This window comes from Lathyrus oleraceus, chromosome 5 (genome assembly GCF_024323335.1).
Source record: "Lathyrus oleraceus cultivar Zhongwan6 chromosome 5, CAAS_Psat_ZW6_1.0, whole genome shotgun sequence".
Taxonomy (NCBI): domain Eukaryota; kingdom Viridiplantae; phylum Streptophyta; class Magnoliopsida; order Fabales; family Fabaceae; genus Lathyrus; species Lathyrus oleraceus.
This window is the reverse complement of record NC_066583.1, coordinates 229,677,039-229,727,788: the sequence shown is the minus strand read 5'-3', so window position 1 is coordinate 229,727,788 and position 50,750 is coordinate 229,677,039. Positions and strand designations below refer to the sequence as shown.

Here is a 50,750-nt window from a genome sequence, read left to right as displayed (position 1 = left end):
GCCCCTAGCGCAATTGTTCTCCCAAGCCAATGAGAGAACCTAAACTAACCTAATAACGATCTAAGCTTCTCCAAGTAAGATCTTCAAGGTTGTCCTCCTTTGATATTGTATTCTTCTCTTTCTTCATAACATTATATTACAATAAAGAAACTCGTTTTACATACGAGGGAGTGAGATGAGAAAAGAAGTTACATTAAGGGATTAAAAGAGAGGAACGACACGCAGGTCGTATTTTAAAATCCCAAAATAAAATAAAGGAAAACTAAGGTCATAACCGATTACCACAAGATAATAATAATAAACACATTATTATTATTAATTTAAATTCTGTTAATTAATTAAAACCAAATTAAATTTCGGCGACCGATCACACTACACAGAGTTAGTCGGGGGTTCCGTTGACCGTTCAACAAATGGGGGTCAAGGGGGAAGCACCCCCTACGGGGTTGCAGGGGCAGAGCCCCGACGCAAAATTTTAATGAACAATTCATTTAAAATCGACATCGTTTTTCGAATCAACACTTGATACTTTAAATCACAACTCTTGCGCAGTCACAACCCTAATCACATAACTCTTTGACAGCACAACCCTTATGCCGTCATGAACCCTAATGCACCAATTTCAGACCGTTAAACACACCTCGATTGTTAATTCAGTATGATTGATCAACATGTCATTGCTTCACCATACTAATGTCGGATCAAGAAGCAAATGACCACTGATCTCTCAAAGGAAAACAATCATTAAGTGTTTGAATGAACGAAACAGAAACAATATATCATATATATCATATTTTGCATCAGGATTACTTATATCATATATATAACTTGATCAATCTCAATTGCGTAACCTATGGACGATCGATGTATCGCTGCTTCACCATACTAACGTCGGATTCCGAAGCATAATCAACATCAATCATCCAAATCGTACACACATGATGCCAAATTTAATTACTCGTTTATTCTTTGATTCATTCCATCTTTTAATCGTATTAATACAGAAAATAAAAAGCTATTAGATGCATGGTTTCGTAAGTGGCTCTGATACCACTGAAGGAGAAGAGCGATCCAAAACGCAGCGAAATTTTAAAAAAAATCTCTTTTAATAATCCTTACGAATGGGCATGCTCAGTGATAGAATCGTTACCTCTTCTGGCAATTGAAACCTTTGATGCAGATCTACGGAGAAATCACGAACGTTGAATGGTGACAACGCCTCTACTTAGCCCACACAAACGGATTCCTTCAATCTCAGTGCTAGCTGTTACGAATGAAGGCTTTGAGTGAGAGAGAGAGAGAGAGAGAGAGAGAGAGAGAGAGAGAGAGAGAGAGAGAGAGAAATGAAATTGCAACTACCCAAATGCTTCTACACAAGGGTTCTATTTATAGAACTAATTGTGTGGGCTGCAAGCTAAAAAGCCCACTTAAGTGTATGTGCCCCATATCTTATAATATGCCAAAATCACTTAAGCGTGTGGTACCTTACCATATTTCGTATTCTACTTAAGTACACCGTACCTTACAATGTTCTATAATTCACTTAAGTGCACCGTACCTTACGGTGTTCCTTAGTTACTCTATCTCTTATCAATCCGTCCTTTTGTGTGTGACCCTGTAGGTTTTCACGACATTGGCAATTATATTAAATCACGTATTTAACATAATAAACATTGAGCGGTATCTAGCAACACATCACTGCTACCCAAGACACGAAAATGTCATGTGATCTGACAAATCCTTTTGTGATAATTCTTATGTGTAAAATTACCTTTTTACCCTTATGTCTATATTGAACACAAGGCATAGACCATGTCATCCTTATCCAGTTCAATATTGGGCCCGTAGACATTTATCTTATTACGCAGGATGGGCAAATTCCATCTAGGTCACTCATGTACCTTAGCATGCTTCGTGGAGTACCCATCAACTGTCTTTATGGTCATCCAGTTACGGACAATGTTTGATCAACAATAAGGCACTCGATTCTACATCTAGGGTACATAGTGGTTTCAGGTCAAACGGTGGTATACACCATTATCACCATGAGAATAACTTATGACACTTAGCATGACATTCTATATAGTATTCTCATAGCGGGTCAATCCAGTATAAATATTACTCTCAATATTCATACTTATGTTTAAGACTTGATAACTCCTTATCCATGATCCATGAGATGTGATCATCAGTCTATATACATATTAGTCTTAATGCTTTAATGTTATCCCAATTCACAACAAAGCTCGACTAAAGATACTTTAAGAATAATGTCCTTATGTTTAATGGGATCTCATGATTAAGTCACACTTGATACATTAAACGGACTAGCCATTCTAGGGACTTTATTAAACAAACATAATAAAGAAAAAGCCTTTTATTATTAATAAATAATTCGATACAAGTACCAAAAGTATTGGCCTCTAGAGCTTACACCAACAGTTTGATGATGCATCAAAGAAGGTATGCACGCGAAATACTCAAGAGATTTGAGATGCAAGATTGCAACCTAACTTTGACTCCAGCTGATCCCAGATTACAACTGTCAAAAGATTCAGATGAAGATGATGTCGACCCAACCCAATATAGAATACTTATTGGGTCACTTCGATACCTTTGTCACACAAGGCCTGACTTATCATACATTGTAGGCATGGTGAGTAGATTCATGCAGAAGCCAAATGTATCACATCTAACAGCGGCGAAGAGGATATTAAGGTATCTAAAAGGAACTCTTGACTATGACATTTTGTTTCCTGCAGCTGATGAAGGAAAAGAATACAAATTAGTGGGATACACTGACTCAAATTGGTGTAGTGATGCTGAGGATCGAAAATCCATAGTTGGCTATGTGGTTATGCTAGGTGGTGCACCAGTTGCTTGGAGTTCGAGAAAAGAGTCAGTAGTGGCATTATCATCATGCGAAGCAAAATACATAGCTGCTTCTCTTTGTGCATGTCAAGCAACGTGGATGGTGAATTTGGTCGAAGAGATAACAGCAAAGAGTCATGGAGCAATTACCATGAAGATCGACAGCATGTCAGCTATCAATCTGGAGAAGAATCCAATAGCACATGGTTAAAGCAAGCACATTGAGATGAGGTTCCATTATCTTCAATAGCAGGTAGAAGATGGGAAGATGAATGTGGAATACTGCAGAACTGAGAATCAGATTGCAGACATCATGATGAAGGGAATGCAGGTCGAAATGTTCAGAAGATTAGGAGCTATGATGAATGTAGGTAGCTTAGACACAATTAATTAGATGGTGTGTTGAATTATAATTCCTTGTGTTAAAGCAGGTTACTTGACAGAAGAAGTAAGTGTTGAATCACCTAGTGTATTGAGTTGTATTAGTATGTCGAAGTGTCAAAGCATGTTGCTTCACACAGGATTTCGACTTAGGCCTATTTTAGTAGTGTTAACTATTTTTGGTTTTTATAGTTTTGGGTTTTGGCTTAAGGTTTAATTTAACCTAAATCTATAAATAGAGGAAGTAAACCTTATTCTTGTAATAAAGTGAATAGAGTATTCATAACATTGTAATTCACAATATTTTGCAGTTGCAAAGTGAATAAGAAGTTTCCACAGTTTGTGGGTAAAGAGAAACTCTACAGAATTTTAATTCTTCTTCTCCTTCATCGTTATTTACTTTCTTTCTTTCTCCATTCTTCTTCTTTTTTCATTGTTATTGTGTAGGTGATAACAATCTTGTTCATCAATATTGATTGAAATTCTCCATAGGTTGTGGTGGATTTCCAAAATTCTTAAGGTGGCATCCATATGATTCTATAAATGATCTACATGCCATTGTCAAATCCTTTTTTATCCCATCAAACAAATATAATACCTTTCAAACCTTGGTTACAAACCTGATCCTAAATTGTCAATGTTTAATTTGAAAGTATTTCCTAGTGAAACCTTTCTCAATCCAGCATCACATGACTTTAACAAACTATATTGCTTGCTATAATCGTATTCAATAACTTTTCTAGATGGCTACCTAGCTTTAAAAGTCATACAACTAGAAATCTCAATTGCATACATGAGTCTCACATCTTCCATAACCTTAATTAACTTTATTTATGTTGTTATTTAACTTATCAACAATCACTTTTGTAACCCAATTTGTCTTAGCACTTTTATTGAAGAGTTGTCTTCCATACTTGTGCCTTGGAACAATATATTAACCTTATATGTTATGGGTTTTACAACCCTTATGCACAACAGGGTGTAGTTACATTGCTTCTTGTGCTTATAAACCATCATAGACCTATTTGCACCATTTTTTTTTAAGTTTAACTTCCATACCATTCAGGACATTATACTATAGTATAATAGTATTGAATTGCCTCTATGAATAAAATTTCATTCAACCTTGATTTTGAATCCTTAGTCATTGTATCATCTTCATTGAACATAATCGCATTATAGATTTATTCTCAAAATTGTCATCATTTTCCCCAATATCAATTTCATTGGTGATGTATTATTCATATGTGACACATTTCTTTACATCTTTTGTAAGCTATGATGGGGTGGTTCACTGGTGATGGCAACACCATCAACATTAGATGTCTTGCTAAGTTCACATATATTTGCACCAAAACGTAACCCTTCATCAATTCCTTCACTGAAATATTCATCAAATCCATTCATTTTGTCTTCTTTACTATCATTAAAGTGTATAGCTCTAACAAATTTATCACTTGATTCATCTCACATAACATTACTAGAATCATCAACATCTTCCACAAATTCACTTCCCTTATTTTTCTCTTTGACTTGATCCATAAATGTAGAATCACTTGTAGAGGCTTTGGGTTCAGTGTATATTTCCATATCACATCTGCTTTCCTCAACAAAATTTGATAGTTGCATCATATCACCATCATTCCTAAATGGCTTTATATCTTCTTCCAAACCACCACCCTCGTATTTCCACAAAAGTTTCACAATATCAATATTAAACTATGAGTTTATCCCCTGGATCATGTCACAATTTTCAAAGTGGGACTGAAAATCACGATCCTGACCATTATATGCATAAGCCTCTCCACCTTCATACCATAACTTAGGATATTTTACAAATAACCCTTAGTATAGAAAACCACCTTAAATAAACTCATATCATATACATAACACAAAAATTAAGGGTTAAATTTGGCATTAAAGACACAACAATAATGTATAAAATACAATTAAATACAACCAACATTCTATAATGTAAAACTAAATTTGGGTCTATTGTGAAAAATGATGTAGGAATAACAAAGTATAATCAGTTCATTAATCGGCAAGAAACCTACAAGGATAGAAAAAAGGAAAGCAAGAAGAACACAATGAAATTGGTTATAAACTGGTATTCTTTACTTTATCTTGAGAACAAGATTACAAGTGCTACATAGTAGCAAATAGCCTCTCTCACCCTAAATAGGATTTGCGTTATACAATAATGAGAGTCTAGTATGTTATTTATAAGAAAACTAACACACTAAACTAATGGGCGTTTACACACAAGTCTATTGCACAAGCTAACTTAGAGAGCAAGCTAACTTAAACAATTAGGCATAGCAAACAGGGCCAATTCGACATGCTAACAATCCTAACATATTTCGACTACAACATGTGAACAGACTTCAATGACATACTAAAGATCCTTTCGGATTGTCGAACCAAAAAGCTACTATTCAACCATACTAGAGTTCGATCCAATATCTCACAAATCTCCATCTTGGAACAAACTCTATAACATCAAGGAAAAACTAGCTTTCTTCATGCAACTTTATCAACTACATATAGTGGAAAAACTTGCAACTTGGTAATGTCTTGGTGATCATATCAACAACATTGTGATCTATCGGAACCATCAATAATTGGACTTCTCTATGCTCGATTACCCCTCTGACGAAATGCAACCTCACATCGATGTGTTTGGTTCTCTCATAATAGGCTGAATTTTTCAACAGGTGCATAGCACTTTGACTATCGCATTTAACAGTGATAACTCAACCTTAAAGTTTCATCTCTTTAGCAAAACCTTCAAACCATAGTGTTTTTTTCACAGCTTCAGTGAGGGTGATATATTTCACTTCAATGGTTGATAAGCCAACAAAATTCTGAAGTGTTGTTTTTCAACTGATTGTTGTTCCAAACATAGTGAACACATATCCAAAAATAGATTTTCTGGAATCCATACAACCTACATAATTTGTGTCATCATACCCTTTGATTTATGCTTTACTATTTTCACCACATGCTCCACCATAAATCAGAACTTTATTCAGAGACCCATTTACGTACCTTAGAATCCACTACAATGCTTGTTAGTGAGTCTTTCCAGGATTCACCATGTATCTGCTTACAAGACTTACTGCATACATTATGTCGGGTCTAGTACAGACCATAACATACATAAAAGAACATACTATGTTAGCATATGGGGTGATATTTATATAAGCTCTTTTGACCTTAATATTGGGACACTGATTTATACTCAGATTGAATTAAGGGTTTGTCGGACTCATAACAGGTTTTGAATTCGACATACCAAACTTATCGAGAATCTTTCATAGGTATGTCTCTTGAGATAAGCATAATTTCGACTATTTTCTGTCTCTTCAGATGTCAATCCCAAGAATCCTAGATGCATCTCCCAGATCCTTCATATCGAACTCCTTATTGAGTTCAGCCTTCACCTTCATTACATCCTCGAAATTGATGTTTGCTATGAGAATATCGTCCCATAAAGAAACAAAATAACAAATGAATTTTCAAGTCGAAATCTGAAGTAAACACAGTGGTCGAACTGACTTCTAATGAAACCTATGTGTTATGTGAACTTGTCTAATCTCATATTCCATTGTCGAGGAGATTATTCCAGTCCATATAAATATCTATCCAGCCTGCACACATGATCTTCCTTTCCCTTTTTTGCATACCCTTTGGGTTGCCTCATTAGGATTATTTCATCTAGATCTCCATATAAGAAAGAAGTCTTCACATCCATTTGTTCCAATTCTAGGTCGAATTGTGCCACCATGGCAAGTAACATTCGAATGGACATGTGTTTCACAACAGGAGAGAACACATCATTAAAGTCGACACCTTCTTTCTAGGTCAAACCCCTTGAGACCAATATTACCTTGTATATCTTTGAAGTCACTCATTCGATTCCTTCCTTAACTTTGAAAATCCACTTACAACTGACTAACCTGACTCCAACAGGTTTCTTGATCAGTTCCCAAGTGTGGTTATCATTAAGAGACTTCATCCCACCATTCATGGCCTTCATCCATTCAGTCTTATTTCTACTCCTCATAACTTTCGTATGGTCTCTAGGTTCTTCATCTAGAACCTCACTTGCAGAGATTAATGCATAATTATGAGATCTGCATACCCAAGTATTTGAGGTGACTTGATGGCTCTTCTCAGACTATCTCTTTCAAATAGGTAGTCATCGACAGTTTCCTCAACTTCCTTAGTATCTTCAGTATCTTGTGCTTCTTCTTTAACTTGATATAGGGTACATAATTTAGCATCGACATGCTCCACCTCAATATGAATCTCTTCTTGTTCCAGCTCTTCTTCGGATATCTGTGCATTTCGACTAACGTCATTAGTTTTCTTGAAAGCCATCTCAGCTTCATTGAAAACTACATCTCAACTGATGATACACCTTGTGTGACCTGGCTATAGGAACCATAGCCTATAAGCTTTGACTCCTTCAGGGTATCCCATGAACATGCATCTCAGAGCTCTAGGTTTGACATTGTCTTGCCTAATGTGAGCATAGGTTATACAACCAAATACTCTAAGTTTGTCGAGATATGATGGATGTCCCTACCAAACTTCTTTAGGTGTTTTCATATCTAATGCGGTCGAAGGACATTTGTTTATCAGATATGTTGTTGCCGAAACAACCTTTGCCCAAAACACCTTATTTAACTCAACACTAGTTAACATGCATCTAACTCTTTCCAAAATGATTCGACTAAACCTTTCAGCCAAACCATTTTATTGGGAAGTACCTACGGTAATTATGTGCATTGCAATACCAGAGGCTGCAAAAAAACTATTGAACGCCTCATTGTAAAATTCAAGGCCATTGTTGGTTTTCAACCTCTTGACCTTTCCACCAGTCTAATTTTTGACTAGAGTTTTCCAACTTTTGAAGTTCTTAAAAGTTTCATCCTTAGTCTTCTGAATAGATACCAATAACTTTCTGGAATAATCATCCACTATGGACAGAAAATACCTTGCTTCTAAATGTGATGGGCACCTTGCAAGCCCCCAAAGATCAGCATGGATATAATCAAGGGATCCATGTGTTCTTTGTTTGCCTTTATTGAACTTCACTCTGCAAGATTTTTCAAGTACACAGGGATCATAAAACTTCAGCTTTTCGACTTTGTCTCTACCAAGTAGGTTTTGTTTCCCCAATTCGACCAGACCCCTTTCAATGACATGGCCTAATCTCATGTGCCAAATTTATGTATTCGACAAAGGTTTCGTGGATGCAACATCTAATTAACCATTGACAACTTCATCCTCAAGGGTATACAAGCTTTGTTTCTTCACACCTCTCAAGACTTTCTTTGACCCCTTCATGACTTTTAGAATACTTTTATCTCCTTGGAAAACATATCCTTTTTTGTCGAATTCACCAAGAGAAATCAAATTTCTCTTTAAATCAGGTACATACCTGACTTCAGTCAACAACCTTATTGACTCATCATGGAGCTTGAATCTCACAGATCCAACACCTGCAATCTTGCAATCTTTATTATTTCCAAGATATACAAATCCACCATCTTGATCACATATTTCCTCAAACAAGTCTTTGTTTGGAGTCATGTGCCAAGTGAAACTTGAATCCATAATCCACTTGTCACTTGAGTCGCCGCTTGAAACCACAAGAACATCAGATGAGTCTAAATCATCTTGAACAATGGTTGTGTTTCCATTATCCTTACCTCCATGATCTTTCAGGCGTTCAGGGCATATTTTTCTTGTATGACCCCCTTTCTTATAATGATAACATCGAATACCAAATGCATCACCACTATAAGACTTATGCTGAATTTTACCCTTCTTCTTGTCAAACTTGTCATATCTCTTTATGAATTTCGCTTTAATCGACAGGCCTTCACTAGTCGAAGATGGCTTGTGCTCATTTCATAATGGTAGGCATGACAATGGTTTGGTTGAAAGAAGGCTTGACATAGTTTTTGGGAACCATCACTGGATGACCATTAACTCTGTAATGAATGCCTCTTCCCTCCCTAAATTAAAATAAGACCATTACCCTTTACTTCTTGAAGTGAGTTTCTCCATTCATGCTTACACTTATAACTTTAAATTTCTCAGCATGTGGACCCTCCATGATAGTTTTGAGGATTTCATTGCTCCTTGTTGGTCAACCCCTGTTTTTGGCTGTCCAATGTATATCCTCACCAAAAAGTTGTAATTGTTCATGAATAGTTTAAAATCTTTGAAGAAGGACGTTTTTGGTAACATTCCTGCCATGGTCAAGAATTCTACTGATAATCTGGCCAAGATTCAATCCCAGATTTTTATTAATGGCAATAATACTCAACTTAGAGATCTGGAGTAGTTAGGTCAATTGGACCTTGAGAAAACCTTATACATGGAAGACAAGTTTTGGTTGGATAAATCTAAAGTTAAATGGCCACTTGAGGGAGATAAAAACACATCCTTCTTCCATACAATGGCCATAATTAAAGACTCTAAAACCATTATCTTTATTCTCCAAGATGGATATAGACTCATCCATGATCCTAGAGACATTGCAAGGTATGTTGTTTCTTATTTCATTAACCTCTTTTGTTTTACAGGTCCTCATCCAGACTTGGACATAATGAATGAAGCAATCCCTCAGTTAATGGATTCAAACATGAACTACCTTCTCACAAGGATTCCTTCCCATGAAGAGATAAAAATGGTGATTTTTAGTCTGAACCAAGACAATGCTCCTGACCCTGATGGTTTTGGAGGTGTTTTTTATAAGATGTATTAGATCATTGTCAAAAAGGGTGTATGTGATGTTGTTCTTCAATTTTTCAAAAATGGTTGGACTATTTCAAACTTTAATTCCAACATAATCATTTTGGTCCCGAAATCCAAATATGGCAATGCAATGAGTCATTTTAGGCCAATAGCGCTAGCCAACTTCAAATTAAAAACCATCACTAAATTATTGCAGATAAATTAGCTATTTTCATGTCTGGTTTAGTTTCCAAGGAGCAAAGAGTTCATTCAAGGAAGATGTATCAGAGACTGCATATGTCTTGCATCTGAAAGGGTCAACCATCTTGACAACACCTCTTTTGGTGAAACCTTACCATTAAGGTCAACATTACTAAGGCTTTCGATACAATCTCTTAGAGCTTTCTGATTCATGTTCTGAAGAGGTTCGATTTCAAATCTATTTTTTGTTATTGGATCCAGACCATTCTTATCTTTGCTCACTTATTTGTCTCTATCAATGACTCTCTTGATAGTTTTTGCAATTGCACTAGAGGGGTTCATCGAGGAGACCCCTGTCCCCTCTTCATAGTTCCGCTCTATTTAATTATTTAAATTAATTTATATGTTTTTATTTGGATAACTGATGAATGTATGTGTCTTAGTGGGTATTGCAAAGATTTAAGGATATAAATTAATTGGAATACTTTTAATTAATTTAATTTGAGAGAAATGATTAAAAATAATATTATTGGGAGAAAGTTTAGATTTAAAACAAAAACAAGACAATTATAGAGAAATAGTAGAATTCGGTGGAAGATTGAGTTATTAGAATTAAAAATTAAACTAAAATAAATTAGAGTTAGTAAGAGGAATAAGTGTAATATAAGGAATATGAGAGTAAGTTAGGGGTAAAGAAGGATTAGCATAATTAAAGGGAATTAAGATTTGGTTTAAATATAAAATATGAGAGTTGAAACTTTTTACATTATGTGAAAACACTTTGGAAATTAAGAGGCAATAAACAAAGTAAAAAAGAGCAAGAACAAGGGTTCTGGAAAGGAAATCACCATACCCAAAGCTTAGAGATTGCTAGAAAATTAGGTAAGTGGGTGGGGGGAACTACTTTGTATATTGATGTAATTTATGAAGAGTGGTGAGGGATCCTCACCCTCCTATAGGTTTTCTCCATTATTGTGTTTTTGAAAAGCTTGATGTATGATTATCAGAAATTGATGATGATGATAATTCTTGATGCGTGACTATGTACTCGTGATGTAATGATTGTAGAAATTAGTATGTGAAATCTGATGTTGCCATTGTTATTGTTGATGTGTTGTGTTGGTGATGATGAACATGAAGGCGATTTTCATGGTGCATTGTTGGTGATGTTAAATTGATGAAATTAGATTTTAATTAGTAGATTTAAGATATAAATAACAATGGATAGATGATATAAGATGTTGGATATTCGGAATAAGTTGTTATAGCATGTTAGTGTGGATTTGGGAATAATTGATTTTGTTGTACGTGCTATAAAAATTGGTATTTTTGAAAAAATAACTTATGACAATTGATTGTACCATAGTTATAATTGATTTTCCCTTCTAAATTTGTGAAAAATAATAGAAATAGAATGTATAGAAAAGGGAGAGCAATCAATTGATGGGTGATGACAATTGATTGGTGTTGTTACAAAAAACGTGAAAAATAAGTCTGGGAGTGAGGAAAATCGATTGATGTTCCTTTCAATCGATTGTGCCTATGTAATTTTAGCCAAATATTATTTTGATCATAACTTAAGATTCACGACTCCTTTGAGGCGCGATTCGAAGCATTGAAAAGATAACGCGTAACACTTTTCCCTAATAGTCGTTTAGGGAGATGAATGTGAATTAATTATATGAGTACAATGCTTTCTTTAGATGCAATATTGTGAATGTGTGATTGATTCAATATGAATTATTATGATGATTGATAATTAATCATGTGAAGAGTACATAATCGTTATTTAATATGGTGGTAATTTTGAAGGTGGAACTATGTTGTTGTTATGTTGATTTTTACTTATGGTTTGAAGGGGGATCATAAGCATGTTGTTATTGTTGCATGATTGTATGCCATGAATTATTTGTGTTGTTATTGTGAAATAGGCGAGTTACGAGTCTGGAAGGGTGAACGAGTAACTTGTCTCGAGTCTAGAAGGGTGGACTCGGGGTTCAGAAGGGTGAGCCTAGTTCGTATGAAGAACCATCGTTGATTGGTTCCACATGTATAATGTCAATGTCGTGAGTCACATTGCATGCATATATATATATATATATATATATATATATATATATATATATATATATATATATATATATATATATATATATATATATATATATATATATATATATATATATATATATATATATATATGTGTGTGTGTGTGTGAGATTGTAATGATGTGGTTTGTGTATTGAATGTGTGATGTGTTGTGTGTTTATCTACCCTCGCATTATTTATGTTGTTTTGTTTCAAATTTTATTCTCACCTCTTTTGCTTTATGTTGTCCACCATGGAAATCTTGCAGATAATAAGGAGTAAAGTTTTATTGTTGTGAGTGGAAGATAGCTTCTTGGAGCTTACCTTCGTTTATTTATCGTTACATGGTATTTTAGTAGTTTAGTGCTCTAATCTTTTTACGTTGGGGACAAGACACTTTTGTTATGTTTTGAGTTGGTGTCGAGTTGTGATGTTAAAGTTTAATACTTTATTTCAGAAGTTCAATTTGAAGTTGTTAATATGTTAGTTTTTGCTGCATGTTGTTAAACGTTTTTTTTTCCTGAAAGTTTTGTTGGACGGTTATCGAAGTGACATCTTAAATTATTGAGTAATCCTTTTTATATAATTTTTGGGGTTTAGGGTGTTACATAGTGGTATCAGAGCAGGTCGGTCCATCCATCCAGGTTTTTGTAATGTTGTTTGTTCCCTAGTAGGCGACAAGTGTGTGAACACTATCAGTGTAATTTTTCTTCTAATAGTTGTTTATTGGTGTGTAGAGATATGATTGGAGGAAGAAACGACAACTCTATTTCTGATGCTTTGGAGGTGATGGCTCAGGCGTTGTAAGGTCAGTAAAATTAGGCTTACGATGAATTATGTGGATTGGGGAAGTTTCAGAGAAACAACCTTCCGACCTTCAAGGGAAGATATGATCCAGAAGGTGCACAAGCATGACTCAGAGAGATTGAAAATATTTTTTTGAGTGATGGCTTGCACCGATGAACAAAAGGTGTTGTTTGGCACATATATGTAGTCAGGGGAGGCCAAAGACCGGTGGGACAACGCGCATAAGAGAATGGAAGATGAAGGTACTGAGGTTACTTGGGTTATGTTCATAACTAATTTTCTAGAGAAGTACTTTCCAGAGGACGTGCGCAGTAAGGAAGAGTTCGAGTTCCTGGGGATGAAACAAGGGAATTTGAACGTTGTTGAGTATGATGCTAAGTTTGAAGAGCTGATGAAATTTTGTCCACACTATAATAGTGCGACAACTGAAGGATCAAAATGTATCAAGTTCAAAAGTGACTTACGACTCAAGATCAATTGAGATATTGGGTATTAGGAGATCCTTAGGCTTTCTATGTTGGTGAATAAGTGCAAGATGTATGATGAGGATAATAGGGCCAATCTTCTTACTATAAGAGTATCAGCGAGAAGAAAGGGAAGGATCAGAATCGTGGGAAACCATATAGTGCTTCAACTGACAAATAGAAACATAAGGCTTCATGTAAGAAAAGGCCAAGTCGGGGAGAGACTCCCGCTTCTATCAAGTGTTACAAGTGTTATTTTGTGGGTCATCATGCAAACGGATGTACGAGTTTTGAGAAGAAATGCTACAAATGTGTAAAGACTGTACATCTCATTGCTGACTGTAAGAGTAATGACATAACTTGCTACAACTGTGTAGAGCAAGGCCATGTTAGTACTAATTTCCATAAGCCAAATAAGGCCCAATCTAGATGGAAGATTTTCGCTTTTTCAGGATCAAAACCTACTAGTTTCGACAGATTGATTCGAGGTACATGTTTTATCAATGGCATTCCTCTAATTACTATAATTGACTTAGGTGTAACATATTCTTTTATTTCGCTTGATTGTGCTAAGAGGTTGAATTTAAAGTTGTCTTATATGGTTAGGAGTATGGTTATTGATACCCTAACTAATGGTTTGGTGACAACTTCGTAGGTGTATTTGAATTATCCGTTGACTATTTATGGTAAGTGTTTTGGGATTGGCCTAGTTTGTCCACCATTTAATCAACTTGATGTCATCCTTGGAGTGAATTGGTTGGAGTTCAACAATGTTCATATCAACTGCTTCAACAAGACCATGATGTTCCCTGAGATTGGAGAAAGTGGAAAACTGGTGTTTATATATGCTAAGCAAGTAGAAGGATTCTTGAAGGACGAGGCTCACGTGTTTAAGATGTTTTATTCTTTGAGAATCGACAATAAAGTTGCAATTGTAGAGCTTCCAATTGTGTGTGATTTTCCAGAGGTATTTCCAGACGATATGAGTGAATTACCTCCAGAGCATGAGGTGGAATTTTCTAACATATGATCATTACAACAAATGTATGATCATTGTGCTTCAACCGTGTTATTCTATTCCACCTCTTAAAAATAATTTTTTTAAACAAAAATGAACGTAATAACATAACATGGCGATGCATTTATCCAAAAATTATAGCTTGGGCACACACAATGGATCCGTAAACAGTCAAGTGTACCGATGGCTCCTTATAGAATGTTTGCTTCAAAACTGAGTAAGGTAAGAAACAGTTGGAAGAGTTGCTTTAGAAAAAGTTTATTCAACCAAGTGTTTCGCCGTGGGGAGTGTCAGTGTTGTTAATCAATAAGAAATATGGTAGCATGTGGTATCTGTTGATTATTGACAACTAAATAAAGTGACTATAAAAGACAAGTGTCCTTTTCCGAGAATTGACAATTTAATGGATCAGTTGGTTGGTGCTTGCATATTTAATAAGATTGATTTGCGGTCGAGTTATCATCATATTTGAGTGAGACTATAAGATATTCCTAAGATTGTGTTTAGAATGAGAGATGGTCACTATGAGTATTTTGTGATGTCGTTTGGTGTGTCTAATGCGCCAGGTGTATTTATGGAATATATGAATAGGATTTTCCATCCTTATCTAGATCAGTTTATGGTTGTGTTCATCAATGATATTTTGATATATTCTAAGTCTGATGAAGAGCATGCAGAGCATCTAAAAGTTGTGTTGCATGCCTTAAAACAAAATAATTTGTATGCAAAGTTATCCAAGTGTGAGTTCTGGTTACGAGAGGTGAGTTTTCTTGGGCATGTAATTTCTAATGGTGGTATTGATGTTGATCCATCGAAGGTCGATGTTTTGTTGCAATGGGAAACTCCGAAGTCTGTTACTCATATCATAATTTTTTTGGGTTGGAATGGTTAGTATAAGAGGTTTATTGAAGTCTTTTTAAAGTTGGTGTTGCCTTTAACTCAGTTGAATCGAAAGGGCCAAGCTTATGTTTAGGATGTGCGGTGTGAGGAGAGTTTTCAGGAACTCAAAAGGAAGTTAACGCCTGCTAAAATTTTGATTTTTTCAAGTTCAAGTGAATCCCTTGTTGTGTATTGTGATGCTTAGAAGATGGGTATAGGTGGCGCGTTGATGCAGAATGGTCAGATTGTAGCTTATGCTTCCAGATAGTTCAAAGTTCATCAGACGGGATTATCCTACGCATGATTTATATTTGGAATTCATGGTGTTTGTGTTAAAAATTGGAGGCATTATATGTTTGGTTCCATATTTGAATGTTCAGTGACCAAAAGAGTTTGAAGTACTTGTTAGATCAGAAAAAGTTGAATATGAGGCAGGGGATGTGACTCAAATTTCTAAAGGATTATGATTTTGGTTTGAGTTACCATATTGGTAAAGCCCATGTAGTAGTTGATGCTTTGAGCAGAAAGTCGTTGCATATGTCGGTGCTTATGGTTTGAGAATTGGAGTTAATAGAGTAATTCAAAGATCTGAGTATGTTGTGTGAAAGGACTCATAACAGTGTAAAGTTGGGTATGTTGAAGCTGACTAGTGGTATTCTCGAAGAAATTAGAGAAGGTAAGAAATCGGATTTGGGATTGATTGACTAACTAATGTTAATCAATTAAGGTAAAGGAGAGGATTTTAGAATAGATGAGAATAATGGTATGTGTTTACGTGACGAAGTTTGTGTACCTAATATGCCAGAACTTAAGAAGAGTATTCTTGAAGAAGGTCATAGAAGTAGTCTAAGTATTCATCCCAATGCTACTAAAATGTATCAAGACTTTAAGAAAATGTTTTGTTGGCCAAGAATGAAGAAGGATATAGTTGATTTTGTTTGTACGTGTTTGACTTGGCAGAAGTCGAATATTGAAAATCAGAAACCATTGGGTTTGATGCAACCATTGGATATTCCTGGATGGAAGTGGGATAGTATTTCCATGGATTTTGAGATGAGTTTTCCTAAGACTTCTAAAGGGAATGATTCAGTTTGGGTTAGAGTGGATACATTGAATAAATATACTCATTTCATTCCTATAAAATAAGTTATTCATTGCCGAAGTTGGTTGAAGTGTATATTGAGAAGGTTGTTAGCTTGCATGGTATTCCTTCAAGTATTATTTTTGATAGGGATCCGAGATTGTCCCTTCTAAATTTGTGAAAAATATGAGAAACATAATGTATGGAAAAGGGAGAATATTCTATTGATGGGTGATGGCAATCGATTGACGTTGTTATAAAAAACATGAAAATAGGTCTATGAGTGAGGACAATCGATTGATGGTCCCTATCAATCAATTGCACCTGTGTAATTTTAGTAAAATATTGTTTTAATCATAACTTGAGATTCGTGACTTTGTTTGAGGCGTGGTTCGAAATGCTGGAAAGCCAGCGCATAACACTTTTCCCCAAAAATGTTTTACGAAGCTGAATATGAATTAATGATATGAATATAATGTTTTATTAAGGTGAAATTTTGTGAATGTGGGATTAATTAAATATGATCAGTTACATTGATTGATGATTAATTATGTGAAGAATATATAATCATTGTTTATTATGGTGGTAGTTTCGAAGGGGGAACTAAGTTGTTGCCATGTTACATGTTATTTATGGTTCGAAGGGGGATCATAAGCATGTTTTTGTTATTGTTGCATAAATTGTATGTCATACATCATTTGTGTCATTGTTGTGAAAGAGCCGAGTTATGAGTTTAGAATGGTGGATGAGTAACTTGTCCCGAGTCTAGAAGGGTGGACGAGTAATTTGTCCCAAGTCTAGAAGGATGGACTCGGGGTTCAGAAGGGTGAATCTGGTTCGTATGAAGAACCATTGTTGATTGGTACGACATGCATAATGTTGATGTCGCGAGCCACATTGCATGAATATGTATATATTATGATTGAAATGTGTGAGATTGTAATGTTGTGGTTTGTGTATTGAATGCATGATGTGTTTTGTGTTTACTCTCACCCCTTTTGCTTTATGTTGTCCATCATAAACATCTTGCAGATAATCAGGATTAGAGTTTTGTTATTGTGGGTAGAAGACAACTTCCTAGAGCGCACCTTCGTTTATTTATTGTTCTATGGTAAGTGGTTTAGTGTTATGATCTTGTAATATCGGGGACGAGATACTTTTGTTATTTTTTGAGTTGGTGTCAAATTGTGATGTTATAGTTTAATAATTTATTTGAGGATTTTAATTTGAAGTTGTTATTATGTTAATTTTTGCTGCATGGTGTTAAACATTTTTTTTAAGTTGTGTTGGTTGGTTGTCATAGTGACACCTTAAATTGTCGAGTAATCCTTTTTTATATGAGTTTCAAGGTTTAAGGTGTTACACTTAGCATATGCTTGCAAAACTTAGTGAATATGGGATCTTCGAGCCTCATCAAGAGTTCAAAGGACATATGCATTCCCTCTCATATAATGTATGTTGATGATATTCTTTTGTTTTACAAAGGAAAGTCTCCAATATCTAGGTCATTTCTAAGCTTTTTGATAGATATTCCCTTGTCTCTATTCAAGTTGTTAGCACCTCTAAATATTTCATCTACTCTGGATCCATCTCCCATGGTAGGTTGTCTCATTCCCTTCTTATGATTGGCTTCACCAAGGGCTCTTTAACACTTCAATTACCTTGGAGTTCCTCTGTTTAAAGGTAGAATACAAACTTCTTACTTACAACCTATAGTTGACAAACTCATTTCCAAGTTATCTGCTGGGAAAGGTTCCATTCTTTCGATGGCAGGTAGAGTTATGCTTGTCAAGTCCTCTATGCATAACATGCTCACTCACACTATGGCAATTTACTCTTGGCACGCTGACCTGCTCAAAATTATGGAAACAACCATAAGGAATTTCATATGGAGTAGAGTGGTGGATAAAAGAAAGTTAGTCATGATGGCTTGGAAAAGAAATTGTAGACTTCTTGTCTATGGAGATCTTGGAATTAGGTCTTTGAAAAAACTTAATGAAGCTGGTAATCTCAAGCTTGAATGGGATTTCTTTTGCAGACATGAATCCTAGGCCTCTGTTTTAAAAGCCAAAGTCGTTAAACCCTATGGCGCCATAAGACACCACATTTTATTTATCCTATGGTGAACCAACAAAGTTGAATATCACAACATAAAAAACATCTGTCATAGGTCTCTTGTTTCAGGAAATTCCATTAATTTTTGGCATGTTTCATGATGTGGTGACCTTCTGATCCTTAATACTAGCTTGGAGTTCCTTCACTCTCAAGGTATCCATGGCAAGTCCAAAGTCTCTGATCTTATTGTTGCAGGCCATTAGAATTTTCCTAATACTTGACAAAACATATTTCCTTTCATACACTAGAGACTGTCGTTTATTCCTCCAAATAACAACTCTCAAAAGGACATTATCATTTGGGCTTTCTCTTCCACGAGAAATCTTTCATCCAAAGAAGATTATTTGTATTAACCTCCCTCGTTGATCCATCAATGGTCCAAATTTATCTGGTGTAAGGAGATCCCTCAGTCCAAATCTTTGCTTATTTGGAAGTTGATTTTTGACAAGGTTCCAACGGATGATAAGCTAAAGAGCAGTAGTTGGTTTTTCCCTCAATATACAGACCCTGCAATATGGAGGAGGAAAACACCAAGCATTTGTTTTTTGACTGTATTTTTACTAAGAAGATTTGGTGTTGATTTTACAAAACGATTAATATAACCACTCCTCCATCAACCTTAGAAGACTAGCGGTCCTTATGTGCTAACATGTCGAACCGATGCTCCCTTATTCTTAAAGTTGTTGTCACTTTCACCATTAAAAATATTTGGGAAACTTGTAACTGGGCTAGATTCAGGAACTCCAAGCTTAATATTTCTCACTCCATTCACAAAATTAAAAATGAAGTTCTTCTAGTAGGGAATAACTCTAACTCTACCGCTTAACCTTCTATGGATGACTTTAAGATCATCATAGTCTTAAAGATTAACATCAATCCTCCCAAAGCCCCTAAAAAATCATAGAAGTTCTCTTGCACCCTCTTCCTCTCGATTGGATTAAGTGCAACTGTGATAGTTCAACATCCAAATACGACTGTGGTGGTATTTTTCGTGATAATGATGGATTTTCCGTTCTTGATTTCCCTGATATTGTTACTTGGCCCTCTTTTTCTCTTGCAGAATTTTCTAATGTTCTCAAATCCATGGAAACTACAATGAACAAGGGTTGGGGAAAGCCGTGGGTTAAATCAAACTCTACTCTTATGGTGCAAGCTTTCTCTAACCCTCCTAGTTCCTTGACAACTTAAGCATAAGTGGAGCATTTGCATTTATTTTTTTTACTAACAAACACATCTACATATCTCATATCTATAGAGAAGGGAACACTTGTGTATATATTTTTTTTTGCTAATCTAGGTTCTTCTTTGACTACTCTAACCATTTTCTAGTATAGTTCCTTAGGCATAAGGAATGATTTTGTGCATAATAAATTATGATCGCCCATTTTCACGACTGATCTTGACTTTTTAGAGGCGTATGACAAATAATAAAAATTGACCCCAAATAAAAAACTGAACAACTAACTTTGAATTTCATTTTCATTTTTTGTGTTATGTTTTTCCCTTTTGTTTCAAAGAGAAAGAGAAAGGATAAAGTCATTGTGTCAGATTCAAAGGGAAGGGTGGTGGTTGTGGTTGTCAACGAGGTGGTGACGATGCAGTGCGGTGGCTGACGCATGGGAGGCGAATGTTCGACAGTGAAAAGCTAAAAAGGAGATATATATGTGAAAATTTGAAAACATACTGAGGAATGATATGTGAATTTTATATTATCAATGCAATCAAATCAAATTATTTGAGTTAGAGAGTGTTGCAGAACAATAGTTGTTAAAGATCCACTTCCACAAATGATAATGAATTATACATAAAAATTTGATAATAAATGATATGGTCACATGATTAATTTTTATATATTTAATTATTAATAGTATTAAAATTTATAAATAAAATTTAAAAATTATAATAAATAAACATCGAGAACAAAACTTGACTTGATGACCGATTATTAATTTCAAAAGATTATATTAAAAACTCATTTGTAATTGAAGATATAAAATAAAATTAATGCATTACATTTTGTAAAATTATAAAATGAAAATATAACCAATAAAAAACAAAGCTTGACTTAAGAGTCCATTATAAATCTTGAATTGAAGATATAAAATGTACCCTAGCAAAAGTTGAACAAGAGACCTTTTCATTCAAACATAATTCTTCCCCTTTATAACTTTTTCATTCAAGCAAAAGCTCGGCTACTACACGTGAAGTGTTAAGTGTTTAGCAAACACTTTATATATTAATTGTTATTTAAATTTAAATACACTTTTGATTCCCTTTAATATTTTTTAACTTTTAGTCCTTCCAATTTAAAAATTAGCCTTTTGGTTTCTCAATTTTATTATCCTTGGGATTTTTATGGCCCCCCTTCAATTTTGTAGACGTGACATTGATGATTAAGACTACAAATAAATTTTTAATGACATGGCAGAAACGAGTAGTATAATTTATTATTTATGATTATTTTTTTAAAGAATTAATTAATATTTAATCATTCTATCATTTTATAAATAGTTAAATTGTCAAAAGTAAATGTAGGGTCTTAGCCCAATTCATCACTTGTCAGTCCAACACATCAACTATAAGTTGATGTTAGTGTAACATATATAAACACTTAAGCCAAATACAACTCAAACAATGTGGGACTCAACTTACCACTTGAAGTTGCTGCACCAGTTCCACAACTCTTCTTCATCTTCATCAACAACTCACATTTTTATAATTCAACTCACCGCATATCAAGAAAAAGGCAATACATCTCAGTTTCACAAAGAGTTAAAGCTTTTTGATTATCAAACTGTGAACATATCTCGAATCTATACTGCTTACTACACAATAATTCAGGATTGACGAGAATGTATAATCATCAATCTTCATATTTCTTCCATGCATATTCTTGAATAAGAGTAGAGCTTTCTGTTCAAACCCATGTCTCACAAGTCCAACAATGCAACCATAGTTTCTAACACTGTTCTTAAACTATTTAAATATCCACATTTTGCATACATATCAACCATTTCACTTTGAACATAAACATTGCATCCAAAACCACTTCTTACAATCCAACCATGCACCTATTCACCAAAACAATGAGCTAAAACAAAAGAACATGCTGTCAATATTGTTGGAAAGCTATATGATTTTATTCCATCCATTGTGCATTCATGTAACGAAAAAACTCAACAACTTTATGATCATCGCCATTTTGAGCATAACCAGTAAGCATAGCAGTCCACATGGCATGATTTTTCCTATCAAATGACAACTCCTTGAAAAGAAACTCAACCTCTTAAATACACTTGCATTTTGCATACATGTCAACAAAGTCTAGTTACAACAAACACGTTGGATTCAAATCCATTCTTTACAACATACCCATGAACCATTTCTCCAGTTTGGATCAAATCCAATGATGAACACACCATGAGAACACTTCCTAAAATGAACTGAGTAGGTTTGTGACCCTGAGATCTATTCACATTTTAATAATCAGGAGCTCTGACTCTTTTAGTGAAACTGAGATGTATTACATTTTTCTTAGTGATATATTGTGAGTAGAGTTTATGAAAATGTGAGTTGAGTTGAGTTTATAGAAAGTTTGTTGTTGATGAAGAAGAGTTATGGAACTGGTGCGACAATTTCAAGTGGTAAGTTGAGTCCCCCATTGTTTGTTTAAGTTGTACTTCACTTAAGTATTTATATATGTTACATTAACATCAAATTGTAAATGAAGTGTTGGACTGACAGGTGATAAATTGGGCTAAGGCCCAATATTTACTTTTCACAATTTAATTATTTAATGTTAAAAAAAACTTAATAAAAATAAAACTAAAAATGATAGAATGATTAATTATTAGTTAATTATTTAAAAAAATAATCATAAATAATAAATTATCCTTACAAAATTATTTTTAATCCTAATCATCAATGTCACGTTTCCAAAATTGAAGGGGGACCATAGAAATCCTAAATATAGTAAAGTTGAGGGACCAAAAAACTGATTTTAAAAATGGAGAGATTAAAAATTAAAAAATATTAAATTAGGAGAACAAAAAATGTATTTAAACCTATCATTTATTATAAATTTTTAACTCTTCTCTTAATTTTGAGACCCCCAATTTTTTAAGATTTTGACCGTGAATTTGCTTGTCCTAACCCAAAATCGGCCTGACCATTTTTTTAGATTCACAAACCTTTAAAAGATTTAGGGTTGATTAATATTTTTTTTCTAATATATGAGCCTTTATTAAAAAACAAATTAGTTAGGAGGTTAGATTCTTTTTAATACTACTCTTGAATTCTTCACCTCCTTCAACTTTTAGCTTAAGTTGAGTCACCCTTACTTAAAGTAATGTTTGGTTTGGTATATCTCCAAATCATTTCAAACGTGATAACTTTTTATAATATCAAACGTGATACTCTTTTTTAACCATTTGAAACTTGTCATACTTTAATTTGAAACGTGATGCTTTAACCCAAAAAAGATTTGATAACTACTCCCTTCCCTCCATTTTAAAACAGATACTATCATTTTTAATATAAAAAATAATTTAAAATAAATATCATTTTCATTTTTAACTATGATATTAATTATTATTTTTAATCACATTATATAAAAATTACTGTAAAAATATTATAGTCAAATTACTGAAATACTCAAATTCTATTGACATCATTAAATTTAACACACATATATTTCCAATATCTATTTACACATACTAAATTAAATGAATTCAACAGTTAAATTATCTAACATTATTATGATAATTATGTGTATATAAAATTTCAAACATTTAAGTTGGTATATAATTGTATTTGATATTTATATATGTTTTAAATAATTTATTATACGATGAAATAAAATGATGTAACAGAATATAAAATAATTTTAAGAATTCAATAAAATTTTGTAAACTTATTCTATCTATATTTTAAAAATCAAACCGAACCAACTGGTTCAATCGTTTGGATCGGGAATCGGAGCTGAATCCGGTTAAATCAACATTTCAAATTCAGAATAAAATCGAAAAAATTTCGAACCAAATAATCGAAGTTGGTTTTCTAAAACCGTCAGATTCAAATAAATGCATCAAATTATTATTTTTTATTTAATTTTTTTGACAAAAAAAATTCCTTATTTTTTTTACAATCATACAAACTTATAAATACTACCATTATAATTTTTCTTTCAACAACACTCCATCGACATCACATAGTCTCTTTTAAACATAATCACATTGTTCAATTCAGTATTGATTTTGTTCAAGTTAATATTATTTGTCGTTGTCAATTATGAGTTATTGGTAGGGGTGACAAAATGGGTCTGACTCATTGGACATACTCGTTTTGGCCGCACTTTAGTATATGATGGGTCAGGAGTTTATGCCCTTACCCTCTAATGTGTCAGTTCCGCCCCGTTTTCTTCACTGTCTTTTGCGGGCACAATCATTTACATAAATTTTTGTGTTTTTAGGCTTAAAAGATGCAGTGTCATTGGATTTTCCCCGCCCTCACTTTTTTGCGGGATGAACCTAGATTTTAAGTCCGCATCATCAACTATGTCCGTCCCGTCCCATTTTTTACGAGCTTTTTTGGGGCTGACCTAAATGAGACGGACATGCCCGTTTGCCATCCTTAGTTATTGATCATCGTTCAACTCAAATTTGCTTATTGTTGTTCAATTAAGTATGATACATTGTTTATTTTTATTAATTCTATCTTATTTAATTTAATTTAAGTATTTTTAATTATTTGAATTTTATTTTAATTATTATATTTTATTATTTTAATTTTGATTGGAATTAGTTTAATTTATTTTATTATAATTCTTTAATTTGTTTATATTATTGTCAATTGAAGGTTGAAAATAAGTGTACACGTGTTATTATATGTATTATTGATATTATCGTATTAAGTTTATAATAAATTTTTAAAATATTTTTTTTATTAAGTTGTGAATATATGATTGTATTTAAATGTCTATGAAATTTATTTTTATATTATTAATTTATTTAATAAATAGTTCGATCATAAGTTAAACCGATTGAATCTTAAATTAAATATTTTATAAGTTTGATCTCTTATCCGATTTTTTAAAACATTAATTTAAAAATAATTTTTAATTTAAAAGTGATTTTTTTTTGGCTTTTAAAGAGTTATTGACATATATAATCGTGTTAAGTATTACACTGCCAATCATAATTATTTTTAATATGCATGCAAATATTGTATTAAATATTTTTTTAAACATTAACAATATGTTAATTTTAAAATAAAGCAAATAATATTTTAAGGCTCTTAAAAAAAAGTCATTTGATAATATTTATTTTTAGGTTAAATTGTCCTCTTATTTTACTGATTTATTAAATTAATTTCTATATTTTAAATTTAAACTGTTTTATTCTCTCTATTTTAAATTTAAAAAATTTAGTCTTTTTTTCATGTTTTTTTATAAAAAAATTATAAAAATTTTGTTTGTAACTTTTATTTTTATCTTTAAAATTCAATAATAAATTTATATATGATAATTTGTCATGTTTTATAAATAATTTATTATTTATAAAATAAAAATATTATTAATTTTAAATATAAAAATATAAGAGTGAAACCAAAATTATTTAAATTTAAAATAAAGATATCAAAATTATTTAAATTTTAAATGAGATCAATTTCGTGAATCAAATAAAACAGAAGAATCAAAATTATAATTAAATATTATTTTTATTATGTTATAATGTTATTAATAAGTTAATTCAAATCATTTATAATTTATTATTGTTTTTTATCTCTATTATTTTAATTAAATTATATTAATTATAAATTAAACAAATTTATTTATTTGATTTTATTTTATTAAAAACAAAAAATTTAATCAATAAATTTATTTTTTATTTTAAATTAAAACAAAAACCTAAATTAAACACATAAACCCTTAAAAAAAATCTAGCTTATAAAAGAGAAGATATTTTATTGTAACAACGTAATCTAGAATCTAGGGAGTATAAAATCCGGGTTTAGTTTGATCTCAAAAGTAAAGAGTGGCTTTAAGAGATTTACGGAGCCGCAAATATTAAAGAGAGAGAATCTTAACGTTGAAGCGTAGAGAAAGGAAGAGTTATTTATGAAGTTTATATTCTCCTAAAAAAATCTCAAAAAGAAAAATAGAAAAAAATAATAAAATAATAAAATAGAGAAAAATAAAATAGAGAAAGAGAAAGCGCATTAGATATTTTTGTATCCATTCATCCCAATTTTGAAGGCGTTTCTTTTGCTGTCGTCTCGTCTTTGTGGCGTTTAGGGTTTCTCGATCTTCGTCAACAACTCTCTCTCTCTCTCTTCTTCGTTTCAGGGTTTTACTTTTTTCTCAACACAGGTTCTATCTTCTTCTCTCTTAATTCTACACTTTTTCTGTGATTTTCGTCAAGGTTTTTAGTTTTAGAGATCCAAATGTTTTGTTTCGTTTTGTTCAATTTTAGGGTTTGATACTATGCGATCTTCATGGGCTGATTTGGCTGCAAATTCAGCGGCCGAAAATGCACCACTTCCAACTTCTGTTAACAATGCAACCTCTCAACCTCCTTCTCGACCTGTTTATGTTCCTCCTCATCTGAGGAACCGTGGAGCTACAGCACCGCCGCCGCTACCTGCTTCAGCTTCGTCTGGGAATTTTAATGCTTCATCTGGTAACGATAACTCCGGATCGCGTTGGGCGCCGCCGCCGAGGAACGACTACCGTGCTCGTCCTGGTGGTTATGGGAACAGGACTGGTGGTTGGGATAGGCGTGAAGCTAATCCTTTTGCAGATCAGGATGATACTGAGGAGCCGGTTACTCAAGAGGAGCAGGAGAATACGGGGATAAACTTTGATGCTTATGAGGATATTCCGGTGGAGACTAGTGGTGGTAATGTTCCTCCGCCGGTGAATACTTTTGCTGAGATTGACTTGGGTGATGCACTTAATGATAATATAAGACGGTGCAAATATGTGAAGCCGACGCCGGTTCAGCGGCATGCAATACCGATATCTCTTGCAGGAAGGGATTTGATGGCTTGTGCGCAGACTGGTTCGGGAAAGACGGCTGCTTTTTGTTTTCCAATTATCAGTGGAATTATGACCGGACAACCTGCTCAGAGGCCGCCTCGCGGGGTGCGTACTGTGTGTCCACTTGCCCTTGTTCTCTCTCCAACTAGAGAGCTATCGATGCAGGTGAGTGAGATTGTTGTGTAATCAACTGTGTATTATGATATTCATTTTAATTGGGTGTAGCTTTGCAGTGAAAAAATTATATAATGGAAATGTTGTAATTTGGTTTCAGATACACGAGGAGGCTAGGAAATTTTCGTACCAGACAGGGGTTAGGGTGGTTGTTGCTTATGGTGGAGCTCCAATAAACCAGCAGGTTTTTGTCCCATCTTCTATTTTTGTGTATTCTTGAATCATCACTGTTGCTTCTCAGGATTTATTATTCAGAATAACTATGTGATGTGATGCTATTCTTGATAGATGATGATTCAATTATCATCTCTGTTGTTTAGTGATTGGTCCACAACCCTAACCCAACCTAGCGGTATAATGCTTAGTTATTGTTACCCGAGTTTACTTTTGTTGATTCCGAAACTTTTGATGCAAAATTTATAGATTATATTGTTCATAATTCACATTCAAGATTTTTGTTTTGTATGTCAGAGGTTCTGATATACGCTTTGAATGAATATCTCCATTCATAAATTTCAAAACGTTACCTTGCAATATTCTGAATAAATCATGAGAGATTTTGAAACCGTCTAAACTAAATATCCTTCTAGCTGCTATGCTCTTGTATAGTTTGTTCTTCCTTTTGTTGGTGAAATGATCCAATTTGCACTAGACACTTGAATATTGTTCTTGAATGGCCATTCATAGTTTTCTTTTTTAATAATACCAATACAAATTGTTCATATTTTTGTATTGATTATAACAAAATATTATTTTCCAGCTACGAGAGCTTGAGAGAGGGGTGGACATTCTTGTCGCGACTCCTGGAAGGTTGGTAGATTTGTTGGAAAGAGCTAGAGTTTCACTGTCGATGATTAGGTATCTTGCCTTAGATGAGGCAGATAGGATGCTGGATATGGGTTTTGAGCCACAGATAAGGAAGATTGTGGAACAAATGGACATGCCTCCAGCAGGGGCGAGACAGACTATGCTGTTCAGTGCCACTTTTCCAAAAGAGATACAGGTTTGTTTTTTATATTTTGTGAAAAAGAAACGAGTGAAACATCCTTTCTTATATGTGTATGTGTAATTTGTTTTTGTTGGTTAATTTTCCCAGCTTTTCTACTTCATTGGGACCAGTTAGACTTTGTCTCCCCCCTTTTTTGCCTCCTATATATTTGTTTTTTATTTCATTGTGTTGAAATTTAATTTTAATGAAGACAACATTCATCTATGTTAAGTTGCGCCCTTATCATTAAGGGCTGTTTGAGATCATTTTACTTACGTGTTTGTGCATCGCATATCGCATCTGGTGTTAATTTTCCCCCAACCGCTCCTTCCATCCATTTTCTAGAAAGGTGAAGTGCTGTTAGAATTAAATAATGGAAATGTCTAATTTGAGTATAAGGCAATAAATTTCTTGTTGGTATAGTAAATAATTCAGAAGGTTATTATTTTTTTTGACATATAGCTTCCTCTTTACATCTTTGACTTTTGTGGTGATTTTCTATTGACATGCAGAGACTAGCCTCTGATTTCCTTTCAAACTATATTTTTCTGGCTGTTGGAAGGGTGGGATCAAGTACCGATTTAATTGACCAAAGAGTTGAGTATGTTCAAGAGTCTGACAAGAGAAGCCATCTCATGGACCTTCTTCATGCACAAAGAGCAAATGGTGTACAAGGAAAGGTATTCTCAGTTTTTCTTAGAATGCATCTCACTTATATAAAACTGTGTTTTTGAAAATTAAAACTTAGTTGTAAAGAAATACACATTTACACCGGTTTATACAATTGTTTTTTCCTCAATCTGCTGCTGAACTCGGATGCATGTATGCATTGATTAACTGAAATGCTGATAATGACTATGAAACCAATGATGTGGAGTTTTAGGCAATTAAATGTTATTGTAACAGCTTTATTCTTATACAAAATGTAATCTTTCATCAGTGTTCCAGCAAACTGACAAGCTTTTAAAGTAAACCTAATGATTAGAATTGTCTCAAAACTGTATTGATTCGCTCTGGATGGGTTGTTCTTTTTGCATATCAACCTTTTTTGAAGCACATGATGCATACAACCTAGCACAATTATTTTGTGCGGTCATATTTGTTTTGGCATTTTAGGTCTATCTGTTGTGTTAATTTTCATGATATTTCTACTCCTGGTCTGTCAGTCTCAGCTGTCAGGTGATGCTGACTGCTGGCAGTCGCACACATGTTTTTGCTAGAGTGGATGATTTAAATCTCCGCTGCTGTGTTTTCTTATTTTGTGTGTGTGCGCACACACGCACGTGTGTCCTTTCTCTGAGAATTGACTTTTTCTTGACTTTTTCTAAATATCTAAGACTATTATATGCATTATTTTGGTAGTTGCAGCAAGCTTTGACTTTAGTTTTTGTCGAGACAAAGAAGGGAGCTGATGCTCTGGAACACTGGTTGTGTCTTAATAATTTTCCAGCAACTACTATTCACGGCGACAGGACACAACAGGTTAGTCTGTTCTACTTTTATCTTTTCTTTATAACAATGAGTAGACTATGAATGCTTTAAATTTTTGATCGACAAAGTTGTATCCGTGTATTTTCAATTTTGTTCTGTAAGAGTGTGTGATGCTCTAAGAAAGCAGTGGAAAATTAATGGGTACAAGGTAACCTTTCGTTTAGGAGTTAGTAAGTGTAAAGCAGGGTACCAACTGACTCTCCTATATACTTGTGTTTGTCTACCTACTGTATTAAGAAATTTTTTACGATGTATGGATGAACCAATCAAGCTATCAAACATAACTTTCATAGTGAAAACTAAATAAAAATGGATGAAATGTTCAGTTTACAAAATCCTAAAGCATAAGTTGACATTATATGGGGTCAGCATATCAATATGGGGCATGGAAGTAATATTCCATTTGCATACCTTTATGAAAATTCCAAGGAACCTGATTCCCTCAAGTATTTTTTACTTGGAATTTATTTTAAAAATTGTTTGGTTCACATGAAGCTTTCCAAGGAATTGGTCAAAACATGTTATTCCTTGGATTCCTTTTCTAAAAATTGTATGGTTTGCATTGAGCACCCATTGAAATCGTAGAAAATGTTATACTCCCTCCTATCTTTTTTAATAGTTGTCTTTTTAAGGTTATTTACACATACCAAGACAATCAAGCAAGTTGTGTTTGATAAAATTATATCTTTTTTCTAATATATCCTTAACATTTTATTAACTTATTAAAAATACCTTTAGTGTTTCATTCTACCCATCTCTCTCTCTCTAGTAAATAATTAAGTGTATTAAAACAATCATCAACATTGCATTGAGTTTTGATAACGACATGTGAATAGTAACAATTTTTACTACAAAAGTGGCAATTGAAAGGGAGGAAGTACCTTGAAAATTATTAAAAACTTGTTTGGTTTGTATGGAGCACTCATTGTGTTTTGATAAGGACATGTAAATTTTTTCTACGAAAGTGGCAACTAAAAGGGAACGAGTAATTACCTTGAAAATTATTTAAAAATTGTTTGGTTTGTATGGAGCACTCTATGGATCATTTATGATACAATGATTTATAAATGACTACTGAAGAGATGTTTAATCATTGGATATTTTCTCTACCCTAATGTAGACCAAGAGTAGTCTATGCTTTATTACTCCCTCCCTTTCTAGCTTATTTTGACGAAACTATCAAATTATAAGTCTATGCTATTTTTCCTATATATCCTATCACTTTTATTTCAATTATTTTAATTTATCTCTCCATTAACATTAATGAAAAATAGTTTTGTAAAATAACTCGCAATTTCTCCTTTTCATACAAAATTAGATACATTTCTTAATATGTGTATGCGACAAAACTACTTATAATAAAACGGAGGGAGCATGTTTGTCTTTTAAAGCTAGTTTTTTCCTTTTAGGAGCTGAAGATTGCAATTCCCATGTATGCTGTCTTAAGGTTAATGTTCTTAGAATTATTTTTGAAAACAAATTTTCTTTTGCTCTAGTTATAGTTATTATTTGTAGAGCTTTTTACATTATATGGTTTCCTAGTTATGTGTTGTCTGTACATGCTCATATTTTACAATGCCTGCAGGAAAGAGAAGCTGCATTAAAGTCATTTAAAAGTGGCAAGACCCCCATATTGGTTGCCACTGATGTGGCTGCACGTGGACTTGATATTCCTCATGTTGCCCACGTAGTTAACTTTGACCTTCCCAATGATATTGATGATTACGTACACCGTATTGGAAGGACAGGGAGAGCAGGAAAGAAAGGTCTTGCAACTGCATTCTTTAATGAAAACAATACATCCCTCGCAAGGTCACTAGGAGATTTGATGCAAGAAGCAAATCAGGAAGTACCTGCCTGGCTTACGCGGTTTGCTGCACGATCATCCTATGGTGGTGGAAAGAACCGTCGATCAGGAGGCCGATTTGGTGGTCGTGACTTTCGAAGAGATGGTACATTTAGTAGGGGTGGTTCTGATTACCATGGTGCAGGAAATAGCAGTGGTGGATATGGGGCTTCTGGTGGGTATGGTGGTGGATATGGTGGCGGGTATGCAGGAAATAGCGCGGGTCCTGGGGTGACCAGTGCATGGGACTGATTTTCAACTTTTGATAGCATTATATACTGTCTAGGTATTAGGTGTGAGAAATACACCTATAGAATTTTTTTTTTTTCTCAAGTTTATTTTTGTTTTCTTTTTCCCTCCTAGTGTTTTCAAGCCAACATAATTTCTTGTGGTTTACTACGCTAATCGCCAAGGAGATGTGGGTGTGTGTGGTATTATTACCACTTGAATAGAGGTTGTGTAGTGTTAGCAGGTGTTGTTGGAAATGGCGATTACTAACATATTAGGAGTTCCTTTTTTGACAGCTTTGTGTAACCAACATTTTGGGTGGTTATTTATGGGAGATGTAGAATATGTGGTGGGAGAGGGTTGATTGAGGCTTTTCGTTATAGTCATATCTATTTATCTCTTGATCTCATGTTACTACCGAATATATATTGTCATTTTAACATTCCCTACTTGGATGGGTAAGGTTTTGTAATAGTTATTAGTAGTGACAAATGAATGAAAAGTTATCTTGCTGGATGTTTGTGTTGGGCCTAACTTACACGATTGCAACGATAAATTATTTGAATTCAACGAAGTAGGTGGATAAACATGTATAAAGTCTTAATTAACTTTAAAATGCCTAAAGTAAGGTTAATTGTGGAAGTAAGATTTGGAAGTGATTTTGGTTACGCTTTACTTTTAAGAATTTACAGCATCTAACACTGCAGAATTTGAACAATTAAAATTTAGAGTTTAATGGTAGTACAATCAATGTAAAAAGTACTACACATTCTCAAAAATAATTTGCCGTCTGGTTAGTGTACCATCTCTTTTCTCTAAAATTTAACATATCAAAATGTGCACCATCTTTTACAATTGAAGTCTTTTCTCTAAAATTTAACCTATCAAAATGTGCACCATCTTTTACAATTGAAGTGTTATTAGCTTGAATATGCAAGATATACGGGTCTAGGTTTAGTTGTGTTTTTTAAAATGATTTTTATAATGTTAAATATAATATTATTTTATATTTTATTATTTTATTATAATTGTTTTAATATTAAAATTAAAAAAATATTTAATTTTTGAAGCTATTTTAATTCATTTTTTTATAAAAATTAATTTTAAGATATAATTTTTTTAAAATTACAATTTCAATTATATTTTAATATTCAATAATGTATTAAAATAATATATTATAGGTATTTCATGTTATATTAATAATGTATATTTTTGTTATAGGTTCATGTTATATTAATAATGTATATTTTTATTATAGGTATTTCATGTTATATTAGTGTATTTTTTGTTATAAGTATTTTATGTTATGTTATTAGTATTCAATTTATAAAAATTGAATTAAATTTTTTTAAATATTTAAAAAGATTTTTTTATAAAAATCAATTTAAAAAATACAAAATAAAAATTATCATATCAGTGTTAGATAAAGTATATTGTAGCCTGAGCAAATGGCTTGTCTGATATGAAGATGTAGATGAACAACCAACAAATAATGATGTATCCTTGTATCTTACATCAAATATGCTCATGTTTATGTGATGGTGTTAGACGAACAACAACTAATAATTTACAACGTACATATTCACATGTTACAAACATACTCATGTTTTATTTGAATGTTTATGTGATGGTCTTAGACGAACAACAACTAATAATTTACAACGTACATACTCACATGTTACAAACATACTCATGTTTTATTTGAATGATAGGAAGGAAGAACAATAAAAAAAGGACAATTTTTCCCACTTTTATGGTGTGGATCGCATTTCTGAAAATCTAAAAATACTCTTTATCAAATTCTATTTTTGTTAAAATTTAGTCCGGAGATACATCTGCGAAGATTTATGGGATGGATTCGCAAATGTATCTCCAAAAAGACTCTTGAAATCATTTAAACATCGTTTTCATTAAAATTGTTTATCATTTAACCATTAAGTAATATTTTCGAAAATGTATCTCCGAAATTCTCAAGCGAGAAGTTGAATATATGACCACCTTGCATGATCATCTCTCCTATATTCCATACCTCTCCCATAACCCAAAACCCTTTAAAAATTTCATTTTCAATCAACTTTTCGACTCCAAATCATCATTCTTGTATTATATCACATCAAAGGAAGAAAAAGAAACTGCAATTTAAGGTAAAGTTCATTCATTTCATACCTCATTGCTTGCATTAATCTTGTTATTAAGTTGAAAAAATGAATGTTACGTTCGAGTATATATCTTAATATTCACCTGCTATCTGTTTTGAAGATGCATCTCCGAAGTTTCATTCATTTCATACCTCATTGCTTGCATTAATCTTGTTATTAAGTTGAAAAAATGAATGTTACGTTCGAGTATATATCTTAATATTCACCTGCTATCTGTTTTGAAGATGCATCTCCGAAGTTGACTATTACTGTGAATTTTTTAACCGTATGTTTTGGTTTGTATTAGATATGATGCACCCAAATATGTTTCATAAAGTTGTTGTAAGTAATGATAAAAAACGGATGAATTGAAGGGTGATGTTAAACTGGATGAATATGTTTGTAATATTAAAGGTAATATGTATGAATTCTTCCATAGTCAGAGGCTTTTCCAAAAGAAGTTTTAAAAGGATTTTGTTTAAGATTTTTGTAAGCCATGCATATAGCGGAATTAAACATAATCTATTATCTTTGTTACAACTTATTTAATACTAAGTGACTTTAATTAATTAGAACAACTAAAGGGTAGGATTATGGATCTTGTCAAAAATAAAAAATTCAATGATTTTGTCTTGTTGTTACTGTTCGAAGATATTTCTTTCATCTTAGGAGTGAAACAATATATCATATTTATTTCTTCAGTTGTGTCACTTGAAGAAAACCTATTAGTATCATCATTTGCATCACAATTTGACTTTTTAACCTTTGGTACCTATATCTTTTTGGGTCCTTTGATGTTAGTGGGGTACATATTATGAACATGCATCTTTTTATTTTTATGTTTAGAGTGATCTTTGTAAAAGTATGAAAGAAGATGTCCTTCTTTTCTCTTATGACTCTTTTTGATAAAACACAACATGGAAATATGACAATGTTTATTAGAATAGTTGCATTTTAAGGTCTTGCAACGAGAGGTGGACTTAGAATTGTAAATGTTATTAAAGTTTTTACCGTTGTTATTAGGTTCATAACCAAGATCAACATAGTGTAAGAAGCTCTTTGGTTTCCTAATAAAATATTCAAGTTGTTTCTTCCTTTAATGAATTTATGATGTTTGAAGATCATGGATTTTATTTCTCAAAATATTACGTTGATCACACTTTATAGATTCATCTAAGACTTTGTGAGAGGAAGAAGTTTTAATTAGATCATTTTGTCTCTCTCTAAGACTTTCTATTTCTTCCAAGAGATTTTAATTAGATCATAATGTCTTTGCAGACATAAATGATTTGTTCTAATTTATCCGTTCCTTTTGTAGCTTCTTACAAATGTGAAATGAGTCTTGATAAGAAAAGTGAGAGGTTACCTAATTGTTTTGATAATTTGCGATCAGACAGATGTTTGCTTCTTCCTTAATTAAGGATTCTATATCATTGTTACCATAGGATTTGTATGGTCTCTTTTGGTATTTCTTGAACTTTCTTTGACTTTGGTTTCTTCTCAGATTTTGAGGGCAATTTGTTCTCATGTGCCATTTCTCTTCGCATTGATGACATGCATGGATGATTGTTTAACTTTCTTCACTTTGCTTCTGGAGCCATGAGATTTCTTTTTCATGCTTTAGGAATTCTTGAATTTATAACATGAATTCCATAAATTCATTACTTTTATGTTTACACTCTTTATCTTTTGCCTCCATATCTTTAATGCTTATGACTTTTAGTGCGATATTTTTCTTCTTTTTCTTTTCATATTCATTATCCGCAAGTCTTTTTAGTTTCATCTCGTGTTCCTGCAATTTTTCAAAAAGTGTGTGTGTCCATAGTCACTAAATTTTCAGACTCACAAATCATAGTGAATTTTAGTTTCAATAACAATTTAAAGATCTAAGAATTTTTATGACTAATTTCTCATTTGAGAATGTTTTTTCGAGAGTTCTCATAGGACCCATGATATGGGTGAATCGTGTTTTCATTTGACTTATGCTCTCTTCAGGTTTCATTCTGAAGAGTTCATACTCATGAGTTAATGTGCCTAATCTTTCTCTCGTTATCTTAGTAGTTCCTTCATGGGTAATTTGGAGGATGCCCCACATTCCTAATTGATTGGCTTGAGTTCCCAATCGATTGGTTAGTCCATTTTTTTTAAACGATAGAGAAAAGTTTTTTAATCACCTGACTTAGTTTTGAAACATTTTTATGATATAAAACAATTATAAAAAAGACTCTTAAGTGTGTATGTGTGCGCGCACGCGTGCATGGATATGCGTGTGTGTGTGTTTTCTTAGAACTTAAGAGTTACTTCCTTATTTTTATAAAATTTTGGCCACTTAGACAAACACAACCTGGCGAGCTTTCATATATACTTTATTCGAGGCCTCAAAATTCTTTGCTAGATGCCTCGATCATATAAACACTTTAATTTTGAGTCTCTTTGCTAGATATTTCTCTAGTTTGATCACCATCATTAGAAAGTTGAAAGTTATTGCTATCGATTTCATCATAATTATTGACGTTGTCGTCATCAAAACTTCATAGCAGATCTTTTACGGGATTATCAACTTTATACCTAAAATCACATAGGTTCACAATTATGTTTTACATATTGTGGATAGTCTGATGTTAAATACACCCTCTTGTAATCATACGCTTGAGATATTTTATCATCCTTTTATTTTTTGCAAGTAGATATTGGTATTTGATTTTTGAAGTCCTTATTATTCATATTAGTTGAGATTCAAATATCTTATTGGAGAAATTTCAACTCTCAACTAACTTTTCATCCAAATAAACGTGAATAAGCAATACAATTAAAAAAAATTCAATTACTTGATAGTTTTTAACTACACTAAGGGAACACTATTTCTACATATCTAAGTTTTTTAAATCATTGTCATTCAGATTTTATTAAAATTGAAACGACCCATAAAAAACACTGAAAGAGTCTTTAAAGAATTTTTCCGAAGAAAATAACTTAATTTTTGAAAAAAATATTGATTTATGAGAAAATAATGATTTTCTTAGTGTGAACAAATCGACCACTATTCAAATTTAAATTATATATATATATATATCTATATAGATTATTTACTATATACTGTCAGTGTAAAAAATTTTACACCGTCGATTCATCACTATCATCCGTTTGTATTACTTTATAGATTTTTGAAATAAAAGTCAATTTTCTTTTAATATCCAACGGCTATGATTAGCTGATAGTGTAAAATCTCTTTACACTGTCAGTATATTCTATTATTACCATTAAATGGGTTTTAAGGTATATAAATTAATTGTATCATACTGATTTTTTAATAAATAAATTGTATAATTTCATTTATTATTTAAAAAATCCCTTTATCACACAATATCTATCCCACATCTAATGATTTTTAAAATGATAAATAAAACTTTTTTTATTTAATTATTCATATTAACTATTGATATATTTTTTATTTTCATAAACATAAAATAGAAAATAACATCTTAAAAGTGGTTCACTAACATACAATATAAAATAAACAATAAAAATTACATTAAAAATTGAAAAGTAAAAACTATTTTAAAATAAATTTATTTTTATAATGTGATAGTTATAATAGAATAGAATGTAACAAAAATAAAGAAATTGTTTTTGGAAAGTTATACAATTTTTTTTGCCATTATACTATAGTATTATAGTATACTGTACGGAATGTAAATAAATCATATATTAAAGTAGTATAAATATTATTATTAAAAATATAGCAATCACAAAAATTAAAAAGCATCCAATTTATATACCAAAAATGCTAATTGTGATCTTTAACCATCAATTTTTTCATGGAGCCAAGCAAAAAAAAATCTATTCAATACAGCATTGAAAACATGCACATTTGTTTTGAAAATACATTGAAACAAATAGATTAACTTATAATTATTTAAAATTCCTATCCGTTTTTTATTATTATAAGTCAGTTTAAAAAAATATTTTGTACCATGGTCGTTTTATAATATTAATAAATCATTAATGTTATTTTTCCTATTATATCCTTAAATATTTATTATTCTCTCTCATTTCAATTATGTCAACTTGTCTTTTCAATATAATTAATGAAGGATAATTTTGTAAAATTCTTTATAATTTCTTTTTTTCATGCAACAGTTATTATATTTCTTAATACGTGTGAAAAGTCAAAAACAACTTATAATAAGAAACGGAGAAAATATAATGCAACAATTAAAAAAAAATCTTAATGATATGTCAAGGAAAATATTTTTACACCAATCTATTTGAGCCAAGTCACATGGTAAAATTACCCACTTTTGGATAGTATCTAATGTCATATTTGGCAGGGCAAGCTTGTTTGTTAACATACTTTTGGGTTTAATGGATATCAAAAAAGATATATGGAGACACAAACATGAATTTTGCTAAAAAAGAATAAGGACTTAAGAAACACAAACATAACAAAAGTATGAGAAATAAATACCACTAATGAGCAATGAGTATTAGATTCATACATGAAAAAATCAAAGTAACGAGTCTTTTCTAAATCTTGATCATGGTTCATGCTATGATGAAGAAGTGAGATATGAAAACAAATGGTAAAATAGCACAAACCATCTCTGCCACCACCCACCTCTTTCCCAAAGCACCACCACTCTTTTCCTCTGAACTTGATCCCTTCTCAACAGAAGAACCTGCTGTGGAACTGTTTGTTTTGGTAGAATTTCCAAGTCCTTCAAACACCTGAGCTTCAGGAGATTTTGGCGACAAATGCAAAAGATCTGAGAAAAAACCAAATCAAAAAAATGGTCAATAATATAGCAAACTAAATTAACATGATGAGAAATATACTTGCCTACACATTGAGATATATTAGATGGTATGTGACAAGCAGTTGGAAGGTGAACAGCGAGAGTTGCATTCAAGGTGAAGCCGAGTTTGGGGTCGTTACGATCTTTGATGAGGATGCAGATGCATTTTTTGGTCTTGTCAAGGACTACTTTGAGGGATGTACAACAATCTATGGTGGGAGTGTTGGCATCACCACCAACGTATGGAAGACAACTAGCAAGAGTAACAAGTTTGTCAGCACATTCTTCTCTGTCTTTTGATAAATCTGAGTTAGCTAGAATGGCCAGCATTATCAGTAGTAATGCAGTAACCCTTTTGTTAGAAACCATTGGAAAGAGAGAGAGACAAAGAATACTGGTTGTTCTGAGTTTTGGGAAAAGAATCTCTTACAACAAGTTCTTTTATGCTTTGCTTTGTCAATGAATTTAAAATGTCCTAGAGAGTTTGCATAATATATGTGAATTTATTAGGTATTTTGAAATTGTTTTGTCTTCCTAGTCATTCATTGTGGCGTGGGGTGTAGTATCACATGTGAGCCAATTTTTGTCTCTAAACAGCTATAGCCTTTCATTCAATTATAACAAGTAAGACTCATTTGGATATACCATACAAAAATTCAAGTGTGTTGAAAAAACAAACAAGAAAGACAGATACCTAATCCGTGCAATCAGAATTTGCTTCAACTCATGCTCTCAAGATATTATCAACTGTTTCATCATCATCATGATCAAACAATTTAAAAAACCATATTTCATTTTTTTTAAATCATTAATTTTAAATAAAAACTATTCGATCTTGATCGAACGGTCAATTATACTTAAATGCTATACATGTAGTAAATAAGAAAGATAGAAAGCAACAGAGGTAAATTGTTGAGAAAATTGTGTGAAATATAATTATCATCTAAGATATTATAGGTGCAATTAAGTTTCAATCATTATATTTAATTATATTTTAATAAAAGATCGAAATTTAATTGCACTAACTAAGTAGGGTTAATATTTAATAGCATTGTTTTTTCTATACCATTTCCTACCCCAAATATTTACATTATATATACTGTTCATCGTATTTATACGGTACACTGTTCACCAGTAAACAATATATTTTTAAAATAAAATAATATATTTATGAACCGTGCGTGAATAATATATGAACAGTACACATGAACAATGACTTAAAATAGTGAAAAAAGTTGGTTAATCAAATGTTAAAATTGATTAATGAATTGATGAAGTTGGTTAATAAACGTTGCGATATTAAAAATAATTTTTAGTGATAAATCAAAGTTAATTAATAAAAAATAAAAAATTGATTAATAAACATTCAAATAATAAAAACAATTTTGAACGATCATCGAAATTGGTTAATACAAATTATGAAGTTGTTAAAAAATTATGAAATTGATTAATAAACGTTCAGATAATAAAAAATTTTTAAAAAAAATATATTTTTTATATATATTTTAAAATAATATATCATTATAACTTTGTGTAAAAATAAAATGTTTATACGGTGCACAGGAAAATGCGGTATGGTATAGATGTAGAGTATAGTGTAAAAATAACATTTTTCAATATTTAACTCTGTGTTCCTTACAACTAGTTTTTGGTTGTTAGATTCAAATTCTTAATTTCAATATAAAAAATATAAAATAATCAAAGGATTAAGATATGACTATATCCATTGTACGATCATGTTCTTACATGCTTATTATTATTATATGATTTATAATGTAACAAGATTGCTTGAAAGTTTAACTAGAGAACTCGATTCCAATTCCAATTCTCTCTATTTTTTTTATTATTTAGAAGAATATGAACCCGTGATCAATTGTTATTATTTTATTTTCGCTAACCCGTGATTATTGTGGATCCATCCGTGATTACCTATATAATTTGATTATGCTTAAATTGGACCTAAAAAAATCGGCTTCTAATCATGATACAAAAGGAAACATTAATGCCACCGATTTATTTTCTTCTATGACTTGGTATTTTCTAAATCTTTAAAGCTTAGGACCTAAAACAAACATAGGTTTGATAGTAAGATTTAACATATGCACAACACAACTTGAACTAAATAATCATTATCATTATGATATACATTTATTACTAACTTTTTTTCATAAAGTGTCATATTTGAGATTTGTGTAGTTGTTAAAATATGATTACATGAATTGATTTTAATAGTAAAATTAATTTATGTTTTTCTCAGGTATGAAGATTGGTAAAGTGAGATTCACGACGAGTTGTGCTAGTTCTGAGTTTTCAATGTGATGGAATGAGATTGATATGTAACATTAACACTTCAACGTTCAAATCAGTAAGAGAATAAGAAATAGAGTTTAAATAGAAAATGAATTGTATCTCGAGAGTGACACACATTCTCCTTTAAAAAGAATAGGTGGTTGTCAACTTAATGTGAGCAAGATGTGGCTGAACGTTAGATCGTTTCTGAGAGATAATGTATGGTGATTTCATGAGAAAAAATATATATTATGGAGGGAAAAATGAGATGACATACTCTCTTTGTAGCCACCTTCTATCCCGCTACTAGGCTTTATCTACTGGGCCTTGTGGCCGGAGCCGAACAGTTGTCCTTTCAGCCCTTATCCTTGATTGTGGGGCAAGGCTTTATGATGTGCATTGCCATATGACTAGGGAGCCTGCAAGTGTGGATTCCCTAGACTGGACACGACGATTCCGGGGAAGGGTACATGGAACATTACTCTTGGAAGTCGTATCGCGATGCTGAGAGGAGTCAACACGTCTTCGTTAATTGGTGGCGAGGTTACTTCAACTTTAGAGTCCTTAGGTTTCTCTTGAATTCTTTTCGAGGATATCTCCACCGTTGAAAGGATGTTGTTAATTGAATGGCCTTTAAGTGCTTATATCGAGATTAAGATTTTCTCTGAGTATTCCTTGTTTTCATGGTGAATTGTTGCAAATAGAGTGTTTCGTTTTACCATTGAGTCAAACTCAGACGATCTTATTAGTTGATATTGGTTTTTCATGTTGGATTGATCTCTCTTTTGAGCTTGAAATTGCCCTCATCTCCGTCCTTATGCTTTTGATTGGGGCATAAAGATCATTCAAATTCGTTTACCCTGTTGCACCTGCATCAGTTTTATTAAAGATATATTTTATTCATGACACCAGTTTCAACCAAGAAGGCTGGCAAGGATATTTCAAGCGATTGGGTGGATCCCAAGATATTAGGGATTAATTTTGCCTTTGTTCGCAAAAACGCGTTTGGTCGATCTTTCAAAGATGTAGGTTCAGTTACTGATTGGGGTGTGTTTCCCCTAAGTGAAAATGAGAGGATCTGCACCCAATATGATGGGTGTGTTGTTCCTTTCCAAGAATGCTTGTTCTCCATCATATGCTATCATCTTCCCTTCAATGATTTTGAAGTAAGTGTCTTGAATCATCTGATGATCATCTCTTTTTAGTTGCACCCAGTAAGTTGGTTGTTCATCAAAATCTTTCAGTACTGGTGTGAGTATAAAGGAGGTAAGTCGACCTTCACAATATTCTTTCATCTTTTTAAGATCCAAAGGAGTCCCAACTATGCAAATGGATTCAGTTTGTTCTTTATAAGGAAACCCATCCAGTATTTTGAGGTTTACTAAAAAAGCATGAAGGAAACCCAATCCCTTTTATTTGGTCACCGTTTTTACTAAGGATACACATGCGAAGATCTGTTGTCTAGAGCCCGATTCTTTCTCTAATTATTCGGATATTTTCCATAAGTATTGGACTCAAAGCCACTACCTGGAGGGAGCCGGTTCATATGCTTACAAGGAAGAAGACTTGTCTCTAGAGGAACTGTATTTAAATAGTCAACCGGTAGCTTTTTGCAAAAAGTTAAACTATGTTAATGGCACTTCTAGACTTCGATTCAAGAAGTTCATACAAGCCAGATGGCTTGTGAATGCCGAATCGAGAGGGGATAGGAAGAGAATATTTGGTGAGTGGAGCCAGGGTTTCCCTTGTTTTCTTTTTTCCTCGAACACCTTCTGATGTTTATTTATTTTAATGTGTAAATGTGATGAAGAATGAAGATGCTATGTGGCAATTGGGGAAGGAAAATCGAGTGGTCGCGGTTTTGTTCGGAATCCTGAACACTCATTCTATTAGGATGAGTTCCAATACGGGTACACAAAATGGAACACCTTCAACTGGAGTAACTTCCAATGCGGGATTCTGAAGTCTCCATGTCTGAATAGTGGCTTCTGCCATAGAGTTGGCGGAAATCCAGGCGGTAAGGTCTCTTTAAAAATGTCCCTGGTCTGGTACCGCAGGAGGAGCATATTTCCCCTCAGGAGGAGCTACATCATGTGTGTTGGACATGAGACTTCACGCACAAGAGGGGGGTGAATTGTGTGTTTCAGAAAAACTTGATTTTTAAAAACTTTAAGAATCAATGTTAAAGTTTGAAAGCATTTTAGAAATAGGCAGCGGAAAATAAACTTCACAAAATAAAGTGCGGAAAGTAAAATTTAACGGAAGAGAGAAAGACATCAGGAATTTTAAAGGTTCAATCAAAAGTAAAAAGACCTAATCATTTCCCCAGGATTTGATCTTGAGAGTATCCAATAATCTTAAGAGTTTTTAGTAGGTTGAGCCCTCGAGAGAAGTGGTGAATCTTGCTTCCAAACGGTGGGTCGAAGTAGTTAGTTTCCTTTCCACAATAAAGTTAGAGCGGTTAGCCTTCAAGCTTTAAACAAATATTTTGCACAAACTAATATTGAACCTGGGAGAGCTTTTAACATCGGGTTGAGCTCGAATCGAAACTTGCTTTTATACCAGACTGACCAAGAACCTATGAGATTTTACCACCGAGTTGATCTCAAACTGAAACAAGATTTTAACATCGGGATGAGGTTGAATTGGATCTTGGTTTTATACCAGGATAACCAAGAAACTATGAGATTTTAACATCAGACTAATCTAGAACCTTTGAAAGCTTTTGAGCGGGCTGAACTTTCAAACCTAAACGGAGACTTGATCACACAATCCTCAATAAAACTTTCAAACCAAGGTAAAAATAAAACTTCCTCTGTGAACTTACAAATTTACCCTTATAGAATTACAACTTTCTCACTGGCAAAATGACTTTCTCAAAAGAGTTATGGCTAAACTTTAGTGAGAGAAAGTAAACAAAATATTTTTAGAGATAGTGAAAAGTGAAGAATAAAGGCTCATGTTTTTTGGATATGAAAATATGTGTGAAGGGGCCTTAATTTATAGGCTATAGGTTGACACAAAAAAGGAAAATATTTGTTGCCAATAGTGATAGGTCAATCAATTGGCACAATATTCCAAGTTGGTAGCAGGCCTAAAATTAATCGATTAACAAGTTCAAAAAGGTAAGACAAGTTATTTAGTTGTTACCATTCATTAAGGCATTGTCCTAATCTCTTAGGGTGCATTTTTTAAACTAGTAGAACCGATTAGGTATAAGTGCAAATTGATTGGCAAGAACAAAAACTTGCTCGGTTTTCTGACAGTTTCCAAATCATTTGCCACGACTTCAAAGAATTTTTAGAAGTGTTTTCTTGAGAAAGATAAGTTTTAAAACTTTAGTGGTGTGTGTGTGTGTGTGTGTGTGTGATTAGTCATATACTTTTACGAGAAAACCATAATGTTTTTACATTGTATATTCACTCAAACGTATCGAGGCAATCTTTCATATGCTTCAAGACTTTTCAGATGCTTCATTCTTGTAGACACTTTGTTGATCTTTAATTTGAGATAAGGCTTGAGTTATAATCCATTTGATTTCCATCATCAGAGAATAAGACTTATCAACCCAAATTCTCTAGTTACATCTTTAACCGTTTTACTCTTAACTATAGTTATTATCATTAAGGACTAGTTGTCATCATCAAAACCACGTTCTTCTTTAAAAGAGCTTTTGTGATCAATTACCTGTAAAACAAGGTTTTGCATCCTCCCTTTTTTTGATGATGAAATGCATATCTCAGGGAGGTGGTGAAAGAAATAGAACATGTTTGTTTGGAGTAATTAAACTCCCCTTCAATTAAGTAGAGAGTATATTTTACTCCCCCTAAGAGTATACTTCTCTCCTTTTATAGAAATAAAAAAGGCATGTAAAGATGCATTGAGATAATTCATATATCCAAACATATTGGAAAGTAAACATTTAGAAAAGGAAAATAAAACATCACTATTTTTATTAATTGAAATTGTTAAGAATTCAAAATTATAAAAGGAAATTTATGGAATTGAAATAGTAAAAAGTAGGAAATAACATGAAATTAAACACACTTAGACATCTAGATGGGACTATTATTTATCAAAATCGTCATCAAAGGACAAGTTTCTTGGTTGTTGTGTTTGGTCTAGAATGAAGTGTCGAGTTGTGAAGTCCAACTTATTATTGATCACATCTATCTTCCCAATTATGATTTTGAGTAAGTCTTTGGTTGAGGGTAGTTGAGAAGATTGAGGAATATAATGGTCAAAGTTGTCTATCTCTACGGATATTTCTTGACTATTTGCTTTTTTTTCTCACTTGAGGAGGGATTTTCATTCACTTTTCCATTGTTGATCTCAAATTTCATTGATGGTAGGACTGATTTTCCTATTTTAGTTATTTTTTCTTTACACTCTTCTTCTCTGAAATTGTATCCAGTATCTTCCAGAATTTTCGTGATTAGATTTGAATTGCAATCACGATATCGTCTAGTATCGTCTTTTAGATTTGATGTTTTTGTCAATTTACATGTATGTGTTATTGATTATTTACATATTTGTAATTTGTTCATTATTTGATTATTCACATGTTTGTAATTCCTTCACATTTGAATTGTATTATGTTCGCCTTGGATATTTAGATTTATACCTTAGTCCCCTCATTACTCAATTAATTAGAATGTTGGTCCATGGTTATGTGTGTCCTATTTTAGCCTTGCAAATTGGTTTTTGTTGTTTCATCAAGTGTTGCTTGAATCACAAGTTAGAACACTTGAATCAAGGTAATGAATTGATTGATTCGAATCATGAATATTGTGTGATTCAAATCATACAATTTAAGAAAGTTGTAATTTGGCTATGTGATTTGATTCGAAACACAAGTTGAACCTGACTAGAATCACAACTTTCTTTGTAAGTTAGAATTTGGCTCTGCCATATTTGATTCGAATCATGAAATACACCTAACTTGAATCATAGCACAATATGATTCGAATCATGGTTTGCCCTTGACTCAAGTAATGGGTTTGAATAGTGATTCGAATCATAACTTCACATTTACAAACTTCCACCTTAGATTTAAATAGTTGTCTCTTTGATCCAAATTTCCACTCAAATCTATCATTATGAACTTTTTACATAATGAAAGAAAGATGATTTTTTTAGAAAAAATGTCAATTTGTCTTTTCTTCTCTAGTGTGTTTATTTCTAGCACATTTGTGTGATATCTTGGCACGCGTTCTGCACATACAACATTGTTTGATTATGCATCGATTCTTGTACGATCTGAAGATTACTTTTGGAAGAAGTTTATTAATCTAAATCAGTTTGGAAAAAGATTTGGATTTGGTTTTAATAAGAAGATTTGATTTTATTGGATTTGTATTGAAGAAAAGATTTAATTTGATATGTTTTGAAGGAAGATTTGGTCCAGTTTTATTTAATCCAAGATTTGCTGAAATTAATATACAAAGATATTGATTGAAGCTTTAATTAGACAAATATCCAATGAAGATATTTTATTGGATTTGTTTTAATTATAGGATTTGGATTTGCACTTGATGAAGAAAATCTCCAATCTATATTAAAGATGATTTAAAGTGTGATTCAGGTTTGGCAGGAGTTTTACTTGAGAAATTGAAATTGTGATGTATATCAAGTAAAGACTTTATTGGATTTGTTCAAGATTCAAAATTTTATTTCGTGGACAGATGTCAGGCAAAATGTTCCAGCATGTGTGCAACATCTGCCCTTTGTCAGCAGGTCGTGGTTGTTGTTCTTAGCAAAAATTCTAGTTGTGTTTCAATCAAATTTGTTATTATCTTTTGGCAATGTGTTAATTAGATTTGTTTTGAGATTGAATAAAATCAAATCTAATTAATTGAACATTTAAAGTTAAATTCAAATTAAATCTTTTCGATGGAGGTTTTTGAAAAACAAATCTTAAGTGAATCCTCTAGAAATATGGACGTGATCTCAAATCAAATGTCCATTGGAGAAAAGCCCAGAAGTTGCATTGATGTTTAAGGAGACTCAAATCTAACATTTGAAAAGTGTGCATATATTCAAAATATAGTGTGTTAGGATTTTTTTTTTAGTCTTCGTAATTTGTTGTTTTTGTACACCTCTATAAGAAGCCTAAACTGAATATTCAAGGCATAGAGGTTGATTATTAGTTGAATTGTAATTCACAATCCTTAAACTGTTTATTGTATTGATCACTAGGGTTAGTGATTGAGATAAAGTGAGAGGATCTCATATTTAGAGGGAGTTCTAAATAGAATGACATTAGTAGTATTAAGAAGAGGAGCATTGAACTAGGGGTGTTCATCTGAGACATTTTATACTAATAATATTGAGAGTGGATTTCCTTTCTTGGGTTGGAAGCCCTCAGATATAGGTGTTGTTGCACTGAATTGGGTTAACAATTCTCTTGTGTTCTTTATTTTCTTCATGATCTATTATTATGTTTTCTATTATCTATCAATTCTGGTAAAAGATGTTAAACACATTGGCTTAGACATCTGGTACAACACATGTCCTTCATGCTTCCCGAGAATATAACTAATGAGTAGATCCTTTCAACATTATTGGACAATTCTCACCAAATGATTTAGTGTCTATTCATTACTCCCTCAGTCCCATAATGAGTGACCAGTTGACCATTTTACACCTATTAAGAAAAGTGTAATAATTAAAGAAAGAGAATGTGATTTTTACTAAAGTACCATTTATCATATATTAGGAGTGATGGAAGTGGTAATAATTAAAGGGTACAATTGGAAAAAAAATGAATTAATTTGCATTGTAAATTGAAATTGATCATTCATTTTGATACACTTTATCATTCTAAATGGATCATTCATTGTGAGACAGAGGGAGTAAATAATCATATTTCCTCATAATGCTTACACATAATTCAAGAACCGAGACAGAAGTTAGCATGATAACAATAGAGTTTTTCATAGACTTGGTTCCTGGGACAAGATCAGTCTTCACCACACCTTACAGGATGTTTCCCTTGGAAGTAAGAGAACTCAAAACTTAGTGGGAGGATGTAACACTCCGACTTTAGTTAATTATTATTTTTATTTAATTTATTTAATTTATGTTATTTGATTAAGTGATATATGTGTTTTGTTTGAATTATTGTTATTTTACTAATAATATAATTAGTGGTATTTTAAAGTTGAGAAGAAAAATAAAATTATTGAGTTTAATTGGGATAATTAAATAATTATGTTATTTAATTTTAACTAGAGAGCAATTTGAATTAAAAATAAAATAGTTATTTTAGAAGAATTATTAAAATAATTAGAGTTATTAATTATTTGGGAATTAAGTTTATTAGAATAAATAGATCATGTGCTATTTTAATTTAATTAGAGAATTATTGAATTAAAATAGAACAATGATTTAATGGAATTATTATTTAGTTAATTAATAGATAATTAGACTTTTGGAAGGAAAAAAATAGTAGAGAGGGAGGGGTGTGAAGAGAATTGGGAGTTCTTACCCTCCTATCATCATCTTCTCCTTCTTTATTATATGTGATTATTTTTGTGGCAAAAGAGTTTGTCTTAACCCTTTTTGCCTTCAATTCTTGAATACATTTGAATTGTTCTGTTACGTTAAATCTCTATAATGCTTTGATGTACAAATATGAGTTGTGATGATAAGTGTCTTTTGACAATTTTTGTATTATTGATATGTGGTTGTACCCTTTTGAGTGAATTTCTTGATGATTTTGGATCATGACATATGTTTGTTTGAGGTTTGATTTTGTCTTGATTTTTTTAGTGATAACTGAAAAAGTCGAAAAAATTGAAAAAGTCAGAAAATAAGGTCGGTGTTTGGGTTCGTTGTTCAGTCAGCAAGTTTTTGAGCAGTTTCGAATTCGGTGACTTTTTGTTATCTTGTCGATGAGTTTAAGAGTCAGATTTGTTAAATTGGAGTTTTTAGAGTTGCTCGTGATTTTTTTAGAGTTAAATCTGATAAGCTTAGAGTTGAAGTGAAAGTATTTGACTCTTTAGAGTTTTCAATTGAGTATTTAAAGTACTTTAAATTTAGAGTATATTAGAGTACTTGGAGTCATTTATAGTTATTTTAGAGTTGTAGTGATTATTATAGAGTTGTTTAGAGTTCTCCTTGAGAACTCTATTGAGTTAAAGACAAAGATTGTTACCCTTTTGATGAGTTGTGAGCTAATAGAAATAATTATTACTCTATTGGTGTATTTTGAGTATTTTCTTGATGAATAATTTGAGTTACTGAGTAATAAAATATCTTTGATCGATTGTGATTATTTGTGATTATTAATATAATTATTGAGATGAATAATTCAGAGAAGAATTACAATGTTTGCCTTATATTGTTGAAATTATGATTCAAAGATGAATCTTTTGATTATGAGTTTTTAGTATATTTTATGTTATTTTGAGTTTTGTGAATTTTGTTGTCATGTTCATGCATAGATGTATATTGGAGTTAAGTAGGATTTCGGTCCAGTGAGATCGGGTTCAGAGAGGATCCATGACGGTCTCATGTTTAGAGAGGAACATGATTTCGAGAGGAACCGTGGAATGGATAAATCAGTAAAATAATTCTGAAATCCAAAAACTTGATATCACATGCATTATTAGAGGAGGATTGCATTAGCATTTCATGTTGCATTTTGTAATCATTTATCATTGAGAGCTAATTGTATAATTGATATGAATGTTATTGAAACTATTTGTACTGCTTTATTCACTGATAACATCTACAGAATTATTCTCACTTGTATTTATTTTATTTGTGGTATTTTATACTCACTTGGAGTATAGATAATCAGGTAGAGGAGTAGTTGATTTGCGAGCTAGAGGATGGCGTTGAGGCCCTTTTGTTTATTTGTGCTTTTATGCAATTTAATTTCTCGTCAATGCTTTGATATGTAACACTAGGGTATTGGGACGTTATCTTTGTTTCATGTTTTCTGGAGTGTTTTGAATGAATTGTTGTTTTGAGCTTACCGTTATTTAATTCAAGATTTTGAAGTTTGAACTAAATTTTTTAGTTTCTGCTGTTATGTTTTAAATTGAGGAAATTGTTATTATGAGTTGTGAGGTGACACCCTATGTTGAATTTTGATTGTCTTTGTATGGTTTTATTTTAAGTATGTATTTTGGGGTGAGGGTGTTGTAGAGGACTGTAAGACCCCAAATTTGACCCTAAGATCCCTCATGCTATCTCATCATATGCATTAGCATTGGGATCACATCTTGGCATCCTCTTTACCCCTTGTTCATTGGGTTTGTTTTGGGAGAGATCACCAAGCATCATGTGATTGTATCATACTTGTATATTATCATTTTTTCTAAACTAAATACCAAAAATATGTATTTGCATTTGCCTAACTCTTTTGTAGGTAGGACATGATCATCATTGATCTATCAAGTTCACACCTAGGGTTTAAGACCCTCATGGCTAAGAGCACAATCAAGTATTGATTCACAATATCTCAAAGCATCATATATGAGTCCCAATGATCTCTATATGTCATATTGATCAAGTGTTCTTCAAGTGCTTGGAGGTGATTTGCCTTGGAAACCCTAGTTTGGTTGGGTATCTTAAGTAACTTCTCCAACAAGCTATCTCACCAATTGATCAAATTTCTAAAGGGACAGTTTAAAATTCATAATATTATGCATATATGATCTACCATGAACCTATAAAGTCAAGAGATTTGAAGGTTAGTAAGTTGGTTGATGGTGGTTGGCCAGATGAGGTCATCTGATCAAAACTGGGTCTCTCTAGACTATATCTCCTACAATTTTCATCATATGAAAATTATTCCAAGAGCAAAGTTACTCTAAATTACATTCCAAACAACTTTCATGTTGATACCTAGAGCTAGTTTTACTTGTAAAATCATTTTCTATGTTGAAACATTATAGGTCATTTTGTCTAAACCCTAATTTGAAAGTCAACTTCCCAAGGCCGTAACTTGCTCAATTTTTATAATATGAAAGATTTCCATGTTTCACAATCAAATTCAAGATGTATAATTCAACTTTTATGTTTGGAGTGAGAGCTAAATCAACTTTTATGAGCATGTGATATGAGAATACATTATAGGTCATTTTTACC

The 50,750-nt window shown here is 32.4% G+C and overlaps 2 protein-coding genes across 3 annotated transcripts; one reads left to right on the top strand and one right to left on the bottom strand.

Annotated features, from left to right (window-relative positions):
* The first annotated feature begins 25,857 nt into the window (after positions 1–25,857).
* LOC127083206 (DEAD-box ATP-dependent RNA helicase 37) lies at positions 25,858–31,942 on the top strand. Of its 2 annotated transcripts, none has more exons than XM_051023464.1 (7): positions 25,858–26,030; positions 26,134–26,864; positions 26,974–27,057; positions 27,634–27,876; positions 28,374–28,541; positions 29,224–29,343; positions 30,938–31,942. In XM_051023464.1, the coding sequence occupies exons 2-7, from the start codon at positions 26,145–26,147 to the stop codon at positions 31,448–31,450; spliced, it is 1,848 nt and encodes a 615-aa protein (XP_050879421.1). In that variant the 5' UTR covers positions 25,858–26,030; positions 26,134–26,144; the 3' UTR covers positions 31,451–31,942. The 2 variants fall into 2 exon arrangements, with proteins under 2 accessions (XP_050879421.1, XP_050879422.1); XM_051023465.1 differs by having other exon boundaries at positions 25,859–26,030; positions 29,230–29,343.
* A 6,065-nt stretch (positions 31,943–38,007) lies between these two features.
* On the bottom strand, positions 38,008–39,071 carry LOC127083205 (non-specific lipid transfer protein GPI-anchored 6). Its single transcript, XM_051023463.1, has 2 exons — positions 38,405–39,071; positions 38,008–38,330 (listed from the first exon to the last, which is right to left on the bottom strand). The coding sequence occupies exons 1-2, from the start codon at positions 38,727–38,729 to the stop codon at positions 38,110–38,112; spliced, it is 546 nt and encodes a 181-aa protein (XP_050879420.1). The 5' UTR covers positions 38,730–39,071; the 3' UTR covers positions 38,008–38,109.
* Positions 39,072–50,750: the final 11,679 nt, after the last annotated feature.

Excerpts from the sequence above, each read along its gene's own strand:
- LOC127083206 (XM_051023464.1), top strand. The coding sequence starts at position 26,145 with ATGCGATCTTCATGGGCTGATTTGGCTGCAAATTCAGCGGCCGAAAAT. Across the intron at positions 27,877-28,373 it reads CTTTTCCAAAAGAGATACAG|AGACTAGCCTCTGATTTCCT; the intron begins GTTTGTTTTTTA and ends ATTGACATGCAG. Across the intron at positions 29,344-30,937 it reads ACGGCGACAGGACACAACAG|GAAAGAGAAGCTGCATTAAA; the intron begins GTTAGTCTGTTC and ends CAATGCCTGCAG.
- LOC127083205 (XM_051023463.1), bottom strand. The coding sequence starts at position 38,729 with ATGGTTTCTAACAAAAGGGTTACTGCATTACTACTGATAATGCTGGCC. Across the intron at positions 38,331-38,404 it reads TAATATATCTCAATGTGTAG|ATCTTTTGCATTTGTCGCCA; the intron begins GCAAGTATATTT and ends GTTTTTTCTCAG.